At 43.1% G+C, this 72,089-nt stretch overlaps 1 protein-coding gene and 1 long non-coding RNA gene across 6 annotated transcripts in view; both read left to right on the top strand.

The window, feature by feature from the left end:
* Positions 1 to 2,966, top strand: part of LOC139023620 (uncharacterized) — a 71,301-nt gene extending 68,335 nt beyond the window's left edge. For all 5 annotated transcript variants that reach the window (XR_011474773.1, XR_011474772.1, XR_011474774.1 and 2 more), the window contains one exon: positions 2,556 to 2,966. This is a non-coding gene — a long non-coding RNA (uncharacterized lncRNA). The remainder of the gene's footprint in view (positions 1 to 2,555) is intronic.
* A 36,068-nt stretch (positions 2,967 to 39,034) lies between these two features.
* LOC111957997 (transmembrane protein 161B) lies at positions 39,035 to 68,571 on the top strand. The gene is made up of 12 exons (XM_023979160.2): positions 39,035 to 39,251; positions 56,623 to 56,726; positions 57,777 to 57,860; positions 59,822 to 59,919; positions 60,128 to 60,284; positions 62,189 to 62,340; positions 62,769 to 62,829; positions 62,975 to 63,115; positions 63,442 to 63,555; positions 63,834 to 64,008; positions 64,132 to 64,228; positions 64,341 to 68,571. The coding sequence occupies exons 1-12, from the start codon at positions 39,249 to 39,251 to the stop codon at positions 64,613 to 64,615; spliced, it is 1,461 nt and encodes a 486-aa protein (XP_023834928.1). The 5' UTR covers positions 39,035 to 39,248; the 3' UTR covers positions 64,616 to 68,571.
* The last annotated feature ends 3,518 nt before the right edge of the window (positions 68,572 to 72,089 follow it).

The raw sequence follows: 72,089 nt of genomic DNA, 5'->3' as shown, positions 1-72,089 counted from the left end.
CTCTTAGAAAAAAGGTTCCAAAAGGGTTTAGGTGGGCCTTCGTGCTTCAGCAAACAAAAGACAGTAGGGGTGTTCAACAACAATGGCAAAAAATCACGAGAAGGGCTTAACAAGAAAAACTTCCAAAAGGACTAATTCAAGGTAGAAAGGAGTTGGAGCACACACAAAAAAAGCTAAGATTTATTTATTTTAGGGTTATTCTGCAGTCCCCACAGGATAACCCTTTTTGGATCTGTGGAAAGGGTTCTACCTGGAACCCAAAATAGTTCTAGCTGGAACCATAAAGAGTTAGTCACAGGGTTCTCCTATGGGGTCGGCTGAAGAACCATTTTAGGTTCTAGATGGTACATTCTTAGAAAAAAAGGTGCTATTCCTCATATTTTTGACAGTAGCTACACTATGTGTGTTTGTTGTGCTGTACTTGTAAGTAATATGTTTGGATGAACAGTTGGTTTGAAAAAATATATAAACTCTATTGTAACATACAGTGGCTTGCGAAAGTATTCACCCCCTTGGCATTTTTCCTATTTTGTTGCCTTACAACCTGGAATTAATATGAATTTTTGGGGAGTTTGTATCATTTGATTTACACAACATGCCTACCACTATGAAGATGCAAAATATTTTTTATTGTAAAACAAAAATAAGACAAAAAAATGAACATTTGAGCATGCATAACTCTTCACCCCCCCAAAGTCAATACTTTGTAGAGCCACCTTTTGCAGCAATTACAGCTGCAATTATCTTGGGGTACAGTATGTCTCTATAAGCTTGGCACATTTAGCTACTGGAATTTTTGACCATTCTTCAAGGCAAAACTGATCCAGCTCCTTCAAATTGGATGGGTTCCGCTGGTGTACAGCAATCTTGAGATCTGGGCTTTGACTAGACTATTCCAAGAGATTTAAATGTTTCCCCTTAAACCACTCAAGTGTTGCTTTAGCAGTATGCTTAGGGTCATTGTCCTGCTCAAGGGTGAACCTCCGTCCCAGTCTCAAATCTCTTGAAGACTGAAACAGGTTACCTTCAAGAATTTCCCTGAATTTAGCACCATCCTTCAATCCTGACCAGTTTCCCAGTCCCTGCCGATGAAAAACATACCCACAGCATGATGCTGCCACCACCATGCTTCACTGTGGAGATGGTGTTATCGGGGTGATGAGAGGTGTTGGGTTTGCGCCAGACATAGCGTTTTCCTTGATGGCCTAAAAGCTCAATTTTAGTCTCATCTAACCAGCGTACCTTCTTCCATATGTTTGGGGAGTCTCCCACGTGTCGTTTGGTGAACACCAAATGTGTTTGCTTATTTGTTCTTTAAGCAATGGCTTTTTTCTGGCCACTCTTCTGTAAAGCCCAGCTCTGTGGAGTATACGGCTTAAAGTGGTCCTATGGACAGATACTCCAATCTCTGCTGTGGAGCTTTGCAGCTCCTTCAGGGTTATCTTTGGTCTCTTTGTTGCCTCTTTGATTAATGCCCTCCTTGCCTGCTCCATGAGTTTTGGTGGGCAGCCCTCTCTCGGCAGGTTTGTTGTGGTGCCATTTTTGAATAATGGATTTAATGGGGCTCCGTGGGATGTTCATAGTGTCTGATATTTTTGTATAACCCAACCCTGATCTGTACTTCTCCACAACTTTGTCCCTGACCTGTTTGGAGAGCTCCTTGGTGTTCATGGTGCCGCTTGCTTGGTGGTGGTGCCCCTTGCTTAGTGGTGTTGCAGACTCTGGTGCCTTTCATGATTATTATTTGACCATGCTTGTCACTTATGAACATTTTTGAACATCTTGGCATAGTTCTGTTGTAATCTCCACCCGGCACAGCCAGAAGAGGACTGGCCACCCCTCATAGCCTGGTTCCTCTCTAGGTTTCTTCCTAGGTTTTGGCCTTTCTAGGGAGTTTTTCCTAGCCACCGTGCTTCTACACCTGCATTACTAGCTGTTTGGGGTTTTAGGCTGGGTGTCTGTACAGCACTTCGAGATATTAGCTGATGTACGAAGGGCTATATAAAATAAAATTGATTGATTGATTGATTTCAGAACAGGTGTATATACACTGAGATCATGTGACACTTAGATTGCACACAGGTGGACTTTATTTAACTAATTATGTGACTTCTGAAGGTAATTGGTTGTACTTATCTTATTTAGGGGCTTCATAGCAAAGGGGGTGAATACACATGCACGCACCACTTTTCTGTATTAAATTATTCTTATTATTTTTGAAACAAGTAATTTTTTTCACTTCACCAATTTGGACTATTTTGTGTATGTCCATTACATGAAATCCAAATAAAAATCCATTTAAATTACAGGTTGTAATGAAACAAAATAGGAAAAACGACAAAGGGGATGAATACTTTTGCAAGGTACTGAAAACACATAGCTGTCCATTGGATAACAAAAGGAAAATACTATTCATTGCCTGGGGTATGAAAGTAATGCCCCTCCAAGTTCAAAGTTCCAAGTTCACCCAAGACACAAGAGTTTAACATGAAGAGAATGATCACTTGGACAGAGATTACATTGTTAAACTAATAGTGTGTGTTTGTCTTGTCTAGGTGGAGCATCTATTTGGGTGACTATCTACAGCTGTCTGTCGTGGAGAGAGAGGCATGGACTGTCATCTCCATCTGATCATCAACAACAGTCAAGATACAGTATGCTGATGAAGAAGGATACAGCAAACGACTATTTCTTATCAGCATGCATAGTCAGCACCCAGTAATTTCTGTATCATTGTGATTTAAAAATCAGTTGCAAAACTGTTTACCTTCTACTGGGCTGTAAAAGTACAACATCATTTATTCTGAATTGTAAAAGTCTGTATTGCTGTCCTTAGACTTGAGTATAAGTGAACCAAAATGGAACCCACAGTGCAGTTGCTCTTTATCTGAAATATGAATTGATTGAAACAGTACATCAAATCACTGTATTTTCTCAATAAATGGAATAAAGTATATTCAATAATATTTTTGAGAATTATTAATTTTCCCCCACATGATTTCTGTCTACAGCAAGCCTTGTCTGTATGCCTTTGACATAATTAGGTCCTCTGTGGGATCAAAGGAGAACGGTTACTGACATGGCTTTATTTGTTTCTGATGGACCCTGACAATGTTGAGAAACACACAGTTTGCATACAGTACAAAGACCGTACGTGTTCCTACAGTGTCAATGTGTTAGCATATGTCAAATTAGACACAACCGTAAAATCTAAAATGGATAAGATACTAGCTACGCTCATTACCCGAAGCACCTTGTCAACCAGAGAAAACTTTGTAAGATTTCAGGTTAGTGTTTGAATCGTCTACGTTTCTCCTACATAGCCCACACGTGACATGGAATACTAAAGGCAAATAGATTTAATTACATTTTAAAATGAATGGATTCGCGTACAAAGCATACAATTAAATGACATACAAGGCATAAGCTTAAGGCAACACTGGCATTAACAAAGCATTCATAATCTAGGTGTCATCAGGGAGGGAGAAGTCATGGCTTGAAAGGCCACGAGGAGGAAAGGAGGGAGAGAAGTGGTAGTAGTACGAATAAGTACGACAAATGTATACATTCACTACTGTAAGTCACTCTGGATACACCTCTTCTCTCTCCCATTAAACCTTTCCCCTTCTCCCTCCTTCTCCTTCCTCACCCTCTCCCTCCTTTTCATTTCCCTTATCAACTCTCTCTCTCCCCCTCCACTCTTTTCTCTCTCTTTCAGATGGCAGATCAGAGGCTTCCGTTTGCCCTGTCATCACATTTTTCACGCAGCCCCATCCCTTAATTGGGTCTGTATCATCATATCATGTAGAGTACCTGGACGCTGCAGGAGATGAAAGATGGCTTCGATCTTTCCCTTACACACACACACACACACACACACACCCCCACACACACACACACACACACACACACACAACACACCACACACAACACCACACCACACACACACACACACCACACACACTAGTGTGTGTACCAGTGGAGGCTGGTGGGAGGAGCTATAGGAGGACAGGCTCATTGTAATGGCTGGAATCAATGGAACGGCGTGAAATATGTGGTTTCCATATGGTTTGATCTGTCTGATACCGTTCCATTGATTCCATTCCAGCTATTACAATGAGCCTGTCCTCCTTTAGCTCCTCCCACCAGCCTCCACCGGTGTGTACTAACCAAGCTAGAGTGGAGCTGCGATAAACTGTCGTTATGTCCCATATTTTATTAACAAATTCAAACAGTACAATTGTTTTTTAAAGATAAACTGTCATTATGTCCCATATTTTATTAACAAATTCAAACAGTACAATTTTTTTTTAAAGGTCCTATGTACTGTATTTCAGTCAGACAATCCAACCTGTCTCTTGCAGTCACGTTGTGCTTACGGAAAAAAAATATATATATATCATAAGGGTGTGGTACTGGTGATCTAAAACACTTCTCCAATTGTTGTTGAGATCTGATATTTGGCGCAGCACAAGATGAGACGTAGGCCACTGTCATAGGCCTATCGTCAACCAATCACACACTCAAATCCTAAATTCCAGCTAAATGTCTAACTACTTACAAAAAGTGTGCTTCTGATGAAGAGCGAGCTACAAAAGTAAGTAAATAGTAAATAGCAAAAGAAAGTAAATGGTAGAGTGAAAGATATTGTAAAACTTGTGAAGCTCTTAATGGTCATTAGTTTCTCATTCAACATACTGTATATACTGCCACTTCATTCAATCCTGTTTCAAAAGTCTCCCTTCCTAACAGTTTTACGTTCCCTGAGACCCACCAAAAATGTTTACATGGCCACATATTCACAGATTTTCATAAAACAGCCACACATGTAGTCTCTCTTTTCTGCATTACAAAATGTATTTTTATTGTATTAATATTATTTTTCTATTCGTTTTACGGTATTGAAAATCATACCAATGAAAACCAATGAAATATATTTCAAAATCCCCCGGTATACAGAATAAATGGTTTATTTAAATGTTATTTCATTGAACCTTTATTTAACATATATCGCCCAAGCCTACAATGTTGCAACACAAGCAAAAAATATACTACATTACATAGAGTAAATGGTTCCAAAATAGTTATTTGGCTGTCCCCATAGGAGAACACTTTTTGGTTCCAGATAGAACCCTTTTTGGTTCCAGATAGAACCCTTTTTGGTATCAGGTACAACCATTTTGGGGTCCATGTAGAACCCTCTGTGGAAAGGGTTGTACATGGAACCCAAAAGGGTTCTACCTGGTTCTCCTATGGGGACAGCCAAATAACCTACTTTAGGTTCTAGATGGCACCTTTTTTCTATGAGTGTACGCAGGGACTGGCAACTCCAGTCCTCGGGGGCCTGAATGGTGTCACACTTTCTCCCCATCCCTAGCAAACACAGCTGATTAAACTAATTGAATTATAAACTGAAGATCATGATTAGTTGATTATTGGAGTCAGGTGTGTTAGCTGTGGCTCGGGCAAAAATGTGACACCCCCCGGCCCCCGAGGACTGAAGTTGCCCATCCCTGGTGTAAAAAGTGAGGAAAGTGGCCACACTGAAAATTAAACTACACTACCCATAACACCTTGGCAGTGGGCACACAAGGGTTCCTCCCGCAGTACACAACACATTCCCTCAGATTTAAATATACTTTATGTATATTAATATTATGTGTGTTTTGTCCGTGACCAACTTTTTCAAATATTTGACCCAGACATGTGTCATGACTTTTACTATTACCAATATAAAGATAGAACAGAGAATACAAATTGTAACCTCACATCAATCTCAACTCAGGACCTCGAAGCCAGCTCCACTGCTTGTTTTCATTGTTCCCCTCTAATCGGGGACTGATTTAGACCGTGGGGGCAATTCATTTTCAGTTAGAATAGAAAACCCGCAGGCTTCTGGCCTCGTAGGGTAAGAGTTGAATACCTCTGCGTGGACTACTCTATAGTTGACGAGAATATAATTTGATTATTCATCAGAAATGGTTTAGCGTAAACATTCAGATTAAGTATTTCTTGTCATATGTAATCCAGCATTAGCAATAAAAAATGGATGCCAGGGATCAAATTCTATAAGACTGATTGTTTGATGAATGTCTATTGAAATCCAATGAAGACTGATGCAACATTTGAAGTCATGGATGACGGGGTAAACCGTTTTTCCTGGAATCGTAATGCTGGGCTCTACATTTTTCAGCACAATTGAATTGAGCCAGGAGCATTTGGGAACCACAAAAAGCTCTGCCGGCCTTGTTCTGGAGTCACTTAGGATTGATCCCCAGTAAACAGTGAAGAATTTCACTGTTGACACGTCATTTGAAGGAAAAATGTTCAGGAGAGTTTCTTTTGACCTTGGTCGGGCAGGCGAGGAGTATCTAACTTCTAAACTCCATTATGTCTGAGAGAGAGGCTTTTTTCCTCTCTTTTTTTAAAGTCACAGTATTTCACTTTTATCTGCAGTTAACAGGACTTTGTTATCTTATTTGGTTTTGTGAGAACACTCCCAAGTACCATCCACCTCATGATCCCAATGTGTGGCCAGATAATAAACACAATTCTTTAAGTTTGGAAACTTCTCTGCAAGAAAAATTACATATGACTGTATGTACTGTAGTGTTTCCCACACAATTCTCCCCCAGGAGAAAGAGAAGTAAAGCAAGGCTGCTAGGAGAAACTTATTTTTGTATTTTTTAAATATTTAACCTTTATTTAACTAGGCAGAAGAGGAGAAACTGTAGGGAGAGGTAATGTGAAGTAGCATGCTTGTAGAACGGTAGAGAGGTAAACAGACATACTGTATTATCTAACAGGCAGTATGATGCATATGACAGAACATAACATTGGAACGTATAGGCCCTGCTCTATTTATACATTTCAGACCCTCACTCAAACCCTCCACCCCAACCCTGCCCATCTTCCGAAAGCATCTGAAACCCTACATCTTCTAAGAGTATCTTAAATATTCCCCCTCCTCACCTCGACCCCCCTCTCAAAAAAAATTATTATATAATTCCTAAACCCCACCCCCGCTTTCTGGCACTGACTCTGCTGATAACTACTTTATTGAGGAAAAGTGTACTTACTATGCCTGTGATGTGATTGTCCCACCCAGCTATCTTAAGATGAATGCACTAACTGTATGTCGCTCTGGGTAAGAGTGTCTGCTAAATTACTAAAGTGTAAATGAATTGTATTGAATACTTTGTACTGAAACTAGATTTAATAAAAAAAAAATATATATATCTTTACTACCATTTAATGTCCTCTTCTTGTCCTCTTGTATTTGCTCAGTGTCTCTGAAATGCAGTTATGAGTGGACAGTGGACAGCCTGTAGGACATGGCCAGCCCAGACACCAGACCTCTCTGTCTTCACAGGGAATCACATCTCATGTTATCACACTGACATGACATACTGAGACTGCTCAGGTGGAGCTGGACAAGATATTCTCAAACACATTCGGTGTGTGTGTGTGTGTGTGTGAGAGAGAATGTGTGTGTTTAAACCTGCTGATAGTGATTGATTATGAAGTGTAGAATCTTGACGGAGTGTCCGGGTATCCCATGAGGCACGAGACCACAGGGCCGAAACAGACGAACATCCTCTCACTCTACCTTTTTTATTTCGTCCTCCATCTCTGCCCCCTCTCTCATTCTCTCTGTCCCTCTGCCTGTTCCTCTCAATCTACTTACCTGCCTCTCTACTGTTGCTTCTCCCCCTTGCTTAGATGTTGTTATTGACATACAACATGACTATTTATGGCTGTCAAAATGAGCTGCCGTCTAGCGGGTGCGGAATCCTTATGTGAGTCAATAATAGACAGTCTGCCTCTGATTTGATCTCAGTAAATTCACAGACGGTATATTTTCACTCTTGAGATATGGGCCCATGTCAAACTCTGCGAAGACAGATAAATTAGAACGGTCTCTAATAATGTAACAGTGTTTTCAATAGCCATGAATAGCATAGCCGTACACCAGGGGTGTCAAACTCATTCCATGGAGAGACTAGTGTCTGCACTTTTTTGTTTTTTCCTTTCAATTAAACCCTAGACAACCAGGTGTGGGGAGTTCCTTACTAATTAGTGACCTTAATTCATAAATCAAGTACAAGGGTGGAGCGCAAACCCGTAGACACTCAGCCCTCCGTGGAATGAGTTTGACACGTGCCATACCCTATCCATGTTTATCATACGCCACAATGACAGTTAGTGTCCAGAACCATAGAGGAAGTGTTTATTGTAAATGTCCAATGAGGGGAAAGTATGGTAGTAATAACAATGAAGGCCCATCTTCTCATTAGTCAATCGTGTTATTCCCTTTTCTCTCCTTATCACCTGCACTGTAAAAATAGAAAGTCTCAAAACACCATGATTGTGTAATCAAACCACGAGAAGTAGATATGGTGTTTGGAGGGTGTTTAATGTAAGAGTTTTAATGCACATAATGTGTTTTACGACATAAATGAAGTACTCCCAAGTACACCCAAAGTGGTTCTTCAACCTTAACATGGGTGTTTTTAAGAGTTGTGAAAACACTTTTTGAATGTTTCAGTGCATGTAAAGGTAGCATCAAAACATAAAAACGGTGTTTCTCATACAATCAATGGTTTATAAATGCAAATATTTTTTGCCTACACTCATTTATGATAAGGGCCTATGGATAATATTTTGGGGGAATTCCGCCTTTTTTTTTATTTAAAAAGATTAGAAAACAGGAGGGGCAGTAAGATGGTACATTTCATTTTGAATTTTACCCACTCAACCACTGGTAAGAAATTATTCTTGGGTGAATTGCAATTTACAAAAAAAAAATATATATATATACTTAATAAAAATGTATGCAAGTCATGCAAAACCTGTGGACACGTCACCCCTCTCCCCACCGAAGACCGGCGTTAAATTCCCCGCTCCAATCCTTCAATCTGTTTCTCCCACCTATCAATCAACATGTCTTGCCACATGACTCAGATTTTAGAGGACTGTGGTTAATTAAAAAATCTTTTGACTTTTTGATTATTTCACACAATGTTGCATACATGTTTGTATAAAGAAAAGCATATTTCAACATTAGTATTAACCTTGTTGTGCCATGAGGTGTAATGGATCATGATGAACGGATATAAAACCGTTGAGGTTTCGTCTTCTTCGCATTGGTGGCAGCTCAGTTTGGTGTTACAAAACACAACATTTTAACAGTGTGGAGAAAAACACCTGAGATCATCATAGCTGTTTCCAATGAGTAAAGGAGATACTGTATTCTATACTCAACGAGACCCAGTAACACATCCTCACAGACATTCTATGGAATCCAGCAAAATATGCACCCCTCTCTATTATTATCAGAAGCCCACAGGCAGCCGTACTAAGCACGTCTCTTTACTACATCAGCTGGGAACCAGAGGACTCTTCTCTACTACTTGAAGACTGCATCAATGGCAGAAAATGCAGAAAATGCAACTGGCCAACATTTTCAGGCTGGTTTGGAGGTCATGGAAACGATGGTGCCTGACTGACAGCTAACGGTACAGATGGGAAAGTAAAACAATTCGAATAAACATGTCTAAAGCTAATGATAATGGAACATGACACACACACACATTAACATACACATACCAGCGCACGCACGCACGCACGCACGCACGCACGCACGCACGCACACACACACCTATCCAGCTACAAAAGGGCCCGTCATTATTGTCCAGTCTCTGTCCCAGTCCTTCATACACAGAGTCAAGGATGGGCCTGAGTCATCCTCAATTACTGTAGTATTTATAGACGCTAGAGTCAAGAGCAGGCCCTGGGTTTCTCCTCTACACACAGTAAGTCAAACTCAGCAGTCCGGGGTCCAGTGACTCACCATCTACACTGAACACGCCAGCCCAGCGATGACATCCCCAGGATGAGACGAACACACAGAGTTACTGCCCGGAGAGATGACATCACTCTGGGCCAGGCTGAAATAGGGCCTGTGCTTACAGTATGTGTCATGTCAGAGGAGACAGCAATGAGGCTGCCTCATCTGGAGAAGAATAGGAAAAGGGTCCAGCCCAACCAATCAAGGAGGTGCTGCCGTAGCATAGTTGACGTGATTTCCCTCTGATCAAGGACTCTGAACACACAGGGTTGCCGATGAAGAGTCATTCAGATTAAGAACTGTACAAATGTTATAATAATGGTCAAAATATCCTGGGTTGTATTTTCATACTATTAGTCACACAACAATAAAGGTGAAAATATTTACTCAGTTGATACATTTGTTTGACAATTGGTATCTACATCTACTTCTATTTACCAAAGTCACATTCTCATCCAAATTGCTTACATGACATTGTACGGCACGCAATCCAATATCAAAACTTACATTTTGTGCGCGACAATTTTCACAAACGACTTCTGCTACTATTGTCACTGCCATTTGTCCGCAGCCAAGTTAAGGTGTGTGTGTTGATTTAGACAAGGATGAATGGCTGTTCACGTTCAGGTTTGGAGGACAGACAGAGAACCAGTTCACACCAGCACTCCTCCCATCACCCCTCCTCACCACACACACACACACATAGGCTCTCAGGTCTCCATGTTGTTGATGTTTGAACATTTCAATTCAGGGGGCTAGAAGGCCTGCAGCTGCCCGTCTCGCCTGGCTGAATAGGGGGGGCTTTTCTTGGGCAGGAGTGCGAGGGGCCTGTGAATGCTTTCCCGATGAGAGATGAGGCATATTGAAAACTATATTAAATTACCCTGATTAACAATTTAGCAAGGAACAGGCGAGCCGTGGGGGCACTCTATGGGGAGGCCTGGGGGCTATTCATCGCCACAGCACCAGGGTCGAAAGGTGCCCCAAGTTCACAGGCTCTGGTGCTTTGTTATGCTAACGCTCAATCCAAAATCAGCTGCCTGCTCCATGGCCAGACACAAACACTTCCCTGAGAACTTTCAGGGAGTTGTCATTCCACTGCGTGCCTTTCCCCCCACTCCTCTCCCCTGCCCAAATACTGGGGACCTTTTTTTATGGATGTGTGCATTCATGTGTGTGTGTGTGTGTGTGTGTGTGTGTGTGTGTGTGTGTGTGTGTGTGTGTGTGTGTGTGTGTGTGTGTGTGTGTGTGTGTTTGCTAAAATAATGAGCAAATGCATCAAATTATCACTATTTGATCATCTTACAACTGGAGCAAAATAGCCTAATAATAATAACAATAATAATGTTGTTTGTTAATATATTATTAAAAATATACTTTTATCCCTGCTTGGTGAGTCTGTGCATCAAGATGTATGTAAGCCTATTAGCGCATGTTTCAATCGGCATCAGCTCATTTAATGTCAAAGTTTTTGACACTGTCAGCTACACGACAGACGCTTTCATGAATTGGCCATTTGATTTTAAAGTATAAGCCTACAGAACAGTGATTTTTCACATTCGTTTCCAAAAGCGTATCACTACAGATGAGCATTTGGAGTCTACTTTTCGATTCGTTTATACAGTCAGATCGACTGTAATGCACCCTATTATTCTCCACAAATGATTGACATCTACACCTCAAAACTAATTTCAACAAGGCATGATGAAATTTCCCAAATTATATGAGCAACAAAGCACAAGAATTGACATCAATAATGAATATAAACACTGGAAATCTACATGAAATTATTGTTCCAGATTGATTTGGCCTGGCATTGACTGAAGAAAAATGAAATGCTTTATGGGGTGGGAAGGGAGGGGAAAGTGGGTATTAATATACAATTAAGTATTTCATTTTCGTTGTTAGGTAGATAGATATTACTTACCCTTATAAAATGGAAATATCCAGTGAATATTCAATAATTTAATTCAAAGTAGGAAAAATCTAATTTGCAAGTAACAAGAATCAAAACAAACATGTACCAAACCTGTCAAGTATCAATAATGTTTTGTTCTTTTGTACCATTATTGTGTGATGTCTCCGGGGAGAGGTGATCAATAGCGGTTAACAAGCAGGGGTTGATAAGGTAACATATGTGAGGTCAAATGATGGTCAAACACCCTTAACCCCAAGGTCAAAGTCTTGCACAGAAACATATATTGTTATTCTCTTACAATTGACTTCTCAATAAACTGCTGGTGCTTCTCAAATCATTTTTGTATTAGGCTGCAATAAACTATCAAATGCAAATGTGTTAATTAAATGTATTAAAATACATACAAAAAGATTGCATAATTCTATATCTACATAAAAATAAAAAATAAATTAATTGCCAATATTATAAGCCTAATACAAAACGGTGCTTCTTTCACAATGAAATTATAAAAAAGGTATCTTGATAAAATAGGCACAACAACAAAAAATATAACCTAGCCTTCTTTAAAGCAGCCTCTAAGTTAAATTTATAATTGACATTAAACTAATTCATTTGACTGGCAAGACACTTGACAAACACACACGTCACGTCTCACAAGCAATCAGTAGCAAGTTAATTTAGTGACAGGTATTATCCTACATTCATTATTCACACAATTCATGGTTTACTGTATTTGAATAGGCCTACTTGTACATATTAGACATATATGGACACTGTACATACATATTGTCTATATTCATAAAAACAACACAGAGGATATACTATTACATTGAAATACAAAAGTATGCAGACATATACAAAATATCCTATTAATTGGTAACTGGGTGGGTTTGTAAGTTCCATCCAGTGAGGCCAGAGACCTTGGTGAGAAGGATGCTGGGCCCCTCTCGCTGTGCTGTGGTTGTGAAGAGCTAAAGCATGAAGAAAATCCTCATCAATACAAATGAGCGTCCAGAACCTGGGGAACACTGCGACCGGGCGCTCCCAGGCCTCACCTTAAAATCCTGTTGTCTTACACCAGCCTACAGCCACTCCAATCCCAGAGAGTCTGCTCTATCCAAGGATTAAGTCTGCAATCACTTCAACGTCTCTATACTCTGACTGCCGCCTGAGAAAATAAGGATACTTCTAATTCCACTGGCGGAATTACCTGATTAAAATAAGCGTTTCTCTCTCTCTCTCCCTCCCTCCATCCCCTCCTTACTCACGCTGAGCTGCTTCAAGAATGTTAGAAAAGCATTCCAGGTGAAGCTGGTTGATAGAATACCAAGAGTGTGCAAAGCTGTCATCAAGGCAAAGGGTGGCTACTTTGAAGAATTTCAAATATATAATATGTGTTGATAGATCTGGGGAAGGTTTCCAAAACATCTATGCAGCATTGAAGGTCTTAAAGGAAGAAGTTTGGAACCGCCAAGACTCTTCATAGATCTGGCCACCCGAACAAACTGAGCAATCGGGAGAGAAGGGCCTTGTTCAGGGAGGTGAGCAAGAACCCGATGGTCACTCTGACAGAGCTCCAGAGTTCCTCTGTAGAGATGGGAGAACCTTCCAGAAGGACAACCATCTCTGCAGCACTCCACCAATCAGGCCTTTATGGTGGTGTGGCCAGTTGGAAGCCATTCCTCAGTAAAAGGAACATGACAGCCCGCTTGGAGTTTTCCAAAAGGCACCTAACGGACTCAGACCATGAAAAACAAGATTATCTGGTCTGATGAAACCTAGATTGAACTCTGGCACCATCCATCCCTACGGTGAAGCATGGTGGTGGCAGCATCATCCAGTGGGGATGTTTTTCAGCGGCAGGGACTGGTAGGGACTGGGAGACTAGTCAGGATCGAGGGAAAGATGAACGGAGCAAAGTACAGAGAGATCCTTGATGAAAACCTTCTCCAGAGCGCTCAGGACCGCAGACTGGAGCGAAGGTTCTCCTTCCAACAGGACAACGACCCTAAGCACACAGCCAAGACAACGCAGGAGTGATCTCGGGACAAGTCTCTGAATGTCCTCAAGTGGCCCAGCCAGACATGAACCTAATCTAATATCTCTGGAGAGACCTGAAAATAACTGTGCAGTGACAATCCCCATCCAACCTGACAGAACTAGAGAGGATCTGCAGAGAAGAAAGTGAGAAACTCCCCAAATACAGGTGTGCCAAGCTTGTAGCGTCATACCCAAGAAGACTCAAGGCTTTGTCATTATGGGGTATTGTGTGTAGATTGATGAGGGAAAAAACGATTTAATCAATTTTAGAATAAGGCTGTAATGTAACAAAATCTGGCAAAAAGTCAAGGGGTCTGAATACTTTCCAAATTCCCTATATATAGTGCCTTCAGAAAGTATTCACACACCTTGACTTTTTCCGTATTTTGTTGTTACACCTTCAAATTAAAATGGATTAAATGTAGATGTTGTGTCACTGGCCTACACACAATACCCCATAATGTCAAAGTATAATTATGTTTTTAGTAATTTTAATTAAACAAATTAATTAAAAATTAAAAGTTAAAATGTTTTGAGTCTAAGCATTCATCCCCTTTGTTATGACAAGCCTAAATTAGTTCAAGAGTAAAAATGTCATAATAAGTTGCATAGACTAGTGTTTAACATGATTTTTGAATGACTACCTCATCTCTGTACCCCACACTTACAATTATCTGTAAGGCCCCTCAGTCAAGCAGTGAATTTCAAACACAGATTCAACCACAAAGACCAGGGAGGTTTTCCAATGCCTCGCAAAGAAGGGCACCTATTGGTAGATAAAACATTTTGAAAAAGCATATCCCTTTGAACATGGTGAAGTTATTAATTACGCTTTGGATGGTGTATGAATACACCCAGTCACTACAAAGATACAAGCATCCTTCCTAACTCAGTTGCTGGACAGGAAAGAAACCGCTCAGAGATTTCACCATGAGGCTAACGGTGACCAGTGACGATTTTAGCATGTAAATCTTGGTGGTACAAAAAAAAGAAAAGTTTTGGATGCATGCCAGCAAAGTCATTACACAACACAACTAAACACTAAACAATACATTCATTGGACTATAACGGTGACAAACAGTGCTCCCAAACTGTAGGGCCCACATAAAGCTGTCCCAACAGCAGAGTCCCAACAGCAGTCCCAACACCTTACCACTGCTACACCTGGCTATTAGCGGAGCCTTGTCTGGCAGCAAAACAGTTAATTCAGCCTCATTTACTGCCCTTTAAAAAAACATATCTTATAATGGCTGACTTGCTTATACATATATGGTTTCCACTGACAATTGAGATGTACAAACTATGGCATAAGGGGACGACGAGCGGATAAGAGGCAATCCGTCATTTCGATTAAGACATTAATGAGCAAACTAGATCGGACTATTTGTTCAGCACTTATGAAATGTACAGCGACAGATTTGAGAACATGGGCCGTTCTTACAGTATTCTCCCTGTACACTTAGTCAGAACCGTAGTATAAATAAAGGGGGCATATAAGCATGAAATTAAACTCTTACAATATTCAATAATTGCATTTCTCTAAAACAGGCTATAGGCTATATGTGCACCACCAAGTCAGAACTGTAGGTGAAATTAAGAGGGGAAAAGGGACCAAATTATTAGGGTGAGGCACATGGGCTACTAACAGCTTACTACACAACATACACTTAGTATTACTTTCTTAGCTACAGTATACATATCTTCCTGGAATATTACATAATTTATGCAGCAGCATACAATACATTTTTGGACTCATCTTGTTGTGCTGTGCTCACTTGAACAGGAAGGTGTTGTGGCAGTACTTCGTAGGCAAATTTTGTCATCAAACTTTCTCATTCTCTGTATTCATGGTGCTTTCAGACAACTGGGAACTCTGAAAAAAAACAAGGTCGAATCATGATGACGTCAGTGATCTTCAGGTCAAAGCTCTAGAAAGAGGCCCGAGTTCCTGACTTACAATCCGAGTTGAATGAAGTTCAAAACGTATTTTCCCAGTCTGCGCTTGTTTTTTCCTGAGTTCCCAGTTGTCTTGAACTCACTAATGTCAGATTTCCCAGTTCCTGAGTTTCCAGTTGTTTTGAACACAGCAGAAGTCATGCTGGATTGACAGCATGGCCAATGTTTAATGTTTATCCTTTTAAGCTTGGAAAAGAAACCCTTAAACCCATACTTGGACCACACATCCACTCCACTGAATAGCAGGCTAGTGACTGCTTTGCAATGCTTGCAGTTTGCCACTTATTCCTTTCAAACCACTCATTGTTGAATTTGCGATTTCCAAATGGTTGTGTAATGTGTAAGTCCAATGGCCGATGAGCACCGATTGACACACCCTGATCTGTTTCACCTGTCTTTGTGATTGTCTCCACCCTCCTCCAGGTGTCGCTCATCTTTCCCATTATCCCCTGTGTATTTATACCTTTGTCTATTGCCAGTTCCTCTTGTTTGTCAAGTCAACCAGCGGTTTTGTGTCTCAGCTCCTGCTGTTCCCAGTCTCTTTTTCTCGCCCTCCTGGTTTTGCCCCTTGCCTGTCCTGACTCTGAGCCCGCCTGCCTGACCACTCTGCCTGCCCCTGACTTGTAATGTTGCCCCACCTCTGGATTATTGACCTCTGCTGACCCTGACTGCCGTCCGGTACCGTTGCCCCACCTCTGGTTTACTGACCCCTGCCTGCCTTGACCTGTCTATTGCCTGCCCCTGTTGGATTATTAAACCATTGTTAATTCGACGTTGTCTGCATCTGGGTCTTACCTTCGTTTCTGATACTGATACGTTTTATCTATAATTTCTCTTAATTATTTATCTTCATATGACAAGGATGAAAGAGGATTAGCCAGTAGATTGTCAACTTGATTCATGATGATGACTGCTAGCTAAGATTTTGAAAGTATGATGTTGACATGATCAGTCCAATCAAAGCTACTGTACATATAACGTGATTTGACATAATTTTATCTGTGGCCAATGACATTGAGTCTTATTGGATGGGCACTTCTAATGTAACTCTATGGCAGCACCCAAGGGCCTTGAATTTTCGAGCTCTACCCTTAGATTTGGCAGTGATTTAGTGTCCCCATGAGTGACACAACGCTGAGCCAATCAAGGCGCAACTAGAGAACATTACAAACCCCTTCGCTCAGTATTTTCCACTGGCTGCCCCACCACCCGAGTGGCGTAGCGGTGTAAGGCACTGCATCTCAGCACTTGAGGCATCACTACAGACACACTGGTTTGAATCCAGGCTGTATCACAACCGACCGTGAGTGGGAGTCCCATAGGGGGGAGCACAATTGGCCCAGCGTCGTCTGGGTTTGGCCATTGTAGGCCGTCATTGTAAAAAATAATTTGTTCTTAACTGACTTGCCTAGTTAAATAAAGGTTAAATAAAAAACAACAACGAAAAACACAGAAAGCACTGAGCTAGGCTGAAACACCTGCATTTTAGAGCTACAAAAGGAGACCAAGATTGTATGCGGCTTTATTAACTCAATGTTATTTATAAAAAATTTACATTGTTTGCAAACTGATATGTGACACGTATCAATGCCAAAATAACATGCAAATCAGGCAACCCAAAACGTTTTTTTTTATTGTTTAGGCTAAAAAAGGTGGAGCTTAAAACTGTTGGGGCTCGGCTTGCTCTGCCTCACTTGCCCTGAATGACGGGTCTCCACTGATGGTGACTTTAAAACAGTTACAGAGTTTAATGGCTGTCATATGAGAAAACTGAAGTTGGACCAACAACATTGTAGTTACTCCACAATACATATCCTAAATGAGAGAGTGAAAATAAGGAAGCCTGTACAGAATAAAACTATTCCAAAACATGCATCCTGTTTGCAATAAGGCACTAAAGTAAGGCAAAGAAAGGAACATTTGTCCTGAATATAAAGTGTTATGTTTGGGGCAAATCCAACACAACACATCACTGAGTACCACTCTTCATATTTTCACACATGGTGGTGTCTGTGTCACGTTATGGGTATGCTTTTCATCGGCAAGGATAAAAATAAACTTAATAGACCTAAGCACAGGCAAGATCCTAGAGGAAAACCTCACTCAGTCTGCTTCCCAACAGACACAGGGAGACAAATTCACCTTCCAACAGGACAATAACCTAAAACACAGGTGTCTTGTTTACCAAGACAACATTGAATGATCCTGAGTGGCTTAGTTACAGTTTTGACTTAAATCGGCATGAAAATCTATGGCAAGACTTGAAAATGGCTGTCTAGCAATGATTCACAACCAACTTGACAGAGCTTGAAGAATTTTTAAAAGAATAATCTGCAAATATTGCACAATCCAAGTGAGCAAAGCTTTTAGAGACGTACCCAGAAAGACTCACAGCTAGCCATAATTGCTGCCAAAGGTGATTATAACATGTATTGACCCAGGGGTGTGAATACTTATGTCAATTAGATATTTCTGTATTTCATTTTCAATAAAATTCTAAAAACATGTTTTCACTTTGTCATTAAGGGGTATTGTGTGTAGATGGGAGAGAAATTAAATATATTTCATCAATTTTGAATTCAGGCTGTAACAACAAAATGTGGAATAAGTGAAAGGATATGAGTACTTTCTGAAGGAACTGTATACAGAAAACATATATATTTCCTGAAATAGGAAACTATATAGCCTACTGAATAGTGGATGTGTGGTGGAACAGTGTATAATTGAGGGAAAAGCTTGTGCTGTAAAAACACTGGGATTATTTTAGCACGGGGTCCAAGGAAGGACATTGAAAGGTTCAAGTTGCCGGGTTGTATCATGCAGAGTTAGCATCAGATGGTGAGGAGCTAAAGTCAGTGGTTTACATATTGACATATTCAATAGCAGAGGCAGAGAATATTAAAATAACCCAAATGTTTCATTTGCTATAGCTCCAGAAAATTTCACAAATAATTTGTGAGGAAAAATTAAGTATGTAATATTCAAAACAATGGCCATTCCCTCCATGCAATGACAGTGGATTTAAAATACAGGTAAATGTTGCACAAGAAAGTCATGAAATAGAGGGGTCTGTATATCAGCTCCCTAGTATGTCCAGTAGGCCTACTGGCATTCAGGTATGGTAGAGATTATGGAGGTCAGGTTGAATACAGCACAGCTAAAACCCAGCCTGTCACACAAGAATACGATTCAGAAGCATGTATTGATGATCCTTATAAAATACAGCTCGAGTAGACGTTTACATGTGCAGCTTCTACCAAATAGTCAAACAGAACCGTTTGTATGCTGCATTGCTATGGCGAAAACAAATGTATGCTCCAAAGCTACATTATTCTATTTAAGTGGAAAGCTCTTGGTTTGCATTAAGGAATACAATACATAAATTATTCAGTAGTATTTTCATTTGCATTTTCATTTGCATTCTTGTAGATTAGAGCGAATGAGGAAGGAGGCACTACACCAAAGAGACTTCAAAATTGCTCTGCGAACCATTTCAGTGTCTGGGTTGACTGGGCTTCTTGTTCCATTTCCTTCCTCACCGAGGCAGTATACTGCTGAGATTAGTAGCATGCATTTCAAACTGTTGAATGACTAGTAAAAGAAGGAAATTATCTATAATGCTCACCAGCTCTCAAATACCAAAAAGCTCTGTCATTAAAAGTGAAGTGTGACATTGCGCAATGAGTGTGTTTGATTGACTATGCGGAGGTTTTACTGTAATATTTCTATCAGCTTTATTTATCTTGCAGGGCTCATGAGCGGGAACTCAGAAGAGCAGGAGACACTGAGGAGATGTCACATGGATTAAACCAGGAACGAGTTTGAAACTCAGCAGTACGCACTGGATGCCGACGATAATGTTTCATCTAAAAATAAAACTAGACTTGAGATCTGGGCTGTGTTAAGAACAGAACTCCTCTGTTCCACAGAGAATACAGTCCATGTTCTAGCAATGACAGAGCTGCTGACTGTATGGGGGCTTACAGCATGGACGCAATATAATACAGAGCATTGCTTTTCATTACGAATTTAAAATGTTATTGTCACTAAGTCACAGTATACTGTCAGAAAAGTATCACAAATACGTACGTATAGAACTTGTGGTGTATGCATGTGACCTTATTTCCACAATTAATTGCATTCTCTGCTGACTTTAGATTACAACACATTAAGCTCAATTCAGGCCTGAGGTGTGATTTCTTAACAAGGGAAATGAGTGACGTTGCAGATTGAGAAACAGGGGAGAAACACACTCCTGTGTGTGTGTGTGTGTGTGTGTGTGTGTGTGTGTGTGTGTGTGTGTGTGTGTGTGTGTGTGTGTGTGTGTGTGTGTGTGTGTGTGTGTGTGTGTGTGTGTGTGTGTGCGTGTGTGAGAGAGGGCTGCAGTTATGCATAATGGGGGTGGGGATCCCTGCAATAAGAGAGGAGGGCTCTGGACTGGCGAATGAACAAATGCGCATCTGGAAATACATACACACTCGCGCACGCCCTAAAGTTGGCTGCCCAGACCCATGCAGATGCACATTCACACTCCCAACACTTCCCCCAATCTCCCACCCTTTGATATCAATGGTAAGTATACATGACACAAGTCATGTTGAGACTGAGAGTAGGCCTGCTATGAATCACTGCAGATATTTAGATTGCTTTTAGAATAGGAAGTTAAGAAGCAATGTAGACTTGTTGATAACTCAATACGCATTGACTGTAGGCTACAGCGTATCAATCCATAATTTTGCAACACTATGCCAGATTGTTCAGGCTAACATTCCATATGGTCTTGTACTAGGCTGTATACTGTCTTCCCCTACTGTTAGGGCAACATATCTACAAAATAAATTATCTAGACTGTTGGAATAATACAGTATTGTAATTATGTTGCTTCTTAAGTCCTAAACATGAGCCATATGTTTCCATTTATTCATTATGGAAAGGATACGAGTAGGCCCTTCAAATTGAAATCTGGATCTTGATGCCAGTAACACTGCTTTTTTTTATTCTTGCCCTCTAATCAGGGAACAGAAGACCAGCAGTACTTTGGACCTCCAGGGTAAGATTTGAGTACCCCGGCAGTAGGCCATCTCTTGAATATTGTGCAGCATACACAATCTAATTGGCCATAGGCTATTTCCCTATTTACACTGTTGATGAAGGCCTTTTCAATGTAAAATGTATTATGATTCAGAAATACACAAACATAATTTAGCCTACTGCGAATGGACATTTAAACTCTTGGCCAATCTCTGATGTACTATATAGGGAGGGGCATTCAACCTGTCTAACTGTTTATGGACCAATTAGCATCTATCAGTCACACCCAAAGGACAATGTCAACCCTTTTCACCATAGCTATACACAACTCAAAAAGTCGTGAAGGGTAAACACAATGTGGATTGGACAATGTAGTGATTCCTATGTTGACGATGTAAAGAATATTTGCTGGTCTGTGGTGTGTAATGAGCAGCCATACGCTGCACTTGACACATTTATGAAATTGGTTACTCCAGTTAATAATAAGCATGCACCCATTAAGAAAATGACTGTAAAAACGGTGAAATCCTCTTGGATTGATGAGGAATTAAACAGTTGTAAATTGAGAGGGATGAGAGGGATGAGGCAAAAGGAATGGCAAATAAATCTGGCAGCACAACCGATTGGCAAATGTACTGCAAATTTAACTAAATAAAAATAAGTTGAAGAAACTATACTATGAAACAATGAAAAATTATATAAAGAATGATAGTAAAAAGCTTTGGAGCACCTTAAATTAAATCTTGGGCAAAAAGGCAAACTCAGCTCCATCATTTATTGAATCAGATGGCTCATTCATCACAAAACCCACTGATATTGCCAAATACTTTAACAAATTCATTGTCAAGATTAGCTGGCATGACATGCTAGCAAAAAAAGGCCAACACTACACATCCAAGGAATACATGACAAAATTATGAAAGACAAGCATGTGAAAACAGTATTGTTGTCTATTAACAAGCCATAGGGGTCTGACAACTTTACTCCAACTTACAATGCCTACAAGGCCCCCCTCCGCCCTCCATTCGCCAAATCTGATCACGACTCCATTTTGATCCTCCCTTCCTATAAGCAGAAACTCAAGCAGGAAGTACCCATGCTAAGGACTATTCCTGGTCTGACCAATCGGAATCCAACCTTCAAGATTGTTTTGATCACGCGGCCTGGGATATGTTCCGGGTAGCTTCAGACAGAAACATAGACGTATACACTGATACGGTGACTGAGTTTATCAGGAAGTGTATAGGAGATGTGCCCACTGTGACTATTAAAACCTACCCTAACCAGAAACCGTGGATAGATGCAGCATTCACGCAAAACTGAAAGCGTGAACCATCGCATTTAACCATGGCAAGGTGACTGGGAATATGGCCGAATACAAAGAGTGTAGTTATCTTCTTATGGCTGGGGGCAGTATTGAGTAGCTTGGATGAATAAGGTGCCCAGAGTAAACTGCCTGCTACTCAGGCCCAGAAGCTAAGATATGCATATTATTAGTAGATTGGATAGAAAACACTCTGAAGTTACTAAAACTGTTTCAATGATGTCTGTGAGTATAACAGAACTCATATGGCAGGCAAAAACCTGAGAAGAAATCCAACCAGGAAGTGGGAAATCTGAGGTCTGTAGTTTTCAACTCTTTGCCAATCGAATACACAGTGTCTATGGGGTCATATTGCACTTCCTAAGGCTTCCACTAGATGTCAACAGTCTTTAGAACCTTGTTTTAGGCTTCTACTGTGAAGGAGGAGCGAATAAGAGCTGATTAAGTAAGAGGTCTGGCAGAATGCCATGAGCTCAGTCAGGCGCGCGCCCGTGAGAGGTAGCTGCGTTCCTTTTCCTTTCTAAAGACAAAGGAATTCTCCGTTTGAAACATTATTGAAGATATATGTTAAAAACATCCTAAAGATTGATTCTATACATCGTTTGACATGTTTCTACGAACTGTAATGGAACTTTTTGACTTTTCGTCTGGCCTGCACCTCGTGAATTTGGATTTGTGAACTAAAAGCGCAAACAAAAAAGAGGTATTTGAACATAAATGATGGACTTTATCGAACAAAACAAACATTTATTGTGGAACTGGGATTCCTGGGAGTGCAATCTGATGAAGATCATCAAAGGTAAGTGAATATTTATAATACTATTTCTGACTTCTGTTGACTCCACAACATGGCGGGTATCTGTATGGCTTGTTTTGGTCTCTGAGCGCTGTACTCAGATTATTGCAAGGTGTGCTTATTCCGTAAAGCTTTTTTGAAATCTGACACAGCGGTTGCAATAAGGAGAAGTTTATCTAAAGTTCCATGCATAACACTTGTATCTTTTATCAATATTTATTATGAGTATTTATGTAAATTGATGTGGCTCTCTGCAAAATCACCGGATGTTTTGGAAGCAAAACGTTATTGAACATAACGCGCCAATGTAAACTGAGATTTTTGGATATAAATATGAACTTTATCGAACAAAACATACATGTATTGTGTAACATGAAGTCCTATGAGTGTCATCTGATGAAGATCATCAAAGGTTAGTGAATCATTTTATCTCTATTTCTGCTTTTTGTGACTCCTCTCTTTGGATGGAAAAATGGCTGTGTTTTTCTGTGACTAGGTGCTTACCTAACATAAATCGCATGGTATGCTTTCGTCGTAAAGCCTTTTTGAAATCGGACACTGTGGTGGGATTAACAAAAAGTTTATCTTTAAAATGGTGTATAATACTTGTATGTTTGAGGAAATTTAATTATGAGTTTTCTATTGTTTGAATTTGGCGCCCTGCACTTTCACTGGCTGTTGTCATATCGAACCCTTTGCGGGATTTCAGCCGTAAGAAGTTATTCCCTCCGTAAGGCAATCAAACATACAAAACGTTAGTATAGAAACAAAGTGGAATCGCAATTCAATGGCTCGGACACGAGACAGATGTAGCAGGGTCTACTGACATTCCTGGACTACAAAGGGAAAACCAGCCATGTCGCAGACCCCGACGTCTTGCTTCCAGACAAGCTAAACACCTTTTTCGCCCACTTTGAGGATAACACAGTGCCACCGACGCGGCCCTCTATCAAGGACAGTGGAATCTCCTTCTCTGTGGCCGATGTAAGTAAGACATTTAAGCGTGTTAACCCTCACAAGGCTGCCAGCCCAGACGGCATCCCTAGCCTCGTCCTCAGAGCATGCGCAGACCTGCTGGCTGGAGTGTTTACGGACATATTCAATCTGTCCCTATCCCAGTCTGTTGTCCCCACATGCTTCAAGATGTCCACCATTGTTCTTGCACCCAAGAAAGCAAAGGTAACTGAACTAAATGACTATCGCCCCGTAGCACTCACTTCTGTCCTCATGAAGTGCTTTGAGAGACTAGTCAAGGATCACATCACCTCTACCTTACATGACACCATAGTCCCACTTCAATTTTCTTACCGCCCCAATAGATCCACAGACAATAAATCACCATCACACTGCCCTATCTCATGTGGACAAGAGGAAAACCTATGTAAGAATGCTGATCATTGACTATAGCTCAGCATAAAACACCATAGTATCCTCCAAGCGCATCATTAAGCTCGAGGCCCTGGGTCTGAACCCCGCCCTGTGCATCTGGGTCCTGGAATTCCTGATGGGCTGTCCCCAGGTGGTGAAGGTAGGCAACAACACCTCCACTTCGCTGATCCTCAACACTGGGGCCCAACAAGGATGCGTGCTCAGCCCCCCTCCTGTACTCCCTGTTCACCCATAACTGTGTGGCCACACACTCCTCCAACTCAATCGTCAAGTTTGCAGAAGACACAACAGTAGTAGGCCCAATTACCAACAAGAATGAGACAGCCTACAGGGAGAAGGTGAGGGCCGTGGGAGTGTGGTGCCAGGAAAATAACCTCTCACTCAACGTCAACAAAACAAAGGAGCTGATCGTGGACTTCAGGAAACAGCAGAGGCAGCACCTCCCTATCCACATCGAAGGGACCGCAGTGGAAAAGGTGGAAAGCTTCAAGTTCCTCAGTGTACACATCACTGACAAACTGAAATGGTCCACTCACACAGACAATGTGGTGAAGAAGGCGCAACAGCGCCTCTTCAACCTCAGGAGGCTGAAGAAATGTGGCTTGTCACCTAAAACCCTTACAAACTTTTACAGATGCACAATTGTGAGCATCCTGTCGGGCTGTATCATGGCCAGGTACGGCAACAGCACCGCCCAACAGCACCCAATGTCACAAGAAGGCCAAAAAGATCATCAAGGACAACAAACACCCGAGCTACTACCGGTACACCCCGCTATCATCCAGAAGGCGAGGTCAGCACCGGTGCATCAAAGCTGGGACCGAGAGACTGAAAAAGCTTCTATCTCAAGGCCATAAGACTGTTAAATAGCCATCACTAGCACATTAGAGGCTGCTTCCCTATATACATAGACGTTAAATCACTAGCCACTTTCATAATTGGAACACTAGTCACTTTAATGATGTTTACATATTTTGCATTACTCATCTCATATGTACAATATACACTGTATTCTATCCTATTCTACTGTATCAGTCTATGCCACTCTGACATTGCTCGTCCAAATATTCATATATTCTTTATTCCATTCCTTTACTTTAGATTGTGTGTATTGTTAGATATTACTTGTTAGATATTACTGCACTGTTGGAGCTAGAAACACAAGCATTTCGCTACACCCGCAATAACATCTGCTGAACACATGTATGAAACAAATCACATTTGACTTGATTTGGATAGAAAATTTATGAGGATAATAGCGGACAATATTGCCACTCCTATTTGCCATATCTTCAATCTAAGCCTACTGGAAAGGGTGTGCCCTTAGGCATGGAGGGAAGCAAAAGTCATTCCGCTACCCAAGAATAGCAAAGCCCCCTTTCCTGGCTCAAATAGCCAACCAATCAGCCTGTTACCAACCCCTTAGTAAGTTGTCTTTTGAACAGATACAATGCTATTTTACAGTAAACAACTTGACAACAGACTTTCAGCACGCTTGTTGGGAATGACTTTCAACAAGCACAGCACTTACACAAATGACCGATGATTAGCTGAGAGAAATTGATGATAAAAAGAATGTGGGGACTGTTTTGTTAGACTTCAGTGCAGCTTTTGACATTAACGATCATAGTCTGCTGCTGGAAAAACGTATGTGTTATGGCTTTACACCCCCAGCTATATTGTGGACAAGGCTTACCGGTCTAACATAACACATATGCTGTTCTTTAATGGAAGCCTCTCCAACATAATCCAGGTAGAATCAGGAATTCCACATGGCAGCTGTCTAGGCCCATGTATTTATTTCAATCTTTACTAATGATATTCCAATGGCTTTGAGGTTTCGGATGACTCAACACTATACACTACTTAGTCCTAATTATTTCAAAAACTAAAAGCATTGTATTTGGGACAAATCATTCACTAAACCCTAAACCTCAACTAAATCTTGTAATGAATAATGTGGAAATTGAGTAAATTGAGGTGTCATAGTCAAAACATGTTGATACAACAGTAGCTAAAATTTGGAGAAGTCTGTCCATAATAAAGGGCTACTCTGACTTCTTAACAACAATATCAACAAGGCAGGTTTTACAGACAATAGTTTTGTCGCACCTGGACTACTGTTCAGTTGTGTGGTCAGGTGCCACCAGAGTATGTGAGCAGAGAGGAGCTGGAGCGAGGAGCAGAACATGCCCAATTTGGCTGGAGCATTGGCCTTCTCGCCCGCTCCAGTTTCGAGAGGAGCTGGAGCGAGGCGCAGAACATGCCCAATTTGGCTGGAGCATCGGCCTTCTCGCCCGCTCCAGTTTCGCTACAGTAACAGTCCAGTAGTGCTCCAGTAGAACTAATTTCATGAGCTCAGGGAATGCCCGGCTCAGCATGCATTTCTAGTCTACTTGTGTGCTGCTATAGCCCCTAGCTTTAGCTACTGTCATGGAGTTCGCTAAATATTTTCATATAGGGGGCGGCAGGTAGCCTAGTGGTTATAGCGTTGGGCCAGTAACCGAAAGGTTGCTAGATCGAATCCCTGAGCTGACAAGATAAAAATCTGTCGTTCTGCCCCTGAACAAGTGTAACGGGGTGAGTGACTGGTTGCCGGGAAGCCAGGCGCAGGAGAGCAGAGATGGGTGATAACAGGATAACTTTAATATACACCCTGGCCCAAAGGCACAGGTGAGGCAGCACAAAGCACAACCACGGTAACATGAACCGGATTAAACAAAACAAACAAACCTAGGTTTGAAACAAACCTAGCGCAAGCCAGCCTGTACTGTAACACCCTACACAAAGAACAATTCCACACACAGACATGGGGGAAACAGAGGGTAATATACATTTAGTCTGATGATGGAATGTGAACCAGGTGTGTGGGAAATCAAGACAAAACAAATGGAAAATGAAAGGTGGAGCGGCGATGGCTAGAAGACCGGTGACGCCGAACGCCGCCCGAACAAGGAGAGGGACCGACTTCGGCGGAAGTCGTGACAACAAGGCAGTTAACCCACTGTTCCTAGGCCGTCATTGTAAATAAAAATGTGTTTTGACTATTGACTATATAACTGACTTGACTATGTCACGCCCTGACCATAGTTTGCTTTGTATGTTTATATGTTTTGTTTGGTCAGGGTGTGATCTGAGTGGGCATTCTATGTTGTGTGTCTAGTTTGTCTGTTTCTGTGTTTGGCCTGATATGGTTCTCAATCAGAGGCAGGTGTTAGTCGTTGTCTCTGATTGGGAACCATATTTCGGTAGCCTGTTTTGTCTTTTGGTTTGTGGGTGTTTGTTTCCGTGTCAGTGTTGTCGTCACACGGTACTGTTTCGTTTGATCACATCGTTTATTGTTTTTGTTCCTGTGTTCAGTTTTTGTATTTTTATTAAAGACATGAACACTGACCACGATGCGCTTTGGTCCTCCTCTCTTTCTCCTGAAGACGATCGTTACAGACTAGTTATAGGTTAAATTAAAAAAATATATAGAAACTGATAAAACACACAGATACAAAATCAAGGTGACTTACAAAGACGAGGACCAACAGCAAGAGAGGGAGTGCGGTGATGTAGTGAATCTGAAAAGACACATATCCCGAAAGCATGATTGTGTATGTACTACATGCACATGCTAAAAGAAAGGAACGAGGTGGGTAGATAACATTGTCATTGTGGCGAAGTATTTATGAACAAAAAATCTGATATTTTAAATGTTTTGTTCATTTTGGTGCTATTATCTATACAATAAGCCATAATTGATTTTGGCCCAATAGGCCTGGCATATTCCCACATTCAAGAAGCTTTACGTTTTGATTAGGTTAGGTTGCCTTAGATTGATTAGATTAGGTTGCCTAAAAACCTTTAGGCCTACCTACAGAAAAATAAACAATACTGCATCTCCGCCCAGCCTTGCGAGAGTGGCCAAAAGGGTGTTTTGCATCCCCATTGGCTCTGCAAGTCTGGAGAGGATGTTCTCCACTGCTGGCCTGCTCTGCAGGCACCGTCTCATGAGCCTGAAACCACGGCCTGGCCAAACTGGTGATTCTAGAAATAAATTCAAAAGGCACTAATAAGTAATTTTTTGTTTAATTTGTATTTAATTCTAAGTAAGTCATTGCCTAGATACGCACAATTTATAGACTACATAGATTTAATACAACAAAATGTTGTTTAAATGCTGAGCGCTTTATGTCCCTACCAGCCTATTGTATCACACTCGCAAATGCTTCACAATGTATTTATTTTTAGGCTATAGCCTTGAAATAATATAAATAATATAGTCTAAATAATTCATCTTCGTTTCTTCTTAGGCTCCCTGTCTGGCTCCTGACCTATTTAGAGTGTTTATATGCTGTTTAATATGACATGTATTCTATTTGAAATAATGTGTGCTTCTTACATTCACATTTGAATGTTTATTCAAATACTGTACTTTTCAAATCATATAGTTTGGTTTCAATACTTCAAAACCAAATGGTCCAGGGAGTCACAAAAATAGATGGGTGTTGGTCAAATTATGATTTTAATGAATGGAGCGAATTCGGAGCTGCAGTTTTTTCTAATCCAGAGCGATAAGTGGGACTTCCAACCACTCAACTCTGCTCACATACTCTGGGTGCCACAAAGAGGGACTTAGGAGAATTACAATTGGCTCAGAACAGGGAAGCACGGCTGGCCATTAAATGTACACGGAGAGCTAACATGAATAATATGCATGTCAATCTCTCCTGGCTCAAAGTGGAGGAGAGATTGACTTCATCACGACTTGTTTTTGTAAGAAGTGTTGACAAGCTGAATGCACCAAGCTGTCTGTTTAAACTACTAACACACAGCTCGGACACCCATGCATACCCCACAAGACATGCCACCAGAGGTCTCTTCACAATCCCCATGTCCAGAACAGACTATCGGAGGCGAGACGTATCGGAGGCGCACAGTACTACCTAGAGTCAAGCATTAGAGTCCGATTTAAAAATACATCTTATGGAACAGCGGGGACTGTGACGAGACACACACACAGGTACAGACACACGCACTCTACACACACATACATTGTAATATTTTTGTATGGTGGTATTAAACATTTTGTATTGTAGATATTTAATGGTGTAATCATTTTATGATGTACTGTTTCATATTTTCTTTTATGTGTGATATAAGTACATTAATGTGTTTGGACCCCAGGAATAGTAGCTGGTGCCTTGGGTAATGGAGATCCCTAAAAATACTGTTGATAAATATCTTCGTAGTAGCAATGACTTGTCATGGCAGCCATTTCTGCAGACATGCAGGGTCAAAGTCAGAGTTTACATATGCTAGCATTGTGTTAGGTGTGCGGTTGACACTGGTGAAGTTGTAGCCGGTATTAAATCGCTAAACACTGACAGACAGCAACATCTATTGGACGTCTTTTTTTGATGCTGTCCAGACCGGTTGATTTTTGGTGTTTTGGTTCAGATTTGGTCTGGACCTGCCTTGATTTGCCCCAAACATCGACCTCTATAATTAGTTCAGATTTGGTTCAGTCTGGTATAGTGTACTGTATTGTACCCTTACTACCCTACTCTAATGTACTCTACTCTGCTGAACTAAACTGTACTGAATTAAACTATACTGTACTCTACTGAATTAAACTCTACTGTACTCAATTGTACTCTACTGACTAAAAATCTACTGTCCTGTACCGTACCGTACTCTACTGTACTTAGAGGGGGGGGGTGTTGGTAGTGTGAATGTTATTTTACATTTACATTTTGGTCATTCAGCAGACACTCTTATGATTAGTCAGTGCATTCAACTAAAAAGACAACATATCACAGTCATAGTAAGAAAAAAAGACGTATGTAACCGTTACTGTGAATGTTATTGTAGTCGAGGTTGTCTGTTGATTTATTATGTAGGTTGGACAACATTGAACATCATCACTGGCAGTTTTCAAGTTTTAAATTATATGTTGCAATCTTCTGTTGGTTCCAACGACCAGACCAGACAACACCCTTCCAACCCTCTTTCTCCAAATCCCCAATTAACCCACCTGAAGATGACAGATGCACATTCACACTGGCAACACCTCCCCTCCTTTGATATCAATGGTAAGCGTATATGACACAAGTCGTGTTGAGACAGAGTATGCCTACTATGGGCCACAGGAATCATTCAAGACCCCCCATAGTTACTAGAACAGTTTGGGTTAAAATACAGAAATTGCAACGATTCAACGTACGTATTTTCAACGTATGGAAAATACATACTTTAAACACCCAGAAAATACGTATTTTCACCTTTCATTCAGAACATGAAATTAACCTAACTTCAATGTCTGCAAAATATGCCTTTTAGAAGTATTTTCAATGCCGTTATGCTTACTGGGTTAGCTGCGGCATGCTAGAAGCAGAGCCATTGGCTAGTGAAGTCACCTTCCTTGAACTCTAAGTGTCGGTATCCTGGACACAGATTAAGCCTAGTCCTGGACTAAAATGGATTTTCAATGGAGATTCTCTATTGAGTATGTTTTTTAGTCCAGGCCTAGGCTTAATCTGTGTCTAGGAAACCAGCCTTAAAAAATCAACTTTCTCTCATATAGTGCCAGACCACAGTAACCACTTGATCTGTCAGCTAACATGGTTGGCATGTGTGTGGAGCATACCTGGTTCAACCCCAGTTCAGGGCTGACATGGAAGGAACTGCTGGGGTTGCTGTGGGAGACGTAAAAGTTGTAGCCGATGTGAATTCACTCGTTAAGTTAGATGTGGAGTCATTGTGCAGTATCACTGGTTTATGCAAGAATAAAGTGTCACAACTCAAGTAGCTGAAGACGAAGAGATACCTTAAACCCAGACTTAGACCACACACACACACCAGGGTGGGTATAATTTATGGATCGTTCCAACAGGAGTCTGTTCTAGAAACTTTGTAAAGTACAAGGATGCCAACAAACAACGTATACAAAGTAGCATGATCAATTCACCTGGTTAACAAGCTGCCGAATAGGCATCAACTCACCACGTAGCTTGTACTTAATGTTTGTCCATAGGCTACCAGAGTGAGGACAGACATTTTTGGGAATAAATGTAGTGAGTGAAAAACTTAATGAAATTGCCCGCTCCCTACCCGGTACCTTAACTTTGTATGAGCTGTTTGTTGGAAACCTTGTTATTTACTATGTTTTTGGAACAGATTCCTGTTGGAACATTCCACAAATTATACCCACCTCACTGAATAGCAGGCTAGTGATTGCTTTGCAATGCTTTCCAAACCACTCATTGCTGAATTTGCGATGTCCAACTTGTTGTGTAATGTTTAAGTCTAATGGCCGATGGGCACCGATACATTTTAATTTCTCTTCATAATTTGTCTTCATATGACAAGGATTGGAAAGGATTCGCTAGTATATTGTCAACTTGATTCATGATGATGACTGCTAGCTAAGATTTTGAAAGTATGTTGACATGATTAGTCCAATCAAAGCTATGGTAGATATTTGTATTTTTTTATTTCACCTTTATTTAACCAGGTAGGCTAGTTGACAACAAGTTCTCATTTGCAACTGCGACCTGGCCAAGATAAAGCAAATGTCACGCTCGTCGAAAGGAATGGACCAAGGTGCAGCGTGGTAGGCGTACATTTTACTTTATTAAATGAACACCGAACAAAAACAACAAAATATCAAACAAAACGTAAAGCTAATAATAGTGCTGACATGCAACTATCCATAGACAAGATCCCACGAAACACAAAGGGAAATAGCTGCCTAAATATGATCCCCAATCAGAGACAATGATAAACAGCTGCCTCTGATTGGGAACCATAACAGGCCAACATAGACATATAAACCCCTAGATGACCCACCCTAGTCACACCCCGACATAACCAACATAGAGAATAACAATCTCTCTATGGTCAGGCCTGACAGTACCCCCCCAAAGGTGCGGACTCCGACCGCAAAACCTGACTCAATAGGGGAGGGTCCGGGTGGGTATCTACCATCGGGGGCGGCTCTGGTGCGGGGAGAAGTACCCACTCCGCTCGCAGATATGTCTTCCTCCATGGCGGCTCTGGTGCGGGGATCGTCGCCGGAAGCTCCGGACCGTGGGTCGTCGCTGGAGGAACCGGACCGTGGATCATGGCCGGAGACTCCGGACTGTAGATTGTCGCCGGGGACTCCGGACCGTGGTTCGTCGCCGGGGATTCCGGACCGTGAATCGTCGCTGGAGGAACCAGACCGTGAATCGTCGCTGGAGGAACCAGACCGTGAACCCCCACTGGAGGCTACCGACCGCAGACCGTCGCTGGAGGCTCCGGACCGCGGACCGTCGCTGGAGGCTCCGGACTGCGGACCGTCGCAGGAGGCTCCGGACCGCGGACCGTCGCAGCAGGAGGCTCCGGACTGTGGAGGTTCCGGACTGTGGAACGTCGCCGGAAGCTCTGGACTGGGACCTGTCGCCGGAAGCTCTGGACTGGGAACTGTCGCCGGAAGCTCTGGACTGTGGAGACGCACTGGAGGCCTGATGCGTGGGACCGGTACAGGTGGCACCGGGCTGATGACACACACCTCAGGGCGAGTGCGGGGAGGAGGCACAGGACGTACTGGACTGTGGAGGCGCACTGGAGGCCTGATGCGTGGGACCGGTACAGGTGACACCGGGCTGATGACACGCACCTCAGGGCGAGTGCGGGGAGGAGGCACAGGACGTACTGGACTGTGGAGGGGCACTGGAGACCTGATGCGTGGGACCGGTACAGGTTGCACCGGCTGATGACATGCACCTCAGGACGAGTACGGGGAGGAGGCACTGGACGTACTGGACTGTGGAGGCGCACTGGAGGCCTGATGCGTTGGACCGGTACAAGGTGGCACCGGGCTGATGACACGCACCTCGAGGCGAGTGCGGGGAGGAGGCACAGGACGTACTGGACTGTGGAGGCCACTGGGGATACAGCGCGTAGAGCCGGCGTAGGATATCCTGGTCCGAGGAGGCGTAGTGGAGACCAGGAGTGCTAAGCCGGCACAACCCATCCTGGCTGGATGCTCATTTTCGCACGGTAAGTGCAGAGAGCTGACACCGAGCGCACTGGGTTGTGAATTTGCACTGGAGACACCAGTGCGTATCAACAGCATAACATGGTGCCTGAACGGTCACACACTCCTTAAAGCGAGTGCTGGGAGTTGGCTCTGGTCTGAAATCTAGCTCAGCCAAACACCCCGTGTGCCGGGCTGCCTCTCGTGCTTGCGTCTTGGTTGAGAAACCCGGTGTCGTCGTTGTTCCTTCCTTGCTGCCTCCATCTGCTCCCATGGAAGGCGATCCTTTCCAGCCAGGATCTCCTCCCATGTCCAGGATCCCTTACCGTCCAGGATCTCCTCTCCATGTCCAGGATGTCTGCTCCTCCTGGCACGCTGCTTGGTCTGTTTATGGTGGGATCTTCTGTCACGCTAGTCGAAAGGAATGGACCAAGGTGCAGCGTGGTAGGCATACATTTTCCTTTTATTAGATGAACACCGAACAAAAACAACAAAATATCAAACGAAACGTGAAGCTAATAATAGTGCTGACATGCAACTATACATAGACAAGATCCCACGAAACACAAAGGGGAAATGGCTGCCTAAATATGATCCCCAATCAGAGACAATGATAAACAAGGCTGCTCTGATTGGGAACCATAACAGGCCAACATAGACATATAAAGCCCTAGATGACCCACCCTAGTCACACCCCGACCTAACCAACATAGAGAATAACAAGCTCTCTATGGTCAGGGCGTGACAGCAAAGCAGTTCGACACATACAACAACACAGAGTTACACATGGAATAAACAAACATACAATCAATAATTCAGTAGAAAATAGTCTATATACAGCATGTGCAAATGAGGTAGGATAAGGAAGGTAAGGCAATAAATAGGCCATGGTGGCAAAGTAATTACAATATAGCAATTAAACACTGGAATGGTAGAAGGTGCAGAAGATGAATGTGCAAGTAGAGATACTGGGGTGCAAAGGAGCAAGATAAATAAATAAATAACAGCATGGGGATGAGGTAGATTGGATGGGCTATTTACAGATGGGCTATGTACAGGTGCAGTGATCTGTGAGCTGCTCTGACAGCTGGTGCTTAAAGCTAGTGAGGGAGGTAAGAGTCTCCAGCTTTAGTGATTTTTGCAGTTCGTTCCAGTCATTGGCAGCAGAGAACTGGAAGGAAAGGCAGCCAAAAGAAGAATTGGCTTTGGGGGTGTGACCAGTGAGATATACCTGCTGGAGCGCGTGCTACGGGTGGGTGCTGCTATGGTGACCAGTGAGCTGAGATAGACCGGGGCTTAACCTAGCAGAGACTTGTAGATGACCTGGAGCCAGTGGGTTTGGAGTCGAGTATGAAGCGAGGGCCAGCCAACGAGAGCATACAGGTCGCAGTGGTGGGTAGTATATGGGGCTTTGGTGACAAAACGGATGACACTGTGATAGACTGCATCCAATTTGTTGAGTAGAGAATTGGAGGCTATTTTGTAAATTACATCGCCGATAAGGTGATTTGATGTCCTTTTATCTGTGGCCAATGACCTTGAGCCTTCTTGGATGGGCCCTTCTAATGTAACTCTATGGCAGCACCCAAGGGACTTCCATTTTTTAGCTCTCCCAGTAGATTTTGCAGTGATGTTGTGTCCCCATGAGTGACAGAACACTGAGCCAATCACGGCGCAACTAGAATACATTACCAACCCCTACGCTCCATATTTTCCGCTGGCTGCCCCACCACTACAGAAAGCACTGCGCTAGGATGAAACACCTGTATTTTGGAGCTGCCTTACTCAAGAGCAAAAAAATAGACCATGTTTGTATATGGCTTTATTAACTCAATGATTCATTATAATTATATATATATATTTTTACATTGTTTGCAAACTGATATGTGATGCGTATTAACGTCAAAATAATGTAACGACCCTGGGTTTATAACCCCCGAAATCGACTCTGCCGCACGAGCATGCTTTTGCTGCACAGCCGATAGCGCGCCGGACCTCGGGCTAGAAGGTTGAGGGTTCGAGACCTGCTCCCTGCCTGTTTCATTACATTGGTGTCAGAAGTAAAAACGTTGATAAAAGTTAGCCAGCTAGCTAGCTGACTTCTGTGGGCTAACTACCGTAGGTAAGAACGGGGGTTGAAAATGCTTCGAGGGAATCCGAAAAGTGAAGGTGGAGGTAGGGGACGATTATGGCCAAGGACGTGCGTGTGCATGGACGTTGGAGGATCTGGCTGAGGAGATTGCCAGGGCGTCGAGCCCAGAGGCCGCTTGAGGGAGGACGTTAGAGTGATGGCAGCTGAAGCGGGCATGAGTCCTTCGTCGACTGTGCTTCGCGCGGATTCTGGTTGGCAGACCGAAGGGGTGACGTCGACGCAGCGGGACGAGGAATCTGGGGCTCAGGATGTAAACAAACATGGCGGTGCCCAGTTCCCGGCTGCGTCCGTATCTGTTAAGACCCCGAAAGTATTCCGGTAAGGCGGATTGGGAAGCTTTTCATGCTCAATTTGAACTGTTAGCTCATTTTAGGGGGTGGTTGAATGAAGATAGGGCACTGCAGTTGGCTTTATGCCTCACGGATGATGCTCTGGACTGTTTGATATTGATTAGCCACGAGGACAGACGTGATTATGGTGCTTTAGTGGGAGCACTGAGGCGGCGCTATGGACAGTGTGTACAGCCCGGGCTACTGCCCTCCGAACTAATAGACGCAGGCAGCCTGGAGAGCCTCTACGGGTGCTAGCTAATGACATTGAGAGCCTCTCTCGGCGGGCATATGCTCACATGCCCCCCTCCGTGCAGAGCGAGCTAGCACGGGACCAGTTCATACAGGCTCTCTCTCCTACGGAGCTGCGCATACAGACCCAGCTGGCTCATCCTGAGTCATTGCAGATAGCCTTGGAGATGGCTTTGGAGTGCAGCTCCGCACAGTCACAGGTGAGCTGGCACCCATGAAAGGGAAGGGAATAATGACTCTGACAGTAGGGGGCAGGTCTGTGCGTCATCCTGTGTGGGTGCCGGCTGTGCAGGACCCTTGTATACTGGGGTTGGACTTTCTTAGGAGCACAGGCTGCCAGTTAGACCTAAATGGGGGCACACTGAGCTTCCAGGGAGGGCCGGAAGTCACCATGGCCCCCCCTAATGTCACATTCACTCAACCCAACAAACCCTTTACTACAACAGTTAAACAGCAGAGACTCATGGCTGCCCCCCCTCCCCCACCTCTGTGTGTGACTTTTCCCCAGCCTGTCACCTACGGCTGTGTGTTACATTCCCCCAGCTACCTCCACGACACAGCCCTCTGTGAGCCCGGGCCGCGCCCCTCCAGCCCAGCTACCCCAGATGGGAGAGGAGAGGACACTGTCTGCAGTGAGGGAGATATGGGGGAGGAACTGTTTTGGTCTTGACCCCGAGCAGCAGGAACGGTTGTGGAAGTTGCTGTTTGAATTCAGAGACAGCTTTGCGCTGAGTGAGGTAGAGGTGGGTCAGACTCATCTGGTGCAGCATGAGATCGACACAGGTGATGCTCGACCCATCAAGATGCGTCCCCGCCGTATCCCGCTGGCACGCCAGGAGGTGGCGGACAAGGTTGTGTTGGAGATGCAGCGGGCAGACTTCATCGAGCCCTCAGACAGCCCCTGGGTCATGGTTCCGAAGAAGGGGGGCAAGCTGAGGTTCTGTGCGGACTACAGGCGGCTGAATGAGGTAACCAGGAAGGACTCATACCCCATACCACGTATCGATGAGTCGCTGGACCTGGTTAGGGGGTCCTCCTGGTTCTCCTCACTAGACCTCTGCAGTGGCTACTGGCAGGTGCCCCTCTCCCCAGAGGCCAGAGCCAAAACTGVGTTCTCCACTAACAGAGGACACTGGCAGTTCAAGGTCCTGTGCTTCGGCCTGTGCAACGCTCCAGCTACTTTGGAGCGTTTGATGAACAGGGTGCTGGATGGCATCCCGCGACAGCAGTGTCTGGTATACCTTGATGACATCCTGGCCCATGGCAGCTCCTTGCAGTTAGCCCTGGTGGCGCTACGGCGTGTGCTGGAGATGTATGCTGCCGCAGGTCTGAAGCTCCACCCCGAGAAGTGCCACTTCATGAGAGAGGTGTCCTTCTTGGGCCACCGAGTGGGGAAGGAGGGGATCAGCACCATGGAGGACAAGGTGGGGGCTGTCCGAGACTGGCCCACCCCCACCGACCAGCGTCAGCTGAAYAGCTTCCTGGGCCTGGCCTCGTACTACAGGAGGTTTGTACAAGCACCTGCCTATGGTCCTCATGGCATGCCGCTCCGCTGTCCAAGACTCCACCTCCTGCACGCCTGCCCTCCTCATGCTGGGGAGAGAGATCCGCACCCCTGCGGAGAGGGCATTTGGTCGGCCCCTGGATAGCCCTCATGTTCCCTCGGGGCTGGAGTATGCCCGGAGACTCCAGGACCCGCACAGACAGCGGTGTGTTATGTGTTAGGCTATTAGTGGGTTGTGTTGTACCTACCAGTGTTTGCGGGGTCCGACATGCCAATCAACCTGCTATCTGCCAATCACGGGAATGCCTGGAATGTTCTGATACCGGGCATCCTGGTGGTTGGCGGAGTGGCGTGGAGGGGGGTTGGGCAGGGGGATGGAGCATTGGAAGTTAAGACCAGGTTTAGCCATTGTTCTTTCTCTTACGTCTGTCCTTCACAAGAGAAGGTCACGGTTGGCTTGTGGGGTATCTTTCATTTATTTGGCATGGGCTACAGCCAAACAGTAGCCTGTGTAAAGTTGGGTTAATAAACCATCAATTCGTAAACTCAATCCTCTGTCTGGACAATTGTTCCTTTATGATCTAGTGAGGTCATTACATTGGTGTCAGAAGTGATCGGACCTTGCATCCACGACAGTGCGTGTGCCTGGCCGGTGAGCGCGTTCCTGTAAGACGTAGAGTCGCCAGCTAGCGCGAGGACGCGCTCTTTGAAAGGAGGGAGTAGTGTAACGACCCTGGGTTTATAAGCACGGAAATCGACTTGGCCGCACGAGCATGCTTTTGCGGCACATTCGATCGCGCGCCGGACCTCGGGCTAGAAGGTCGAGGATTCGAGACCTGCTCCCTGCCTGTTTCCTTACAATAACATGCAAAACAGGCTAAAAAAACACAAAACGATTTATTTTTAGCTAAACAGGTGTCTTTTATTTTATTTTTGCATGTTGTTATTTTGGCGTTAATACGCGTCACATAACAGAATGACGGGTCGCCACTGCACTTACTACATAATAATTTATGTTTTCTTTTCAATTATTTATTGAAATGGTGCATCATGTCAAATTAGGCCATAGGCTTCACTAAAGTAGTATAACCCACTGTAGCGCATGAGGCTATTTCAAATTCGTAATAGGCAAATACCAGAAAATGTTCACCTGCCAAATAAAACATTTCTAAAACACATTCTTCTTTAGTTTTAACATTCAGACCTTGCTGGGTTTCTCATCCGTTGATAGACTGGTGAAAAGAAAAGTCACGTGTACCTTCAGGTCTTCCGTTCTAGGGGTCCTTAGGTACATTTATTGTGTTCTAAAATGCCTAAATAAAATAGAAAGTATGCCATATTTCATTGTCCGTAAATATGGGTTTACATTAAAGATATCCATATGAAATGCAATGCGCCAGGCTTTTGTTTAAAAGAAAGTAACGCCCACATAAATCACACTGTAAACAGGCATATCCAGAGACGCCTATATACCCAGAGTCTTAGCGTGACCTCTACTGCAGTTGAAAACACTTGGGAACCGAGCTTGAATGAATTGGTCATTGAAATATAATTGCAGCAGTTTGATTTATAAATTAATTAATCTTAACTATCACCAACTTCAGAAAGGCTTATGTGCTCCGCGCCGCTCGATTTCCGACTCGGGGAGCTTAGTGTGACAGTTGTCGGCGTTAAGTCCATTTCAGCACAACTGCATCAACATGGTGAGTATTCTATGCCACACCAGTTAGCCGTTAGCTTGATATCAGAGAGCAACCAGCTAACTAGCTAGATAATATTACACATATGCTGCAGCACTAGCTCTTGATGCAGAACTTTATAATATATAATGAAGTTTCACAACCAGATGTAATATTGCATGTTTAGTTTCAAGTCTAGGTAGCTGACGTTAGGTTAGCATGTTAGCTACCTACCGGCAGGTAGCTATCGAACCTCAAACACCTGTGCAGTGAACTCCAATTAGTTACTATTAGTAGCTAGCCAATGTTTTTATCCATCTTATTCTGACAAGTACTTAGATTGCTGGAGAATTTGGCGTTCGTGATGCTCAGCGAACAACTAGAACCTTGCTAGCTTGCCATGTTCACTTTGCTTATGTCAATCATTGAGAATGTGCAGGTAGGGAAAGGTGTTTCTCACCTCTAGATAGACCACTCGTTTTGACCTCAGAATGCCCTCCGCGAGGCGGTATGCTTGTGGGTTATTTTCTAACTTGCCATGTTGTGATATTGCATTTGATCAGCCATACACTGTATGTCCCTCGTACTTTTGTCTCTTATAATATTATGGTACTGGTAATGATTGCTAAATCCCCAGGTTAATCTGTTAAGAATAACTTTAAACTCCTCAAGTTATACGTTGTATGGCCCCCGAATGTACAACACGATGTAACATAAAAGTAGGATCAGATGCCATACAATCCCTTGGCATGTTCTAAAATTAAAATGTACTACCGAAGACCGAACAGTACAATTTAAAACATTCTGAATGGGAAGAGATGGGCCTACCATCTCTGATCTAAATTTAGATTTACTTTTGATGTCCATTTATGTTTAGGTGAATTGTGTGTTATCATAAGGTCTCCTGAACTATAGGCCTAGGTTTGCGGATAAGGATAATTCTTAATTTAGTAGTTAGGTTACACCAAGCGCCTTATCTTTTTCAGATAGTGCTGGAATTCATTGCAATTTAAAAAAGGGGCTTGAAAGCACTCATGGTTCATTTGTGAGTAACGGAAGCACAGGTGTGAGATTTAGGATACTTTGCTGTCACTTTTAAGGATGTACTCACCCACGGAGTTTGGTCTTTGATATGCTAATTATAAGCAGCTTATAACACATTTCTAACATAATGGAGATACCTTTTTTTAATGGCATTTATGTCTTCTTATGATGCCTGGGCAATTCAGATTGGACATTTAGATAAACTGTTAGGCTACATTGTCATTTGTGATGGTCAGTGGGACACAGTCAGAAAGTCACTGATTTGCCTTACCTGTGCTTGCAGCTCTCATGCTGTTGGCCCACGATTCACAGGTAAGGTGGCTGTAGTACGCTGTTTTAAGGGGGTGCACTATGGCTGCTCAATAGTAGATGGATAATAGCCTAACAATAATCAATCAGTGCCCTTGTAGCACACCATTATTGTCTATTATTCACAAGTGATATTGATCTACACAGAATTATTTGACTGACTTTGATATTCTTGTATGTTTTCTCTGTGAATCCATATTGCTAGTAGTGAGTACCATTTCCAGGCAGGGAAACCTTGAAGCTTTCCACCAACTGTCAGCTTAACCAGAGAGCAGGGGGCAGTGGAGATGGGCTCCCCTCACTGGTGTCCAGTTGGTTGCAGGGGCAAGATGGCAGGCCGCCTGTTGGGGGTGATTGAGCTCTGAGGTGTTTATCTCCCCTGTGCCCCCCCCCCCCCCCCTTGGCCTTCATTTGGCCCCTGTGTGGATGGGGTCGTGGGGACTGGGGAAGATAAGAGAGCCCATGCTGATGTTCAATTTCCCCAGGCTTGGGACTCCTAGAGTACCCTATGGAGAATGTTCAAGACCGACCCAACTGTGTGTTAGTGTGTGTTTGACCTATATACCCTGTACATCCAAGAGTCTGAGAAATTCCATCCTGCCTGTTATTGTCAGATACCAGAGGTCACATTTCTCATGATGTCAGATGTCAGAAGAGTAAATTGCAACATTATGGGTCCTACTCCCCCCTCTGTGACTCTAGTGGAGGTATTGACTTTAGCTTTAAGAGTGCATGCTGTGTGATGCCTGCCTGGGGTCTCCCAAATTCCAGTCACCCGCCCCCCGCACACAGACACGCATCTATTCCCTCCATCTTCCGCATTCTCTACCCATATCTCTGTTCCCTCTCTCAAATCCAGTAATAGTCAATCTGTTGACCAAATCCCAACAGATTCAGTGGTCAGGTCAGAATCAGGAAACCAGTGAACTTAAAACACTAAATTTCTCTTATTTTCTGCTCACAGAGCCTCAAGATGGTGCTACATCAGTAGATTCTGCACTAGAGTACTCTTAGAGGGGAAAGTGAGGTAAAATTAGCCATAAAATGCACAGTAGAAACACTATAAAAGTCACCCTTTCACTCACATTTCTTCCCCTACAATTCTTCCCCTTCCCCTACAATTTTCTCTCAGGGTAGCAGTCTCCCAGCTGATGGAAAAGGCAGTCTCAGTTGTCCAAGGCTTCTTGATGTATTCTGAGCCAGTGTTAATTTCATCAACAAAAATAGTGACTAAAATATTCGTTAACACCACTCTTTCCATGGTAATTGACAAGACTATCGCTGACTAAATGGACCCAGAAAAAACTATAACAAATCAAAAATGATTTTTCTAAAACGAGACTAGACAAAATTCTTTGTGACTAAAATCTGACTACTAAATGGGCTGGAAAATTGTTTTTGGAGAGATTGAGAGCTTTTCAGTGATAAGCACAATCAATATTAGCTGCATATATACGCAGCGCAAGCATTGAGTATGGGCAGACAGTCTCCGCTCCGGCTCTGATTATATACATCTCGCAGGCAACTCTTGCTTCCCAGTAGCTATTCAGTCACCACCAGCCTTCTAGTTAGCTACCCTTTGCTTGGTTAAGAAGCACCAGCTGCTTTACAAAATTAAAAACGAGCAGCATTGAGCTTAATAGTAAAACAACAGTTTAGCTATGTTTTCTCTCCCTTCAGTATAGAAAGTAGGCCGTCTTTGGATTTGTAGTCTCGTTCAACCCTCTCACTTTCCCCACTGCATTTCATAGCCAGGTTCTGTAGTCAATGCAGCCAAGTCTCCGTATTTTCATCAGAGAAAACGTCTTGCTTGTAGCCCTTACCGTTCAAAAGATATGACCCATAATAACGGCACTTTTTTTTCTTTTTAAAATGGATTGGCGGTGGGGCTGTTCTAAAATTAGGGTACTTGCGGACCGTTAACCATTTGTTTAGGCTACACCTTGTTCAGTCATGATGTTGAACAAACGCGTGTCTGACATTTTTGAATACGGAATAACATCACCTCTATTCATGTAATGTCTATCTGCAACGTTCAAGAACATTTTGCAACGGAACGTGGCCCTGGTAACATTATCGTTAGCCTTTATGCAAACATTTGGTGCCACAGAAGAAGGGAAAGGGATAGCAACACTGTCTAAATGGAAAAATGACTTTATTTTGAGTTAATGTGGACCCAGTGACTCAGATTTGAGCACTTGGACCAGGACTCGAGCACTGGAACTCGGACTTCAGTCAAAGGGACTTGTGACACGACTCGTGACTTGACCATTGTTGACTCGGACTTGGACTCGAGCACAGGGGACTTGGGACTCGATTCGTACGAAAGGTTTAGTAACTTGACCACATCCCTGGGCAGTCATTAGCTCCTGTTCAAAGTAATGAGCCCCTGTTCTACTTTGGTCACCAATGTGGCTGCGGGGTCTGTAGAATGTTGATAACAATGGCAATGATGCCACCGAGTGACGGAGGTGCAACCCGTAGCCACCCTTCGTGTTGATGACAGCTTTGCGCGCTCTTGGCATTCTCTCAACCAACTGGAATGCTTTTCCAACCGTCTTGGAGTTCCCACATATGCTGAGCACTTGTTGGCTACTTTCCCTTCACTCTGTGGTCCAACTCTTCCCAAACCATCTCAATTGGGTTGAGGGTGTGGTGATTGTGGAGGCCAGGTCCTCTGATGCAGCACTCCATCACTCTCCTTCTTGGTCAAATAGCCCTTACACAGCCTGTAGGTGTGTTGAGTCATTGCCCTGTTGAAAAACAAATGATTGTCCCACTAAGATCCATACATGGAATGGTGAATCGCTGCAGAATGCTGTATTAGCAATGCTGGTTAAGTGTACCTTGTATTCTAAATAAATCACTGACTCTGTCACCAGCAAAGCACCCCCACACCATCACACCTCCTCTTCCATGCTTCACCGTGGGAACCACAGATGCGGAGATCATCCGTCCGCCTACTCTGCATCTAAAGAAGACACGGCGGTTGGAACCAAAAAATCTCACATTTGGACTCATCAGACCAAAGGACAGATGTCCACCGGTCTTATGTCCATTGCTCATGTTTCTTGGCCACAGCAAGTCTTTTCTTATTGGTGTCCTTTAGTAGTGGTTTCTTTGCAGCAATTTGACCATGAAAGACAGATTCACGCAGTCTCCCCTGAGCAGTTGATGTTGAGATGTGTCTGTTACTTGAACTATGTGAAGCATTTATTTGGGCTGCAATCTGAGGTGCAGTTAACGTTAATGAACTTATTCTCTGCAGCAGAGGTAACTCTGGGTCTTCCTTTCCTGTGGCGGTCCTCATGAGACGGTTTCATCATAGCGCTTAATGGTTTTTGCGACTGCACTTGTAGAAACTTTTTTACGGATTGACTGACCTTCATGTCTTAAGGTAATGATGGACTGTCATTTCTCTTTGCTTATTTGAGCTGTTCTTGCCATAATATGGCCTTGGTCTTTTACCAAATAGGGCTATCTTCTGTATACCACCCCTACCTTGTCACAACACAACTGATTCGCTCAAACGCATTACGGAAATAAATTCCACAAATGTACTTTTAACAAGGCACACCTGTTAATTGAAATGCATTCCAGGTGACTACCTCACCACGCACACCTCCAACTCAATCATCAATTTGGCAGACGACATAACAGTAGTAGGCCTGATTACCAACAATGATGAGACAGCCTACAGGGAGGAGGTGAGGGCCCTGGGAGTGTGGTGCCAGGAAAGTTACCTCTTACTCAATGTAAACAAAAGAGATCGTGGACTTCAGAAAAAAGCAGAGGGAGCACCCCCCTCTCCACATCGACTGGACCGCAGTGGAGAAGGTGGAAAGCTTCTCCACTGCGCCTCTTCAACCTCAGGGGGCTGAAGAAATTTGCCTTGCACCTAAGACCCTCACAAACTTTTTTAAAGATGCACAATTGAGAGCATCCTGTCGGGCTGTGTCACTGCCTGGTACAACTGCAACGCCCACAAACGCAGGGCTTTCCAGAGGGTGGTGCGGTCTACCCAACACATTACCGGGGCAAACTACCTGCCCTCCAGGACGCCTAAAGCACCCAATGTCACAGGAATGCAAAAAAGATCATCAATGACAACAACCAACCGAGCCACTGCCTGTTTACCCCGCTATCATCCAGAAGGCGAGGTCAGTACAGGTGCATCAATGCTGGGACAGAGAGACTGAGAAACAGCTTCTATCTCAAGTCAATCAGACTGCTTAACAGCCATCACTAGCACATTAGAGGCTGCTGCATAGACTTAAATCACTGGCCACTTTAATGAAATTTACATATTTATATTGCTCATCTCCATATGTATGTAGTGTATTCTATTCTACTGTATTTTAGTTTTTGCCACTCTGACATTGCTCGTCCAAATATTTATATATTCTTAATTCCATTCCTTACTTTAGATTTGTGTGTGTTGTGACATTTTTGATATTACTTGTTCGATAATACTGCACTGTTGGAGCTAGAAACACAAGCATTTCGCTCCACCCTCACTAACATCTGCTAAATATGTGTATGTGACTGATTTTGATTTGAGAGAATGCCAAGAGTATGCGACGCTGTCATCAAGGCAAATTGTGGCTACTTTGAAGAATCTCAAATATAAAATATATTTTGATTTGTTTAACCCTTTTTTTTGGTTACTACATGATTCCATATGTTATTTCATGGTTTGATGTCTTCACTATTATTCTACAATGAAGAAAATAGTTTAAAAAAACTTGAATGAGTAGATGTGTCAACTTTTGACTGGTACTGTATGTTTGTCATATTTCTGCCGTTGGGAAGAGAATAGGATGTTATGCAGAAAAATATGTTGGTAGGACAAGGCTATGTATGTTTGCACATAGAAGTCAGTGATTTTATATTTACTATAGGTTAATGAGGCATACAAATGTGGCGTGTGAAAGGTCATTTTGTTGACCACAATGGCCCACCGTTTTCGTCAGTTTGACAACAACTCGACTCGATCATTATTCAAATGACAAAAATGTGGGTAAGATTTAGTGCTATTCAAAGGCCTACATTTGTTTGTGTATGCGGGCGCGCATCCACATGAGTACGTGCTGATATGGCTAAGCCCACTTATTATGGTAAAAGTTGGACTACCCTACACTGAGCGTGTAAAGTAACAGCACGATATGAATGATACTACCCAGTCTGTTTAAGAGAGTATTGATCCGTAAGGGTTGAAATTGAATCCCCTGTGCTAAAGCTGGCTATCACAGGAACAGCTTTCCACCGTTGAGTGCTGCTTGTTCTCAGATGAGCATCATAGGTGCTGAGAGTCGCACATTTTCTTTTTATTGCCACTGATGGCCGTTCTTGCAAGTGCCTCAAATGTACCAATAAAAACATTTAACGGTCTCACTTCTTTGTTACTGCAGTTGTATATCGTAACTCAAGAAGTGCACTTTGCTGCTGTGTAGCCTACTTCATTGTTGGAAATGACAGTGGACAAATTGTTAGACTTTCAGGGGGAGTGTGTATGAGCGATTCTGCATTGTACAGTATTAACGGTCCTAAATGGGTATCTTAGAGACCCCTTTTTTTTATTGGAGTGTACTTCAGTTGACGGTGAGTTAATGTGTACTCTCGTAAGTTGCTTACTAAGCCGTATCTAATTGTTTCCTAATATTATTTCTCTAACAATCCCTCGTGTTATTGAGTTTGTCTCCTGCACAAAGTTGGTTCAAACTCATGTCTGAAAACACATGCTACACTACAACTCTTATTAGTGGCTCAGGAAATTGTTTCAATAATGATTTGTTCAGTTTCTTCCCTAACAGCCCGTAACCTGTTATCTTCAAAGGACTAAAATGCAAATAGTCTGGATAGGTATTTGATTAGCTGTTCAGGAGTCTTATGGCTTGGGGTAGAATCTGTTTAGACGCTTCTTGGACCTAGACTTGGCGCTCCGGTACCGCACGGTAGCAGAGAGAACAGTCTATGACTAGGGTGGCTGGAGTCTTTGACAATTTCTCAGTAAATGCGTGCTGGAAGTTGCACACAATTTTCACAATGTTCAAGTTTTGCTCTCGGCAGACCTGAAATTTGCTCAGTGCCAGCTTTTTTATTTTTTTTTTTACATTGGTTATGACCTGCAATATCTGCGGGTTTTTAGGAAAATAAGCTTATCTTTACTCTCATGTTTTGGTCGGGATGACAAGAAGGAGAAATGACATTGAGGGACAACTAACCCCGCTTTCCACTCTTACCTGTCCCTATCTCAACTCAGTTAAAGGTCATTGTAGAAGTTGGTGTACCCTTCCCAAATTGATGTAATCTAATCAAACGTAAACACGACTTCCATTCTTTGCTTTACAGTGATTTTGCAGTGCTTTGCACAGTTTTAATAAGACGTGTTGCAAAAAATAGTAGGCTATGAACAGCCACACCATAATCTCTAGGCCTATGCAGTCTAGGCCTATGTAGTCTAGGCCCAGTACTGTACATTTTAGTCATTTAGCAGACACTCTTATCCAGAGTGACTTACAGTAGTGAGAGTGCATACATTTTCTTTCCCCCATACTGGTCCCACATGGGAATCCAACCCACAACCCTGACGTTGCAAGTGCATTGAGCAACTGAGAAACACGGTCCCGCATTGTTTGTTAATGTCACACTGCAAAATTAATATTTTTTTTAATATATATTGCCAGTAACCTCACTATACGATATTATCTCTTTACTTTGGTGCCGATATTGCTATTTTCATGATTCTATATGTATTGCGATTTGATGTTCCTAACATATGTCTGCTGCAGAGAAACGAGTTTTGATCAGTCAGGGAAATCAAAGTGCTGAAAACACGTTGGCTCACTATTTAAAAAGATGGACAACAAGCTATAGTTTTGGCGCAGGTACGGCCGACCTAGCAGAGGGGATGGGTTAAATGCGGAAGACATTTCAGTTGAATACATTCAGTTGTACAACTGACTAGGTATCCCCCTTTCTCTTTCCTAACAGTGTTTTCTGTAAGTAGGCGTACATGGAGTAGCCAGCCAACTAGAAAAAGTAGCCAGCCAGGGAGTTATTAAAGAAGAAGCTGTATTTTGCTTACGTCTGTCTTGATTCCACACGAAATACACAACTAAATTATTAAATACTTCAACGACTTTACCTCCCAGCGTTGTCAAATTAGTTGTGTATTGAGTAGAAAGACAACTTTAAAATGACTGAAAATGTATGAATTCAGTGTGAGTTGTTTTGGATATCGCCTATATGATCGGGGGTGTTTTCTAAGGTAACCTTTTTTAACATTAAATCTATTTTGAGATTAAAGCCATAGTTAATGTTTTACTGCAAGATATATAAATTGCCACACTGATGTTTGTAATTCAAATTATGTATTTTATTGGCTCTGCTGCTGTGGACACTTAAGGAAACCAATTTTGTTTTGTAATTTGGGTGAATAATCCCTTTTAACAGTTTGGCATGTCAATCATTCACTCTGTGTGGGATTGTCAGGGGAGGGGGCAGGATGTTTGTGAGTCACAGCATTGGTAGGGTTTCAGACCTGTCAATCACTGTGGGTGGGACTTTGAGGGAAGGCGGTTGATTAGTAATCTAGTCTGAAAAACGAGTCTTTCAATTAAATGTATTGTTGCAAAAACCTAAGAATAAAGGTTGTGTTCTGTCAAGAGCATAGATTCTGTCGTAAACATTGATTCCCTGTTGAGAAACAATATAGAATTGGAGGGAAAGGGTTTTAAAGGTACGATTTGAAAAAGGAAGCAGGTGTTAAACATTGGCTTTGCTACACAGAAAGCAGCAGTCGACACTTTAATCAAATCAGTAGGCCTATATCAATATATTTAATAATGCCATATACAGTGCCTTCAGAAAGTATTCACACCCCTTGACTTTTTCAACATTTTGTTGTGATACAGCCTGAATTTTAAATGGTTGAAACCTCCCGCTCTGTCAAACAGAGAATTGGTGAACATAAAAGTTTGATCAGGAGAAACGACAGGGATTATCCAGTCGCTGTACCTGAAGCATGACATTTCTACCTTTTTTTAGATTTTGTGGCATAGTGAAAGTTAAGATATCAGACAGGGGAGGTGATATAAATAATACTCTGAGTAAAAGAGAATGTTTTTGGATTTTCACCCTCCAGACATTAGTTCCTAAAGGACTTAATGATGAAATGCCTATGTATGTTACGTTGTGAATTTGAACATGAATTATGTCCCTATTTAAGATTACTCTGATGTTTTTCGTACGATGTACCCAATGATTAATGAAAACTTGCTATGTCCTCATCGTGGTTTTACAGACGTGTTTAATACGTCTTATTTCTACACTTTTGTAATATTTATGGAATGCATATTGTTATATTTGGTAGCACTTATTTGTTTTTCCTTCGCCTCCAACCCCCTTCGATGTGTGGAACGGATGTGGGTGGGGCTAGGTCTACATAAGGGTGCACATTTTTTTTAAATTACAAAAGCTCTGACGAAGGCCGTGAGGCCGATACGTTAAGCTTATTAAAGATCAGTGATACTATCAAGAGCAGTGTGCGGGTTCCTTTTCCTTCAAATGGTTGAATTTAAAATGTTGCGTCACTGACCTACACACTAACCCATCATGTCAACGTGGAATTATGTTTTTAGACATTTTTACAAATGTATTAAAAATGAGAAGCTTAAATGTCTATAGTTCAAGGATTCAACCACAAAAACCATTTTTTTCCTTCTCAAATGCCTTGCAAAGAAGGGCACCTATTGGTAGATGAGTAAAACAAAAAAAGCAGACTTTAAATATCCCTTTGAATATGGTGAAGTTATTAAATACACTTTGGATGGTGTATCAATACACCCAGTCACTACAAAGATACAGGCGTCCTTCTGAACTTCGTTGCCGGAGAGGAAGGAAACCGCTCAAGGATTTCGCCATGTGGGCAATGGTGACTTTTAAACAATTACAGAGTTTAATGGCTGTGATAAGAAAACATGAGGATGGATCAACAAAATGTTAGTTACTCCTAGGGTTGCACATTTTGGGGAATATTCAGAGGTGGAAACTTTCCTTGGGAATATATAGGAATTAACAGAAATATTAATGCTTTGGTTGCCTTCCCCAAAGATCCCCAAAGTCCCTCCCGCCAGGTGGCTGAGGAAATATGTTGGCACGACTGCCATATTACATCTCCATCCCAAAGACCTTGCTTGGAAGTGTACTTCGCCAGACTGCCAAGAACCTTGCCCTCATCCAGGCCGAGGTGGCGAGACACGGTAGTGATGACAACATTGGCCTTGTTGTTCTCTGCATCAGACAGGATGCTCTTGCCAGCATACTTGGGGTACAACATGTATGAGCTTCACGCTTTTTGATGTATTTCAGAACTGCAACTTCCTCTGCTTGGAGAAACAGTGAAGTGGGCAGGGCAGTACGGATTTATTCTCTTACATCTGCAAGCAGAGTCTGAACATCAGACAGGATGGCATTGTCTCCCTCAATCCGTGCAATGGCCACTGCTATAGGTTTCAGGCTGCTTACCACTCTCTCCCAAAATACATCATCCAGAAGGATCCTCTTGATGTGGCTGTCCATATCGGCAGACTGTGATATGGCCATTTCTTGGAGAATCCTTCCCCACCAGGAGACTGTCAAACATGATGACAACACCACCCCAATGGGTGTTGCTGGGCAGCTTCAATGTGGTGCTCTTATTCTTCTCACTTTGCTTGGTGAGGTAGATTGCTGCTATAACTTGATGATCCTTCAAATACCTAACCATTTCCTTGGCTCTCTTGTAGAGTGTTTTCAGTGCCATGATGTCCTTGAGGAGCAGATTCAATGCATGAGCAGCACAGCCAATGGGTAGTACTCCTCCACTTTAGACCAAGCATCCTTCATGTTCGCAGCATTGTCTGTCACCCGGAAGACAGCCGCACCAATGTGTCTGAGGACACACTGTACAACGGGCGATCAAAGTCAATGTGCATGCTCCCGGCCCGCCACAGGAGTTGCTCGAGCGCGATGGGACAAGGACATTCCGGCCGGCCAAACCCGGACGACACTAGGCCAATTGTGCACCCCTCATGGTCTGTAGTGACACCTCTGCGCCACTCGGGAGGCCCCTTATTCAGTCAGTTTGACACCTTTTTATAAACTAGTCAACACAAGTTCGGTTGTCAATCAAGGAACAGTAAATAGCCTCTGTGCCCCGACTCAGTGGCTGGTTAAAGACCTATGATACACGCGAAAGAAGATCAATTATTATAATAATTTAAGTGGATTAGAACTCATCGTTAACACTTACATGGGATGTGTAAATTCACTCACATGAGACGATGAAGAAGCATCATGCTCTCCATTCGTGAAAATAAATGTGAGTGCAGCCAACCACATTGCAAAAAACACAACACAGGTAAAGAGAGGCAGGACAAAGAGCAGTAGTTTCCTGTCATCGCTCGCTTTGTGACGGAAAGGCACATGTCCTGTCAATAGATCACTAGAAGATGCAAATTGTTCATTCTAGCGGGAGAAGGCTTTACAGACTTTTCTGACTAGCAAATTGAAACGTTTAAATGAAAAGCCTAGTTAATTTATAAGGTGGAAAATACTGGACCGGTGCTTATGGAAAGCACTGGACTTGTAGTCAAATATTGATATACAGTATTCAGACCCTTTTCCCTTTATTTTTTTACCTTACAGCCTAAAACTGATGAAGTAAACATGTAATCGATCTACACACAATACCTCATAATGACAAAGCGAAAACAGGTTTTTAGAAAGGTTTACAAATAATAATAATAAAAAAACTAAAACAGAAATTCATGATTTACTAGTAGTCAGACCCTTTGCTATGAGACTGGAAATTGAGCTCAGGTGCATCCTGTTTCCATTGATCATCCTTGATGTTTCTACAAATTGATTGGAGTCCGCCTGTGGTAAATTCAACTGATTTGGACATGATTTGGAAAGGCAGATACCTGTCTATATAAGGTCCCACAATTGACAGTGCATGTCAAGCCATGAGGTCGAAGAAATTGTCCGTAGCACTCAGGCAGGATTGTATCTAGGCACAGATCTGGGGAAGGGTACCAAAACATTTCTGCAGCATTGAAGGTCCCCAAGAACACAGTGGCCTCCACCATTCTTAAATGAAAGGAGTTTTGAACCACCAAGACTCTTCATAGAGCTGGCTGCCTGGCCAAACTGAGCAATTGGGGGAGAAGGGCCTTGGTCAGGTAGGTGACCAAGAACCCGATGGTCACTCTGGCAGAGCTCCAGAGTTCCTCTGTGGAGATGGGAGAACCTTCCAGAAGGACAACCATTTCTGCAGCACTCCACCAATCAGGCCTTTATGGTAAAGTGGTCAGACGGAAGCAACTCATTAAATGGCACATGACAGCCCGTTTGGAATTTGCCAAAAAGCACCTGAAGGAGTCTGACCATGAGAATCAAGGTCTGGTCTGATGAAACCAAGATTGAACTCCTTGGCCTGAATGCCAAGTGTCACGTCTGGAGGAAACCTGGCACCATCTCTACGGTGAAGCATGGTGACGGCAACATCATGTTGTGGGGATGTTTTTCAGGGACTGGGAGACTGGTCAGGATTGAGGGAAAGATGAACAGAGCAAAGTACAGAGATATCCTTGATGGAATCCTGCTCAAGAGTGCGCAGGGCCTCAGACCGGGGCGAAGGTTCACCTTCCAACAGGTCAGACCCTAAGCACACATCCAAGACAACGCAGGAGTGGCTTCGGGACAATCTCAATGTCCTTGAGTGGCACAGCCAGAGCTCGGAATTCTCTGGGAAGGCTTGAAAATAGCTGTGCAGCGACGCTCCCTATCCAACATGACATTGAAGGGAGAAACTCCTCAAATACATATGTGCCGAGTTTGTAGTGTCATACCCAATAAGATACGAGGCTGTAATCGCTGCCAAAGTTGGTTCAACAAAGTACTGAGTAAACGGTCTAAATACTTATGTAAATGTGATATTTGCGTTTAAAAAATATATATAAATTAGCTAGCATTTCTAAACTGTTTTTGCCTTGTCATTATTGGGTATTGTGTGAAGATGGATGAGGGGGAAAAAATACAATTTAATCCATTTTAGAATAAGGCTGTAATGGAAAAACCAAATGGAAAAAGGGAAGGGGTCTGAATACTGTATATCAATATTTGACTACAAGTCAAGATTTGGACAAAGTGAAGGGGTCTGAATACTTTCCGAATGCACTGTAATAGTATTCAAAATAATATTGTGATATGTAACTGTACCCCCCCCCAAAAAAAATTATGCAGCACTAATACTCAAATCTCAAATCCACCACTTCCACCCTGTATACCTTTGGCTAGGCTGTATCAAATGAAGCACAAATGATCCATGTTGTGCCAATACTACAAGAGACCATGCATACCAAAGCCACATGAATGATGCTCTCATCAGAAGTGAAGGCCACAGGTTGGATCCCATACACATGGTACTGCATCTACCTTGTTCACACCGCAGGCCTTTTTCAAATCTCTTTCGGTATACTGACTGTTCAAACAAGTTACAAGGTCATTAATATGGTAAAATCTGGAAACTATCATTTCGAAAACAAAATGTTTATTCTTTCAGTGAAATACGTATTTTTACGTACAGTTACGTATTATCTTTTTGGATGCCACCCGATCCAAAAAGTCTAAATATTGCTGTTACATTGCACAACCTTCAATGTTATGTCATAATTACGTAAAATTCTGGCAAATTAGTTTGCAACGAGCCAGGAGGTCCAAACTGTTGCATATACCCTGACTGCGTGCAATGAACGCAAGAGAAGTGACACAATTTTCCTATTTTAATATTGCCTGCTAACATGAATTTCTTTTAACTAAATATGCAGATTTAAAAATGTTTACTTCTGTGTATTGATTTTAAGAAAGGCATTGATGTTTATGGTAAGGTACATTCGTGCAATGATTGTGCATTTTTCGCAAATGTGCTTTTGTTAAATCATCCCCCGTTTGGCGAAGTTGGCTGTCTTTGTTAGGAAGAAATAGTCTTGACACAGTTTGCAACGAGCCAGGCGGCCCAAACTGCTGCATATACCCTGACTCTGTTGCACAGAACGCTAGAGAAGTGACACCATTTCATGTTAGCAGGCAATATTAACTAAATATGCAGGTTTAAAATTATATACTTGTGTATTGATTTTAAGAAAGGTGTTGATGTTTATGGTTAAGTACACATTGGTGCAACGACAGTGCTTTTTTTGCGAATGCCCTTGTTGAATCACCCGTTTGGCGAAGTAGGCTGTGATTCAATGATAAATTAACAGGCGCCGCATCGACTATATGCAACGCAGGACAAGCTAGATAAACTAGTAATATCACCAACCATGTAGTTAACTAGTGATTATGTTAAGATTGATTGTTTTTTATAAGATACGTTTAATGCTAGCTAGCACCTTACCTTGGCTCTTTGCTGCACTCGCATAACAGGTAGTCAGCCTGCCACGCAGACTACTCGTGGAGTGCAATGTAATCGGCCGTGATCGGTGTCCAAAAATGCCGATTACGTATTGTAATGAAAACTTGAAATCGGCCCTAATTAATCGGCCATTCCGATTAATCGGTCGACCTCTAGTCTAGTGTCTCCCCCTTTGAAGAGGGGGATGACCGCGGCAGCTTTCCAATCTATGGGAATCTCAGACGATACGAAAGAGAGGTTGAACAGGCTAGTAATAGGGGTTGCAACAATTTCGGCAGAACATTTTAGAAAGATGTTCCAGATTGTCTAGCCCGGCTGATTTGTAGGGGTTCCAGATGTTGCAGCTTTTTCAGAACAATAGCTTTCTGGATTTAGGTGAAGGAGAAATGGGGGGAGGCTTGGGCGAATTGCTTTTGGGGGTGGAGGGCTGTTGATCGGGGTAGGGGTAGCCAGGTGGAAAGCATGGCCAACCGTAGAAAAATGCTTATTGAAATGATCAATTATAGTGGATAAAACTCGTTTTTCAACCACTCCACAAAGTTCTTGTTAACAAACTATAGTTTTGGTAAGTTGATTAGGACATCTACTGTGTGCATGACTAAGTAATTTTCCCAACAATTATTTACCGACGTATTATTTCACTTATAGTTACCTGTACCACAATTCCAGTGGGTCAGAAGTTTACATGCACTAGGTTGACTGTGCCTTTTAAACTGCTTGGAAATTTATTTATTTTTTTGACCGTTATTTTACCAGGTAAGTTGACTGAGAACACGTTTCTCATTTGCAGCAACGACCTGGGGAATAGTTACAGGGGAGAGGAGGGGGATGAATGAGCCAATTGTAAACTGGGGATTATTAGGTGACCGTGATGGTTGAGGGCCAGATTGGGAATTTAGCCAGGACACCGGGGTTAACACCCCTACTCTTACGATAAGTGCCATGGGATCTTTAATGACCTCAGAGAGTCAGGACACCCGTTTAACGTCCCATCCGAAAGACGGCACCCTACACAGAGCAGTGTCCCCATCACTGCCCTGGGGCATTGGGATCTTTGTTTAGACCAGAGGAAAGAGTGCCTCCTACTGGCCCTCCAACACCACTTCCAGCAGCACCTGGTCTCCACATCCAGGGACTGACCAGGACCAACCCTGCTTAGCTTCAGAAGCAAGCCAGCAGTGGTATGCAGGGTGGTATGCTGCTGGCCGTGGTGGAGGTGTAAATAAATGGAGGTGTACCTGTGGATGTATATCAAGGCCTACCTTCAAGCTCAGTGCCTCTTTGCTTGACATCATGGGCAAATCAAAAGAAATCAGCAAAGACCTCAGAAAACAAATTGGAGTCTGGTTCATCCTTGGGATGTGATTTCCAAACGCCTGAAGGTACCACATTCATCTGTACAAACAATAGTACGCAAGTATAAACACCATGGGACCCCGCAGCCGTCTACCGCTCAGGAAGGAGACGCATTCTGTCTCCTAAAGATGAACGTACCTTGTTGGGAAAAGTGCAAATCAATCCCAGCAACAGCAAAGGACCATGTGAAGATGCTGAGGAAACAGGTACAAAAGTATCTATATCCAACAGTAAAAACGAGTCCTATATCGACATAACCTGAAAGGCCGCTCAGCAAGGAAGAGGCCACTGCTCCAAAACCGCCATCAAAAAGCCAGACTACGGTTTGCAACTGCACATGGGGACAAAGATTGTACTTTTTGGAGAAATGTCCTCTGGTCTGATGAAACAAAAATAGAACTGGTATGTTCATAAGGACCATCGTTATGTTTGGAGGAAAAAGGGGGATGCTTGCAAGCCAAAGAACACCATCCCATCCGTGAAGCATGGGGGTGGCAGCATTATGTTGTGGGGGTACTTTGCTGCAGGAGGGAATGGTGCACTTCACAAAATAGATAGCATCATGAGAAAGAAAAATTGTGGATATATTGAAGCAACATCTCAAGACATCAGTCAGGAAGTTAAGCTTGGTCGCAAATGGGTCTTCCAAATGGACAATGACCCCAAGCATACTTCCAAAGTTGTGGCAAAATGGCTTAAGGACAACAAAGTCAAGGTATTGGATTGGCCATCACAATCCGATTTAAAAATGTGTGGGCAGAACTGAAAAAGCATGTGCGAGTAAGGAGGCTTACAAACCTGACTCAGTTACACCAGCTCTGTCAGCGGGAATGGGCCAAAATTCACACACCTTATTGTGGGAAGCTTATGGAAGGCTACCCAAAACGTTTGACCCAAGTTTAACATTTTAAAGGCAATGCTACCAAATACTAATTGAGTGTATGTAAACTTCTGACCCACTGGGAATGTAATAAAATAAATAAATCTGAAAGAAATTATTCTCTCTCTTATTCTGACATTTCACATTCTTAAAATAAAGTGGTGATCCTCACTGACCTAAGACAGGGAATTTTTACGACGATTACATTTCAGGAATTGTGAAACTGAGTTTAAATGCATTTGGCTAAGGTGTATGTAAACCTCCGACTTCAACTGTATGTGTGTACTGTATTTCATATCTGTCCAATTCCTATTAGATTATAACTTGATTTGTTTTCCCTCCCTCAGGGTGTGATCGGTGTGCAGCTGGTGGTTACTATGGTAATGGCCAGTGTAATTCAGAAGATCATACCTCATTATTCCTTTGCAAGATGGCTACTCTGCAGTGGCAGGTAATGTAGAACTCTGTTCCTGACATTAATGTTTCTGATGGTGTCTTTTAAGAGCCATGTTTTAATCTCCTCAGTGGTTTTCCCATCAGAACAATTCATTTCAAGTCTTAACAATGCGGAAAATAGTATTTGCTCAATTTGTAAACAGTCTCTTTTTTCATTGTCTGCTGAAAGGGAATAAAAATAATAATAATTTAAGTCGCGTCGCATAGACCAAAGGGCGTCATCAAATATTGGGACAACCCGAGAGGACGGGCAATAAAAATAATGCACCCGTCTCGTTTCCTCTAATTAGTGCGATATGTGTTTTTGGGTAAACAGCTCCCCAGAAAACACTTAATAATTCATCAGTGCTTGTTTTTTTCTAGGGGGCTGTTGATGTGTTTTTCAAAAAACTTTAGCCCAAACAGGAGGCTCAGTGTTGCTTCAGAGAGATCCGCAATTAAGTTTCCCCTAATAAATAAATAAAGATGAATGAATGAAAACAAGCCCTCCACCCCTCCCTCACGCCTATGCCTCTCAGGGCTTGTGACAAAGTTAGAGCTTGCGTGAAATGTTAGTCTTCAAAAGGCTGCTCTTAAATTAGCTCTTGTTTTAAGTACAGTCCTCAAAGGACACTAACTACCCTCTTTGTAAACTTCGGGCAAGTATTTGTCATAGGTGTATTAGTAGTCTCGAATACATTGAATATGCTTTGAGGGATGTCTTGTGTGTATTTTCTCAGGTAAATTATCGCAAAACCCAGATTGTTTGCTCAATTGATGGTCCTAATCATTTTCAATCATGAAGGCCTGGAACCACAAATAATAGAAGGGCTCACTTTTTGGAGTATGTGAGGTATTACGTCACCAATACTGGTCCTCGTGGGCCATAGCCTGTGTAAATATATTGTTCTTGCACAACACAAAACAACAACAATCCAACTGATGTATTGGTTAGTTAATTGATTGATGTGTAAAAGCCTGTCCACCCTTCATCCCTCCAGGACATGGGACCACTAGTGTAGTTCTAAAGCTACCTAGATTACTCACTTGTCTCCTCCTTTCCCAGTCTGCGGTGGTACCAGCACCCTACGGAAGATGAGTTGAGGAGCCTTGCCGGAAAGCAACAAAAAACTAAGAGCAAGAAAGACCGGTAAGGGGGGGGGGAGGGGAGAGAGTGGCACCTCTCATCAGGCAGGAAGGAAAGGCAGACGTTGTGAGATAGATGGTGAACACGGGCGTGGCAGTTGAGAGATTAAGCTGATGTGTTTAGGAGGCTTGTTCAAGGCCTGTTTGAAGTGAGAGGACTGATGTTTCTTTTGTTTGTTTGCTTCTGCCTATGAGTGAAGCTTGCCTTAGAATGGTCTCTGGCTGTCTTATGGTAGTGAGTTGAGGTGGTAGAACCTTGAATGGTTGGTCAGTCCAGGCCATGCAGGTGACATCTTTCAGTAGTGTATGAACAGCAGTTTAAGACTCCCAACAAAACAAGCTTTAGGGCTAAACCCATGTAATGGTTTCGGGTAGAAGTCATGGCGATACTATGGCGAGTTCTGAAATAAGACCTATGTTATGTAGATATTTATTCCTCATCCATTTTGTGTTCATGCCTTTTAGCCTAAATAGAAAGCAAGGTTTGGCAATGTGAAATGTTCTCAAACATTTGAAAATGAAGCCTATGAAGTTTATCTTCTAGATTCTTGCTTGGAGCCATTATGTAGTTCTAGTCCAATTCCTAGGCCTCCGTGATGCAGGTTGGCGCTCGACGCCACGTTTACTGACACGGAACCCAAACCGTCTGCGCACGTGCGCTATCGTGAATACATGTAATGTGTCGCCCCCACACCAAACGCGATCGCGACACGCAGGTGAAAATATCAAAACAAACTTTGACCAATGACATTAAATTGGGGACAGGTCGAAAAGCATTAAACATGTATGGCAATTTGGCTAGTTAGCTTGCACTTGCTAGCTAATTTCTCCTATTTAGCTGGCTTGCTGTTGCTAGCTAATTTGTCCTGGGATATAAACATTGAGTTTATCGCGCAGCCGGTTTGGGTTCCGTGTTACGCTTCAAAAACGGACTGCTAGTGCCACACACCTCGAGTCCTTTTGTTGTGAAGCCACGAGCACTTTTTCCTGTCAGGTCCCCCAAAGATTCCTTGGACACATTTCAAGTTTGGCCCCAGTGTCTTGCCATAGTATTGTCCTCTGAATCCAGCACACACACATGGCTGAACAAACACTGCCCTGTGTCCCGGAGGCCCTATAGAAAGGTTGGCTTGTCCAAGGAACAGCTGGCCCAGCCCCTGCCGTGTGCTGCTCCTGCAGTCTGTACTGCATGTTGCCCCCTGTAGCTCTATGACAAAATATTGGACTTATGAATTACATGGGGCCCTACTCCGCACTACAAAAGAGCTAGCGTCAGTGCTCAGTACGCCTTGGTTGGGTTGACAATAAACTGGTTGGTTGTTTAGAAACAAAACCGACGCGTGTGCAACTATGGGCCAAAACATACTGGGTTGGCTTGGATTGTTGACAACATGTAAACTATATTCAGTCTCCAAATGTTTATTGAAAACATGCATTTGCACAATGAGCACTTGGTGTCTCTCAAATACATGGTTACAGTTGTTTGTTAGCTAGCTTGCACATTTTTGCCATGTTAGGGTAGACCTGACATGAGTCAACTAGACGTTGTATCGATAAAAAGATACGACGAGCTGAAATGAGCCACCTACGATTCCTCTCATGGCAGCTTCTTGTCATAGTTGGCGACAATCTGACCGCTAAGAAACACAACGCGCCCTTCTGTCGCATCAATGTGCGCACATAATATTTTGTCACGTTTTTCGTGACCTCCATGACGCTAGCCATCTCGCAGATGCCCAAATTACCTAGTACACAGATTTAAGTTTGATATAGTCCAGCATATGATGTGTTTTTCTGTCAGCACAGCCAGTAAATTGACACGATAGCAGTAGATTTTTATTTAGCACTCTCTGCTGTGCCCGTGTTTTAGAGGTGGAGTACACCTGCCTGCAACATAGGACATGTCTGTCTCTCTCTCCCCCATATCTGTCTTGTATTGATTTGGTGCTCTGTCTTTTGTCCCAGGAGGAACAATGGCCACATAGAGAACAAGCCTCTGACCATTCCCAAGGACATAGACCTGCAGCTGGAGACCAAGTGCATCACAGAAGTGGACACGTTAGGTATGAGGCCATATCTACTGACACCATTCAGTTATCCTCATGTCTTTATAACCAGTTTTGTTTTCTCTCTTAAACCTCAACAAATCTTCGTCATTCAGTATCTGAGCACATCATCACAGTCCAGAAATACTGTCATAAATCAACCAAGTAACAGAACAGTTAATAAATCAGTCATCCTCCTCTTCATCCTCCTGCTCGTTTCCTGCAGCTTTGCACTACTTCCCAGAGTTCCAGTGGCTGGTGGACTTCACAGTGGCAGCCACAGTGGTGTATCTGATCACCGAGCTGTACTACACAGTGGCCCAGCCCTCTGGGGAGATGAACATCAGCGTGGTGTGGTGCCTGCTCGTCCTCGCCTTCGTCATGTATCCTTCAGTCCGTACATCGTCCAATACGTTTTTCTCTCTTTCGATCATTCCTTCTATATAACATCCATTTGTCACAATGTTCTGCTGAACAGCGATCCAGGTCTAGAGGATGTCGGGGGTTTCAGTGGAACCCCAATCTCAACGAATGGCAACGTTTGACAAGCCAAGTCATTAATGGCGAAAACGTCTATTACGTAACAAAGACGTTACTGCGAACAGTGAACACTATTTTCCTCCCTTGTGACAACATTACATGCACGATAGTACACATTCTGCTGTTCTATTTATTTATTTACACACTGCTCAACGTACCTCGCCCCTATTTCGTCCACAAAACAAAAAACGATAACATAAAAGGCCTAGTAAAATGTCATTAGAGTTCTTGCATTTAATCACTCATGTGCACATACTGAGAATCCTACCTTTTGTTCCCTACCTGTTGCCGGTTAACATCTCTTTGTCTACAAGAGTGTTAAAAACAACATGTGAGAGAGCCTTGATTGTTCCCAGGTTCCATTTCTGCAGGCAGACGGCAGTAAGTAGCCTGACAGACACAGCTCCAGCCACTGCCTGCCACCACATGCCTCCCTGCTACTCTCTTCTGCCGACGCGTCACCAAATCATACGCATTATCCTCCGCCACAGTGCGCGGGGATCAATCTTTCCCACGCTCCCTGGCTGAGTGCGGTCAGAAGGCATGCCATTTCCTGCATGCCTGCTGAGGAAGATTGGAGGCCCAATTTTCACAACCCACCAGACTGATTTGCTTGGGAAAAGAGGTGACTGGGAGGGGGTGGTACGTGGAGGAGGGGGTGCACGGCTAGGTGGATGATGAAGATGGTGATGTGATGGTGTGTGTGTTAATGGCACACTTGATTTCATATTCCCGTCTCGGGCGACCCTCTTGGAGAAGTTAAGAGCCAGAGGCTGCAGCCGGGCACCTGTTGTGTTAACCTCGACTTAACACACCTCAGCCATGGAATGGAATCTTAAAACTGCCAAATTGGAATGGATTTAGCAGGTTACATTTTTTGTGAAGTTACAGTATGAGGTATTGGAACATCTGATTCTTCCCAAGCTCTGTGATTTCCACCTAACAGAAAGGGGTTTCGGTAAGCGTTGATGAAGTTGAATGCACGACAGGTAGACATCCCATCGAGTGGCCTGTTGGTTAGCCTAGATTTATCCTGACAATCAGTGATGGTATAACGAAGTGGGCTAAAGCTGCTCTCGCTGAAATGCTGCATCGAAATTTGCCACTTGCGTTCTGTGACTGCTTCCCAAGTAGTATTTAGGGCAACATTAGCAGCTGCCTCACTGAGCTCTGATAATGGGGTTTCATTGCTCCTTTGAGAGAAACTAGCTCTTAAGTTGTCAGATACCTTCTTTTTTTTTATGCAGCCTTTAGTATCCTGGTTGTGACCCCCAGGAAAAGGCAAATCCATTGGCTTGCCTACATTACCACGATTCCCCATTCAGAATGGCCTGAGAGATTGCTATGTGGAATAAAGGCTGAGCTCCATCACCTTGGAGATGCAAGGCAACTCTAGAAGCACGCCATGTCCTTACTTAGCCCGCTAGGAACACTGCAGCCAGGCACCGCAGAAAACACCATTCTAGTTCTGAGGAAGCCCGGCCCATTGAGCCCCATGGTAATGTGTGACAGCCGCTGCTTAAGAGAGTGAGAGAAGCTAGACTGTGTGCGCGCATGCTTGTTGCAGGGTCACTGCGCAGTACTGTTGCGTGCTTCTGATCCTTCGAGTCCGTTATGTTAATGAGCCGCCACCATTACTCCAGAAACGTCTCTACACGGCCATGGCTCACAGCAATATGATTAGTAGGCTATATTTCACGAGTTGTGTGTTTCTGCTGGCGTTTCCCTTAACTCCCCTGCCCCACAGTAAGACCCTGTTCTCCCTGACGGCCTTCTACTTCAAGCTGGAGGAAGGTGGCGAGCGCTCGCTCTGCATCACCTTCGCTTTCTTCTTCTTTGTCAAAGCCATGGCCATCCTCATCGTCACTGAGAACTACCTGGAGTTTGGCCTGGAGACAGGTGAGTGGGCCATGAGCCATCTGTCAGTATGACTAGCCCACAGTGCTCTTCCATCCTGCACCTGGGTCCTATTCATTAGTACAAAACGTAGCAAAACATTTTGTAATGGAAAACGACAACTGGCGTTTTCGTACCGTTTGCTTCCTAGTGAGTACAACCCGTGGGGCCCACAGGCTGTTGTTCCAGACCAGTACTAACACATCAAGTTCTATCTAACTAGCGGGTGTTAGTGATGAGATAGAACAAAAGCCTGCAAACCCTGTGCTTCCCTAGGACCAGGGTGGAAGAACACTACATTGGAGGAATAGATTCAATCCGTTACTAGAGGAATAGATTCCATTTGTTTTGTCTAATGTACTGTAATTGTAATTTTTCTGGACTTTGTAGGACCAATTTGAAAATCGAATCGTGTTTTCATTTCAATCTAGGTTTCGCAAATTTCTCTGAAAGTGCCACACAGTTTTTGGAAAACCAGGGGTTAGAGTCCCAGTAAGTATGAGCTTTTTTTTTTTGTCAGTATGCATGGGTCATAAATGTAATTGACTCATGGACTGTGTGTGTGTGTGCGTTTTCACATGTTGTATGACTGTGAGTTACGCTTTAGCCCAGTATAACTGTCTGTTCCTTTCTCCAGGGGTCCCATATCTAAACTCACCTTTAAGCTGATCCTGGCCTTGCTCTGCTCTCTGATTGGTGCATTCCTCACCTTCCCCGGCCTACGATTGGCTCAAATGCACCTGGACGCCCTCAACCTGACCACAGCCAAAGTCACACAGTGAGTCCCTCTCTTCTCTCCTGTCTTCCTCACCCTCACTGCAGTTACACTGTTGTCCCATTCATAAATGGGCTGGTTGAAGTAGGTGTGAGTTTAAATGATTGTTTTTTGTGGACCCCAGGAAGAATAGTTGCTGCTTCGGCAAAAGCTAATGTGGATCTGAATAAACCAATAAGTGATGTGGTCTACTAGCCGGTCCTCAATGAGTGTAGATGATAGTATGCCATAAACATATAGTGCTCATACAGTATTCACATTCCTCCTGGATAAGCAAAGCGTTTTACTGACAAGAATGTGTGACCATATATTTTGTTCTTCTCTTCCAGGACCTTGCTTCATATCAACTTCCTTTCCCCTCTTATTATGGTACTGCTGTGGGTGAAGCCTATAACTAAGGACTACCTCCTGAATCCTGCCCTGGGGAAGGAGAGTATGCCTTTGTAAGTTCACCTTGTTTTGTTTGTCGGTACATTTTCCCAACCACATGCATGGTCAAAGGATTAAGCCTTCGCAAAGTTTCACGTCTCTGTAACGTCTCTTTCCACCTCTCCCTGTCACTCCTGGCTTTCATACCCTCACACACTACCTCATCTTCTCACATTATCGACGTGCGTTGGCTTATTTTTCCTTCACCCATCTCTCTCACTCTCTCTCTCACACTCTCTCGCTCTCTCACACTCTCTCACTCACACACTTGCTGTGTCTGACTCCTCACCAGGATGACTGAGGAGACCTATGACACGTTGCGGTTGTGGGCCATCCTGCTGCTGTGTGTGCTGCGCCTGGCCATGATGAGGCACCACCTCCAGGCCTACCTCAACCTGGCCCAGAAGGGCGTGGAGCAGATGAAGAAGGAGGCGGGACGCATCAGCACCGTTGACCTGCAGAAGATGGTGAGTGGCGCCTCGAGTCGGCCAATCATTTGGCCTTGACGGATGGGCAGAGTATGATAAAACAAATGGGGTTTGAAGAGTTCCTCTTGACTGGAAGTTCTCTTTTTTTCTTTTCCTTCCAAGGTGGCCCGTGTTTTCTACTACCTATGTGTAATCGCACTGCAGTATGTGGCACCCTTGGTGATGTTGCTGCATACAACCTTGCTGCTAAAAACCTTAGGTGAGTTTGGCACATCATCAGAAATTATTGCTCATATATTAAATTTAACCATTTAGCAGCAGTCGTTAGTCCACCACACTGCTAATGTAGCACCCTACTCTTTGTGTAATAGGTGGACACTCCTGGGGCGTGTACTCTGAGGAAGACCTCCCCTGCCCAATGGAGATGAACTCTGACCCTGCTGTGGTTGCTGCAGCTCCAGGACTGGCTGTGGAGGCCCAGGCATCGGTGGTCCAGCTGTCGGTGGCCCTCGGGGGCCTGCGAACAGTGTTCACCCCCCTGCTTTTCCGTGGCCTCCTCTCCTTCCTCACCTGGTGGATCGCTGCCTGCCTCTTTTCCACCTCCATCTTCGGCCTCTTCTACCACCAGTATCTCATGGCGGCATAGCAGCATTCCCCCAGGGTCAGGGTGGTGTCCCACTGGGCTCTGTTCCAGCCCCGTTCAGAAATGACTGTGTGGTGCAGGGCTCTAGGGACAACCCTTCTCCCCTCCCACAGCCACGTCCCTCATGACCATATCTGCAGAGAACCCCTGGTTCACCCCCAGTGCTTCCTTCATGGATTACTCTTAACTTGACTTTTACTACCTTTTTATTTTGAGAGCAGGATTCGCAAATCCTTAACAAAAGACACTAATATAAATGAGAGTAATGGTAATATGTGTGTGCGTACAGTCTTAAACAGAGCAGCAGAGAACCTTGTCTCTGCATACTATGGGGGGTGGGGTGGGGGTGGCTGTGGATGTTGTAAAGGGATGTGTGAACTAAAGCAGCCAATAAGAGGTCACCACTGCGATGCTTGTCCTACTGGAGAAGGAGGAGGGGACACCTCACTGGGAGAGTCCCTGCTGAGATCCCATCACTTGAAACTGTTCAATTGAAATATGTCTAACTGGCTACCAAGGACGAACATGGGTTTTTAAATGTGCGTTCCTTATGATTTGTGAAATATTTTATCCCCCCTTTACTGTCCCTGGTACAAACTGAGCCATACTGGAAGAGCTGAGAGAAACTTGTGCCCCTTCTGACAGGTGTGACGACAGCCAGCGGGGGCAGCAACACACAAGCCGTGGCCAAGGGAATGGTACGTGTGAATGTGAGTAAGATCCCTGCTGTGAGGTCGGTGTACAACTAAAAGGGCATTTTGATCAATAGAAGTGTCAAGTCAAATGCCAATTGTAAGCTACGGCCTCTTTCCTCCACCCTCCCCTGTACCCGTCCTCCCCTTGTAGAGCCAGTAGGGAAACTACAATTTTATGTCTTCTGTTTTTTGTTTCATGGATCAAATTGTGAATTTAGAAATGTGTTTTTATTTGAAAGAGCTGCCAAGTAAGTGACCCCTCTGGTGGGCTGTAGATTTGATGATTGATAGTTTTACAGCAACCCTGCGGCCTTCTGTCTTCAGAGTCCCCAACGAGGAACCAATAGAGCACAAGTGTGTACTCATACACTTGTGCATATCTTGTTCTATGTACAGACTTTCCTAGGCTTACTGACTCTCTCTCTCTCTCACACACACACACACACACACACACACACACACACATATATATAGTCACAAGCTCAAACACAGGGATGATTGTCCAGCCCGTTCAGGAGTAAAGAACAGTTGTCTGGACAGAGGGGTATACTACAAAGCAGGATCAATGAGTTAGCCAGATAACTTTGACAAACAGTTTGTTGTCTGGTTCATTAAGAAAGCTAAACATAGATACAGTACCAGTCAAAAGTTGGACACACCTACTCATTTCAAGGGTTTTTCTTTATTCTTACTATTTTCTACATTGTAGAATAATAGTGAAGACATCAAAACTATGAAATAACACATGTGGAATCATATAGTAACCAAAAAAGTGTTTAACAAATCAAAATATATTTCAGATTCTTCAACCTGTTGCTTTGATGACAGCTTTGCACACTCTTGGAATTGTCTCAACCAGCTTCACCTGGAATGCTTTTCCAAATGTCTAGGAGTTCCCACATATGCTGAGCACTTGTTGGCTGCTTTTCCATCACTTTCTGGTCCAACTCATCCCAAACCACCTCAATTGGGTTGAGGTTGGGTGATTGTGGAGGCCAGGTCGCCTGATGCAGCACTCCATCACTCTCCTTCTTGGTCAAATGGCCCTTACACAGCCTGGAAGTGTGTTGGGTCATTGTCCTGTTGAAAAGCAAATGATAGTCCCACACATGTGGAGATCATCCGTTCTACTCTGCGTCTCGCAAAGACACGGCGGTAGGAACCAAAAATCGAAAATTTGGACTCATTAGACCAAAGGACAGATTTCCACCGGTCTAATTTCCATTGCTCATGTTTCTTGGACCAAGCAAGTCTCTTCTTCTTATTGGTGTCCTTTTTAGTAGTGGTTTCTTTGCAGCAATTTGACCATGAAGGCCTGATTCACGCAGTCTCCTCTGAACAGTTGATGTTGATATGTGTCTGCTACTTGATCTCTGAAGCATTTGTTTTGGCTGCAATCTGAGGTGCAGTAAACTCTAATGAACTTATCCTCTGCAGCAGAGGTAACTCTGGGTCTTCCATTCCTGTGGCGATACTCATGAGAGCCAGTTTTATCATAGCGCTTGATAGTTTTTGCGATGGAACTTATCATTTTTTAAATTACTTTTACCACTTTTTCTCCCAAATTTTGTGGTATTCACAGTCTTGTCTCATCGCCGCAACTCCTGTAAGGACTCGGGAGAGGCTTATGTCGCGAGTCATGCGTCCTCCTTAACACGACCCAACCAAGCCGCACTGCTTCTTGACACAATGCCCTCTTAACCCGGAAGCCAGCCACACCAATGTGTCGGAGGAAACGCCGTACACCTGGCAACCGTGTCAGCCTGCATGTGCCCGGCCCGCCACAGGAGTTGCTAGAGCACGATTGGACAAGAACATCCCTGCCAGCCAAACCCTCCCTTAACCCGGACAACGCTGGGCCAATTGTGTGCTGCCCCATGGGTCTCAGTCGTGGCCGGCTGACTCAAACCAGTATCTCTAGTGGCACAGCTAGCAACTGCGATGCAGTACCTTAGGCCACTGCGTCACTCGGGAGGCCACAACTGAACTTGAAGAAACTTTCAACGTTCTTGAAATGTTCCGGATTGACTGACCGTTGACTGACCTTTATGTCTTAAAGTAATGATGGATTGTCGTTTCTCTTTGCTTATTTGAGCTGTTCTTGCCATAGTATGTACTTGGTCTTTTACCAAATAGGGTTGTCTTCTGTATACCACACCTACCTTGTCACAATTGGCTCAAACACATTTAAGAAGGAAATAAATTCCACAAATGTAACTTTTAACGGGGCATGCAGTACCTGTTAATTGAAATGCATTCCAGGTGATTACCTCATGAAGCTGGTTGAGAGAATGCGAAGAGTGTGCAAAGCTGTTATCAAGGCAAAGGGTGGCTACTTTGAAGAATCTCAAATATAAAATATATTTTGATTTGTTTCTCACTTTTTTGGTTACTACATGATTCCATGTGTGTTATTTCATAGTTTTGATGTCTTCACCATTCTACAATGTAGAAAATGGCAAAATTTCAGAAAAACCCTTCCATGAGTAGGTGTCCAAACTTTTGACTCGTGCTGTATGTGTTTTTGGATGTCGAGTACGTTAGACCATGCCCATTTCAAGCTTTTAAAGAGCTGTCAAAAGTCTTCTCTTGTTCGTATTTATTTGAAAGGTGGAGAGTATGCACACTATGAATGTATCAATCCTGCCTAATTTCAGATGTTTCTTTGTGATAAATTATTGGTATGTGATTTTTAATTTCTACCCTCAACGGTTAATGACTGCACTTGGCTCCTATTCCTAGCCCTATACCTCGTGATTAGGTCAACGGAAGATTATTTTTACCTCTGAACACCATGTTTTCTTTTGTGACCAACTTTTTATTTAGTTTTGTCATTTTTTCTTTTTCAGAGGGGGGTTACAAGCACAAAAACAATCAAATAAAAGAATATGAAGCTGACCCATCCCCTGACCACATCCTCCCTACCCACTCGGAAACTGGGTTTTAAGTTCAATATATTTTGGGGCCTGTAAAAAATGTATAACCTTAACACCAAACAATGTATTATTGGACTATGATGTTTTCAATCAGTTCAGAAACGTGTACAAGACAAATCGCAAATTGTATCTTTTTAGATATATATTTTCCCTGATATGTCAAAAGTAGCTGGGATACTTTTACAATCCATTGGCCAAAAAGGCGTTGTTTGCCTTCTGTCACCACTTTAGTTTTTCTTTTTCTCTTAGTTCAAAAGTATTACACTTCCTCTATGTATTTATTATTTCTGGTTTAGTTTGTCTTTAATAAATTCAAATCATTACCATGTGTTTTGGAATTTGGTTTTGATCTCAATACATTTTGTTTACTGACTTACTGGTTGATACTTGGCCCTGATTAAATACTGCACAAGGAAAAGCTATTTTATTGGCCCAGAGGCTTACTATCCCAGAGGCCCCCACAGGTTGCGTGACTGTTACAAATAGTTATTCAGCTTGAGGGTTACATTCAAGTCTTTTATTATCTAAAGTTTTTCAATTTTGAACAGGTTTGTTCTGAAATATTAGTGAGGACCTTTTTAGACTGCTGTTCACTTGAGCTTTCCGCATCAGAGGTGTGGACATTGCAGGAAGGACCCACTTTACCCACCAGAACCATGGCATACGTGTACCTGTTCTCGACAGCTAATGCAGAACTTTGCCAATGGACAAGTGTTAAAATGAGGCCTTGTGAGAATAGTGTCCAGACTCCTAATAATCCATATGTTACCAGTGCAAAACATTAGCTACAGTTTTAATTTCCTCCTAGTCTTTCAGTATTGTTAGGTAGTGTTCAGTACAACACACATGGTGGACAACTTCAGAAACGGTGCCTTGCAAAAGACTGTGTAATGTGTCCTTGTATTGTCCCTCCCTCTGTCGAGGCATTGCGATGACAGTCAGTCAATGGTTGTGTTCCCCTGCTCAGACGTTGCAACCCTCAACCACTGGTTGTGTGCCACGTCATCGTTTGACAGATTTCTATAACGTATGATGTAGTTAGCTGATACTTAAAATACCTATCTAGGCGTTGTAAGATCTGGCATTCATTAGCAATGCCTGGGCAGTGGAACGTGCCCAATGTGTTAAGGCTCACCCTGTTATTGTCAATCCAAAAAGGCTGCCGTGCATCACCCAGGTAGACCTAAACATTGGCCTTGGATGGGATGAGTTACATCCATACAATTTTGAGTGTTTTAAAACCATAATGAAAAGTGCCAGATTAATATATTCTGAACAAAAATATAAACACAACATGTAACAATTTATAAGAATTTACTGAGTTACAGTTCATATAAGGAAATCAGTCAATTGAAATAAATTCATTAGGTCCTAATCTATGGATTTTACATGACTGGGAATACAGATATGCATCTGTTGGTCACAGATACCTTAAAAAAAGGTAAGAGAGTGGATCAGAAAACCAGTCAGTATGTGGTGTGACCACCTTTTGCCTCATGCAGCGCGACACATCTCTTTCACATAGTGTTGATCAGGCAGTTGATTGTAGCCTGTGCAATGTTGTTCCACTACTCAGAGGCTGTGCGAAGTTGCTGGATATTGGCGGGAACTGGGAAACGCTGTCGATCCAGGACATCCCACACATGCTCAAAGAGTGACATGTCTGGTGAGTATGCAGGCCGTGGAAGAACTGGGACATTTTCAGCTTCAAGGAATTGTGTACAGATCCTTGTGACATGGGGCCGTGCATTATCATGCTGAAACATGAGATGATGGCAGCAGATGAATGGCGCGACAATGGGCCTCAGGATCTTGTCACGGTATCTCTGCGCATTCAAATTGCCATCGATAAAATGCAATTGTGTTCGTTGTCCATAGCTTATGCATGCCCATACCATAACCCCACTGCCACCATGGGGCACTTTCTTGCAGTCAGCATGCCAGTTGCACGCTCCCTCAAAACTTGAGACATCTGTGGCATTGTGTTATGTTACAAACTGCACATTTTAGTGGCCTTTTATTGTCCCCAGCACAAGGTGCACCTGTCTAATGAGCATGCTGTTTAATCAGCTTCTAGATATGCCACACCTGTCAGTTGGATGGATTATCTTGACAAATGAGGAATACTCACTAACAGGGATGTAAACAAAAGTGAGCTCAAAATTTTAGAGAAATAAGCTTTTTTTTGTGTATGGAATATCGATGGGATCTTTTGTTTCAGCTCATGAAACATGGGACCAACACTACATCTTGTGTTTTTGTTCAGTGTAATACATACAGTATAATTACTGTTAGTTTGCATTATGACACTACACCCCTGCTTTTATTTAGCTCAGGGGTTGTCAAGATGGCGGGGCAGACTTTAACAAACTGTGAGAAAACTCTGCAACTGTTACTGGAGATGTTGTGTTACAGTATCATGTGTAACCTGGCCACGGTTAATAGCAAAAACATTCTACTGTTGCATAGTTAAACAGAAGCAAATAAAGACATGTACTTTAGTAAGTGGACTTGTTATTCAACATGTTTTGGTCCCTTCTGGCTCAGTCCAGGTTTGGTCCTCACAAGGTTAGCACCAGCCTGTTAAGTACATTGATAAATTCATTGGTCTGATAAGCCTCTCACTCTAGATTACTTTGCGTTCCAAGGCCTCCAACTAGTCACGTTTGAGAAACACATGTTCTACTTCATTATAAACCAGATGCTCAAGATATGGTGTTCAATATAGTTTTGTCATCCTATATTTTGATTTAGCCCAGAATGTCACTTTAGACTAAATGGAAGTCCTTGTATAACCTGAAATTGGCTAAATCAATCTATTGATTTGCTTTGCTTGTCCTCCGTTGTATGGTTGGGGTGGTGTGATGTAGGACCGGGGGGTCATTCTCATCCAACTCAAGCATTATGAGGCATTCATTGGATAGTGCAGAGGAGCTGTAATAAAGCCTGTGAGTGCCATTGTCCATATTCCATATGAACAGGAGAAACTGGGCCAATACATTCATTTCAGAGGCAGGATCTCAAAACAAACCTCTGGAGAGGTTCCTTTCTTTCCCTTGAGAGGGGCCTATTCAGACCAGTCTGTTCTCTACAGAGGGCCACAGAGCACCCCTTTGGGGGGTTGATGTACCCCTCCAGACCCCCACCACCCCATTCCATAGCAAGAATGACAGAATATTCTGGAGAGGTGTTCCTTTAATCGCTAGCTCTCTGTCTGAGGGAGAATAGGAATTCCACCATTGTGTTATTGGGATTGTGAGAACTAGTAGCAATAAAGAGGAGCTACTCCATCAATGACCTGACCTTGTGGATTGAATGGGCCAAAAGAGGACATAACATTTCCCTGGAAGCCTCTGATCTGTTTTTATAGAACGTTAGCAATTCTACTTCAGATTTGGGACAAGGAAAAACGTGGCCTGCCGAAAGGGCCGTCAATTATATCAAGGGCAGATCATACACACCATTTTTATAGCTTGAGCCCAGCAACAGCTTTTGTTTTCTCAAACCTGTAGTCTATTTTCAAAATCATCATCATTTGAGGCAGGGTATAGACTGAATTTGTTTGATTTGGTGTACCTTACCACCTCATCTTACCTAAGTTATGTACACAAATAAGACCCACATACTCCCTTGTATCACATTTGACTAAATATAGACAAAATATCTTGGTCAGAATATTTGCAATGCTTCAAAAAAGATTTCTAAAACATATTGTGTGACTGAGAGTGAACATCAAAAGGAATACTCCAGTCTGTGAATGGTATGGTAATGTCAGTAACACCAGTACCCGCAAGCTTCTATACACCAAACATGATCTTAAACCTCTTATGGCTGCAGGGGCAGTAT

The sequence above is a fragment of the Salvelinus sp. IW2-2015 genome, linkage group LG33, assembly GCF_002910315.2.
Source record: "Salvelinus sp. IW2-2015 linkage group LG33, ASM291031v2, whole genome shotgun sequence".
NCBI lineage: Eukaryota > Metazoa > Chordata > Actinopteri > Salmoniformes > Salmonidae > Salvelinus > Salvelinus sp. IW2-2015.
Note: the sequence above shows the minus strand (reverse complement) of the source record. Positions and strands in the feature narration are given on the sequence as shown.

Excerpts from the sequence above, each read along its gene's own strand:
- LOC111957997 (XM_023979160.2), top strand. Across the intron at positions 57,861-59,821 it reads ACTAAGAGCAAGAAAGACCG|GAGGAACAATGGCCACATAG; the intron begins GTAAGGGGGGGG and ends CTTTTGTCCCAG. Across the intron at positions 63,116-63,441 it reads ACCACAGCCAAAGTCACACA|GACCTTGCTTCATATCAACT; the intron begins GTGAGTCCCTCT and ends CTTCTCTTCCAG.